This window comes from Citrus clementina, unplaced genomic scaffold (assembly GCF_000493195.1).
Source record: "Citrus clementina cultivar Clemenules unplaced genomic scaffold, Citrus_clementina_v1.0 scaffold_4, whole genome shotgun sequence".
NCBI classification, from domain to species: domain Eukaryota; kingdom Viridiplantae; phylum Streptophyta; class Magnoliopsida; order Sapindales; family Rutaceae; genus Citrus; species Citrus x clementina.
In genome coordinates, this window is record NW_006262274.1 from 14134732 (window position 1) to 14206820 (window position 72089).

Here is a 72089-nt window from a genome sequence, read left to right on the forward strand (position 1 = left end):
TAAGTTTAAAATGGTCCTCAGCAGTGAATACTTTGATTAAGCTTATTTCTTCCCTCTACCGGTCATGAATTCTCCAAGTCTTTTCGATGGGAGTAAGGCATGGATGGTTCTCGAAGAGCATGCCAAGTGTGAAGAAAGAATATCGACCATCTAAGTTAAGAGGATTTTTAAGAAGGTCCCTACCTTCTTGGTATTTATCCAGCTTAATAAGGGAGAAGATTACGGGAATTTACCAAGCTAAGCCCTTCCACCTGTGCAAGAAGCCCTCGTCGAGTTCTAGGGCGTCATGCCTCCAAAGCTTCTAAAGAAGCTCCTACCTTAACATGATGTGGATTATCAGATTAAGCTGGAGCAGGGTGCTAAACCTCCAGCATTGGTGCCCAATTACATTGCGTCGCCCGAGCTCAAAGAGTTACGAAAATAACCCATAGATTTGTTAGACGTCGACTATATTTTCCTATTCAAGGCTTCATTTGGTGCATCAGTGTTTTTCTAAAAGAAGAATGATTGCTCTCTGTAAATATGCATCGACTACTAAGCACTCAACAAGATCAATATCAAGAATAAATACTTGATTCCTTAATAAAAAATCTTTTCGACTAACTTGCCAAGGTGTGGCATTTCACGAACCTCACTTGCGCTCTGGGTACTGCCAAGTTTGCATCACCAAGAGAAGTGAACCAAAAATGGCATGCATGACAAGATATAGATCCTTCGAGTTCTTAGATTACGCCATTTGGCTTTACCAATACACCGACCACATTCTGCACACTTATGAATAAGATTCTCTACCAATTTCTCGACTGCTTCGTCTTTGTATACTTGGATAACATCATAGTGTATAACACCAACCTCAAGGAACATGCCCAACATTTATGATAAGTCCTCTAAGTATTATGCATATATAAACTCTACATAAAAATAAAAGTGCTCATTCGCTCAGTGAGAAGTAAAGTTCTTTGGTCACAAAATCCCGGACAAAAAATTGGTAGTGGAGAACTCCAAGGTGAAGGCCATCCTCGAATAAAAGCCTCTCATTAAAGTGTTAAAGTTATGTTTATTCTTTTGATTGATGAATTATTGTCAGTGCTTCATCAAGGGCTATTCAGCCAAGATGACACCCTTAACAGATCTACTCAAGAACAATCGAATATAGTATTGGTCCAAAGATTGCCAGTTTGCATTTGAAGATTTGAAAAAAAAACAATCTTCAATGAGCTTGTCCTTATTCTTCTAGACCACTTAAAGCCTTTTGAAGTCCAAATGGATGCCTTTGACTTTGCCTTTAGTAGAGTCTTTATGCAAGAAGACCACCCAATAGCTTTCGAGAGTCAGAAGCTAAATGACACGGAAAGCCACAATACTGTGCTGGAGAAAATGATGGCAGCCATCATCAATTGCCTATAAGTGTGGCGATATTACTTGCTTAGTTCACACTTTGTGATTTAATAGATAACATAGCAATAAGCTACTTCCAAACTCTAAAGAGGTTGAGCCCCCAAGCAAGCTCAGTGGCAAGACTTTCTTACAGAATTTGATTAAAGAAAGCTAAGCCGCAAGGCAAAATGTACAACACTTAACGTGAGTGATTGAAGTTTGACCTTGTCTCACAAATTAAAAAAGGCCTCTAACAAGACCCCTTGCCAAGACATGTTGAGGAAGGTTCTCAAGGGCAAGACAAGGTGATTTTGGTAAGAAGAATGCATCATCACCACCAAAGGAGATCGATTATTTGTACCTCGGTGGCGAAACTTGTTAACCTAAAGAGCTACACATAATGTAATTTTGATGATAACAAACATGTATCTTAAGTGATTTGAAAAATATTGTATTTCACATTTTACTAGTTCTTGAAGTATAATGTTTATGATGAAGTGATCAAGTTCAAGACACTTAACGGACAACGGCGTAATCCAGAATAAAATTTAGAGCTCAACGGACTCATTATTGCGACAATTCTTGTAAAGCCGGTATGATTTAATATATGTATAGTGTAGCATTTGAGAAGCTTAAAATTTTGTTTAATAAATTATCATTTTTCATTAGTTGTTTTTCAAGATGTGGACTAAAATGAAAAAGTTTTGCCCTCTTTGATTTTAATAAGTATCATTTTGAATTCTGGATTTGAACTTATTTGAAAACATTTAAAACACTTTGGGCTATATTATAATTTCTAAATGTTTTGGGGCTAAAGTGTAAATATTATAAATGGACAGAGAGTTAGTGGCTAACCGCCTGAGGGCTAGCTGCTAACCGCATGAGGAAAATTTCATATTTTCAAATTTTGGACTAAATTGAAAGGTTTTGAGAGCTTTGAAATTTATAAGTATTATGTTAAATTTTGAAAAGGATTTCTTTGAAAAATATTATTATATTTTGGGTAATATCATAATTTCTAAAAGTTTTAGGAATGACAAGCATTATTTAAAATTTTGTTTGACCTTTTTACAAAGTTTTATGACGTTTTGGGCTATAGTACAATTATAAAAAGTTTTAGGTAAAATTATAATTTTTGTAAACAATGTTACTGTAGCAATTCAAATTATAATGGTAACTTCACTGTTCTAAAGCGGGGAACCACCTAAATTAAGCTGTTAGCCGCTTGCTCGCTGGAATTTGCCTATAACAGCTACTTTTTGGGGTAAATCTATATAAATTCAATTTCAACTTAAATTTAAAGACTCTAGCAAGCAAAAACAAAAAGCATACAACATATATTGAGCTTCCATTTCGCAAATCATTATATATTGAATCATCATTGTGCTATAATTTGTATATCCACTCTTTAAAAGAGTTTTGGTTGTAATCTTTATTTTCTCATCCAATTTATGAGTGTATAAGTGTGAGAAACACTTGAGTGAAGAGATTGAAAGATAATCTTTTAATTGTAAAGGTTTATTGACACCTTGGAAGTCAATTGTAAAGAAATTGAAGCCTTGGGAGGCTTGGATAGTGAAATCCTCGAGCTTGGTTGGCTTGGAGGCTTAGACGTAGGCAGAGATTGCCGAACCACGTAAAAATCATTGTGTTTGCTCTTTCTTCCCTCACTATTTTATTATTGTGCTTTATTAAATTTATTATTTTTTATTTCATTAAGTCAATAGATTGAATTGTTGTGCGATTTGTTTAGCTTAAGTTTTAAAATCCCAATTCACTCCGGTCTTGGGTTGCATAACTTGGATTTCAAAACTTACGAAAGGAAGTAATCAAAGTGTCAGGACTTAAAATGAGTTGGCCACTCAAGAGTTGAGCACACGACCACACTAGTTCAAGCCTCATATTTTTAGCCACACATGCGAGATGACATTGAGGCATATGCACGGAGTTATCTTTTTTGCCAACAAACCAAGGTAAATCATTAACTTCCGACAAGAATGTTGGAGCCTCTATCGCTTGTATCAAGGTCGTAGGAAAATGTTTCCATAGACTTCATTATAGCCTTACCCAAGTCTGTTGGGTGCAGAAATATCATGGTCATTTTTTACCGTTACAACAAGTATGGAACTTTCATTGCTACACCAGCCAATTGCAAAGATAATGAAGCTGCCCATCTATTCATTAAGTATAGCATAAAGTAGAGGTGTTCACAGATCAAATTTTGCGGATTGGACATCAATCCATATCCGATCCATGATTTTGCAGATTATAAATTTTTCATGGATTGGTGAAATTCAATCCATAGTTCTAGGTATCAGGTGCGGATTTGACCCAATCCATATCCAATCCACCATTTTTACGAATTGGTTTGCAGACTAAAAATTTTTAATTATGTCTTATATACAAACTAACTAAATAAAAAATTATAATAAAAATAATTTTACTACTGATCAAATGAAAAATTAAATAAGATGTAAATAAATTAATTGTTTAAATAAAGTTAGAAAATACATTCAAAGTTTCAAAATATAATACACCAAAAAGAAAAAAACTAATTTGTTTAGATCAGTACATAAAAATTAAATGTTTAAGAAGCTATATTTTTTACTTAATTATTTTTATTTTATATTACTATAGGATAAGATATAATATGGTGTTAATGTAATTATATTTTAACTTATTTATTTATTAGTAAGTACAATGTCATATTTACAAGTTTAATTTTGTTATTAAATAAACATTTTTATTTTTTTGCAGATTCGCAGATTTTTATGAATTTACATAAGTAAATCCATATCCAATCCACCAATTGTGGATTTTGAAATTTTTAATCCATGGATCAGATTTCTAAGGATTAGACGGATTGAGCGAATTAGATTGAATTCTGAACACCCCTAGTGTAAAGCTATTGGGAGATCTAAAGAACGTAATAAGAGATCGAGACCATCAATTCACTGGTCGCTTTTAGATAGAGCTTTTCAAGTTGTTGGGAATCTACCTTAAGGTCTCGACTAACGTCCACCTATAAACTAATGGGTAGACTAAGCGTGTCAATGGTTTTTTTGAGATTTACCTAAGGCATTATGTGAGTGCTCGTTAGTAAGATTAGGCAAACTTGCTGGACGTTGCTCAATTCTCATTAAATCTTCAACAAATTGGGCAACTGTAACAAGTTTGTTCGAGATCATCATGGTATTTCAGCTTATAACCCATAACATCATAGCCTCAACGTATAGAGGAAAAGCCCTTGTTGCTTACAAGCTGGCCCGTGAGTGGCATGAAAAAGTAGACATTCGATAAAGCTGCAAGGAAGATGAAAAAATGGGCGCACACGAGGAGACACCATGTTAGGTATAAGAAAGGCGATCAAGTCATAATCAAGCTCCTACCTCAACAGTTCTTGCGAAAAGTACAGAAGGGGCTAGTGAGGCGATAAAAAAGGTCTTTCTTGATCATACGACATGTGGACAATGTTCATATCAATTCAACTTTTGCTAAGACTCAAGATTTATTTGGTTTTTCATGTGAGTTTACTCAAGGCATGCCCTGGCGATACATGAGACCCAAGTCGTGATCAATCAAGGTGCATGCCAATTGTCGTTGCCATTGCCTTCAATAAAGATGTAGGATGCATCATTGTCGACTATGAGATTCGAAGAAGAGGCATAGAACGAGTACTTAGTAAAGTAAAAGGACATCATTTATAGTAAAGTCAGTTAGGAATGGAAAGAAGATCTATAGCAATTTATGGAGCACATTCAAACATATGAACACGAGAATGCGATGAGGACACCACAGGATTAGGTGGGGGAGATTATCACGAGCCGTTTAAATTTTCCAATGAAGAAGGCTAAATTGGTAAACTAAGGCGTGTTAAGCAAAGTACTACAAAAAAATTCAGCCTAAGCACCAAAGATTCTAGGTGAGCCTAAATCCCAGCCAAGTGCGCTAGCTTGGCCTGATTTTAGAATTTTATGGCATACTTTAGCGCATCTAATAACTTGTATATATCTAGAATTTTCTACACTTGTTACTTAAAAATATCTAAATCTTTTGGTAAGTTGCACAAGTTACATAGAGTTCTCTAGAATGGGCAAGCCACCCATATAGATAGGGCGTGACACTTGTCACTTAAACACATAACTCCATAAGAAACTCAAGCCTACTTCTAAAGCCCTCTTATACATGCTCTTTCGAGTAATCAAATTCTCTTTGGCTTTATTGCTCTCTCCTGCCTTTAGCTTTTCTGCAAGCATCTTTACTTAACTAATTTGAGATGTTCGATAAGCTTACTTAGCAACTTTTATGTTAGAAGTTGTCTAAGTGTTGTACGGGTCGATATACAAAATATTCATCCCATGACAACCTGTATTTTTTGCTTGAAGGGCATGACTCAATAATAGTATAATTCTTGTGAATGATAAAAGTCGTCTTTTCTTCATTTACTAGGTTCATCCTTATTTGGTTATATTTGGAGAAGGTATCCATGACGCTTAGTAACTCATATCCTTTTGAGATATTTGCTAATTGATCAATCTAGAAAAGTGAAAAATTGTCTTTGGGGTAAGCTTTGTTGAGATCCGTGAAGTCGATACACATGTATAATTTGCCATTAGCCTTTTTGACTAAGACCACGTTGGAGTCCCACTTGAGATTATTTCACGGATAAAGCTCGTCTTGGGGAGCTTGTAAACTTCGATGTCAATTATGACGTATCATTCTTGGTCGAATGTGCGACGCTTCTGCTTGACCGGACGAAAGGAAGGGATCACATTAAGCTTGTGAGATTATATTTTGGCTTGGATCCCTAGCATGTCTGCTTGGAACCATAAAAAGACATCCTTATACTCCCACAGTAGGTTGATGAGGCTTTTGATATCCGGTTTGGTCATGTTAGTATTGATCTTGATATGCAGGAACAGTTTTCTGCACACACTTGCACACATATCATTGACTCTGCTGATTTCCCCGTTATGTGATCTTTGGAGAGCCTTGAGTCAAGTGTGAAATCCACTATTTACTGCACCGATGTGGCTGTTGCCTCCATTGTTGGGATAGTTCTGTGGGAGGGAATGATGGTCTCAATAGAAGCGGAAGAGATCTATGTAGATGGAAGGATGATTTTGACAATTGTAGAAAGATTCTCTATAGGTGGTGCAATGGTCTTGTAGTGCGCATGAAGGCTTTCTAGAGATAGAGGGATGTTGTTGGTCGGTGTAAGGAGGTTCTCTTAAGGTGGAGTTAAAAAAGATGAGTTTTCCTGTTTGACTTTGTCCTGACAGTATATTCTCTTGGTCAGAACTCTTTGTTCTCTAGGAATCTGTCGGCACTAGTGTTAGTAAGCTTATGTTTGTGCTGTAAAGGCAATGTAGAATGTCCTTTTTGGCTGCACTAGAATATCAACTGCGAGTTGTTTTCTAATAGCCTTTGTTGGTTATGATCTCTATTGGGGTAAAGACTTTGATAGCCAAATAATATAAGGAGATGGCACACTTGGATGCAGTCATATATGGGTGTTCGATGATACAGTTGTGCGCATTTTTCTTGTGGACAATTAGAAAATCAACAAGATGAATAATATGGTGATAACTATTAATAATAATAACCCGTAAGGATACAACCCCCTTAGGAATGATCATCTCGCCCACAAATCCCACCAGTGGGTTCCCCTATGGGTACATCTTTACTGACTTTATATCAATGCATCCTAAGCCATCAGCAAAGATAATGTCTATTAAGCTCCATATGTCAACCATTACTCTTGCCACATTATAGGAGACAATTCATGGTTACCACAAGTACATCATGATGGGGGTAGAATATGCTGTCAATGGTTACCACAAGAATAGGCCTTTGGATGTGCCTGCCATAATAGGTCCCCTTGCAACCGTGTTAACTTTTAGGTTTGGGGGATGATGCCCTTACTGCTCAACTTCTATAACAGAGAATGCGTGAAGGCTATTGGTTTTGTGTTGTCTTCATATTCCATCTTGCTTTTCATTGAACATCATCAAGAAATTCTAGTAGTTTACCATTTTTAATTAGTGAAACTGCATTACATAGCTATCTAATGATTCGTCCACTTTTTATTTGATCTGTGACAAGTCTGAGAATTGTTGCTGCTCTTTTCTTACTTATCAAAATTAGGTGATAAATCCCATTGTAGTTACTCTTATGATGAGACTTTTTTAGCGAAAAGACTTTTGAACCATGCCTTGGTTGCACCCTTCAAGGTGTTAGGAAAGAGGCAACAAATAACATTGTTAGTAATGCCCTTGATGGGCAGTTGCCCCTCGTAATTTTTTGAGTGTTCAATGGGTTCAATGCGACCTTCGTATGGAGACAATTAGAGTCTTTAGGGCGGTTTATAGAGACAGTTTGCTTTATAAGTAAAGAATGGAGGGTTACAAGGTGAAGATCTTTAGGGGCAGTTTTTTTAGCTTTTACTATCTTGTCCACGTTGTCACAGAGATAGTGCAATTCAACTAAGATGTCTTTAGTGAATAACTGGCTCTTAGCCAACGCTTCTTCTTCACATTGGTACATAGCATTTGCCTTGTCGTAGAGGTAAACAAAGACAGATTGAGAATGCTGCTCCGGCCTTCCCTTAATGTCATAACTAGTGGAATAGAAAGAAGATTTCTATTGTGTGCAGGTTCCCTTGAATTTTTTTGGAGGACTCTGCTTGGTTCTACTTTAATAGATATGGTTGCTATAATGATACCATTCAATAGTAGGTTGGTGGTGACTCTTTAGCTTGCTTTGGGTTGGACAGCTGTTTACTGAGGGATAGTCTGTGCTGGCAACATGTCCTCAACCTTAATTGGCCCATTTTGGATGAATCAATTGGTCGGAGAAGCACCTGATTTCACTAAAGATGGTGCAAGTGGATTTGTCTATGGTCACTCTTCCTCAATTTTGACATTGGCAGCTTGTAAAGAGAATTTTAGAGACATTTCAAATGGGGACTGTACTATAATGGCATGTCTTATTACCATTGGCAAAGTTGTCGCAGCTCTATGGTCTCATGCTGACACGTGGCGGCACGGGTATTAGATGAGATGTGCTTTCTATTTCCTTAGATGATTTGGCTGGCCGATGCTAGTTCTTTGAGATCTTCCCATCTCATGCCCCCTCTTCAGTTTCCCCTTCATCTTTTATCACAATCTTGAATCATGTTCCCCATGTGTCATGCCTTTAATAACCCTGGTCTATATTTTACCACTAACAGAGGATATGGCTCATGGCAATACCTTTAAAGAGTCCAGAAATGACATGATGATTGTTAAATAGAAAAAAGCTCATATAAATAAATTAGGTAAAAAAGTAACTATGCAAAAAGAATAGAACTAATTATATGCATCTTACAACTACCATCATAACACAATAAGATACTAAAATCTATAATTGAAAAAATAAATATAGTATGTTTTATTCAATGCTCATTTTTTTAGTCTTCTATCCCTTTAAGGCCTTTTCTAATCTTTTCTTAAATATATATATATAGCCTCATGATTTTTATTTATACACCCTTATTAATTCTAGTTAAGTTGTTTACATTTAAGTTAAGAAATTGAAAAAAAAGTTGAAGTATCTCAGTTTCATGCCAAGAATGTAACTTAGATGCTTAACTTTCCATTAATCATGTAGCATCACCTAATAATGACAATTGCTTAGGGCTTACAAGAGAAGTGTGTTTGATCGAGAAGAATGAGAATGCTTACACTGACTGTACCTGCCCATGCTCCCCCCCCCCCCCCTGTGGGGATGCCATCGATTTTGTTAATTAGTTATTTCAGTTATGTTGCATGAGTAATTATGCCTCTTTTAATAATATCTGGTGTCTTAAAAAAAATATAGATAGAGTATTTTTAAACATAAAAAATAAAATAAAATCTTGTTAAACATGTATATGTCTTTATAGTCTTGAATTCATAAAAGAGTTGATATTTTTTTTTTTATTGTCAACCCCCATTCCAAACATATATAGTCAAATAGTGCTAATAATTTCTAATTTTTTTTTTATAATACTAGTGTAGTGTTTTGCTCTGATTTTGATTTAACTCAAAACACTATAAAGAGCTTCTCTTCAGAAGGGTGAAGTTAGTGTAAGGTTTAAAGATTGACGGTACTTCAACAGTCAAGTTAGTGTAAGGTTTAAAGAAGGTGATAGATTTTCCAAGAAACCCTCGAATAAGAGAAAAGCTGAGTGTTTTTGTTAGGGGTGTTCGTGGATTGGATTTTACGGATTGGACATCAATCCATATCCGATCCACGATTTTGCAAATTATAAATTTTCAATCCAATCAAATCCACAGATTGGTGAAATTCAATTCAAATTCAATCCACCATTTTGCGGATTGGTTTCCGGATTGAAAATTTTTAACTCTATCCAATCCACGAACTAACTAAATAAAAAATTTAATGTAAAAATAATTTTACTACTGATCAAATTTAAAATTAAATAAGATTTAAATAAATTAATTGTTTAAACAAAGGTGGAAAATACATTTAAAGTTTTAAAATATAATACATCAAAACGAAAAAAATCTCATTCGTTTAGATCAGTACATGAGAATTAACTATTTAGAAAGCTATATTTGTTTATTTAATTATTTTTATTTTATATTATTATTGGATAAGATATAATATAGTGTTAATGTAACTATATTTTAACTTATTTATTTACTAGTAAGTACTAATGTCATATTTACAAGTTTTATTTTTTAATTAAATAAATACATTTTATTTTTTTGTGGATTCATGGATTTTTACGGATTTACAGAAGTAGATCCATATCCAATCCACCGATTATGGATTATCAAATTTTCAATCCAATCCAATCCACTAATCCACTGATCAGATTTTTACGAATCAGACAGATTGAGCGGATCAGATTATATTCTGAACACCCCTAGTTTTTGTGAATGAGTGAACTTACTTCTTTTTTTAGATCAATATAACCTTTTAAGGTGAAGTGCCCCTAAGGGTATCTTTGTGTCCTTTTGGACACGTGGCAAGCTATTATTGGTAATTTCCCTTCTTAGGAACGATTTTAAAGGTAATTTTACCCTTCTTGTGGAGGCTCTTAAGTTTACTTTATTTGGACAGCTGTCTGTTTGGGCATTGTCTATGCTGATAGCATGTGGTCAACTCTAATGCACTGATTTTGATTGAACCAATTAGAGATTGTACAAGTGATTTCGTCTGTGATCCACTTTCCTAAATTTTGACTTTGGCTGCGTGCAGGGACATATTTTGGAGACTGTCCAGATGGGAACCGTGTTGTAATGATGTATCTTGATATCGTTAGTGATGTTGTCGCTGTCTTGTGGTCCCATACTGACACATAGAAATGCAAGTATAAGGTAGGAGTTGCTTTGTGTTACCCTTAGATGATTTAGGTGGCCGATGCTAGCACTTTAAGATCTGCCCATTTCATCCTCCCTCTTTAACTCCCCCTTCATCCTTTTTCACAATCTTGAGTCACGTTCCCCATGTGTCATGCCCTTAATACCCATGGTCTACATTTTACCACTAACAGAATCTCCATAGTCTTCTTTAGCAAAGCGTAAGGTAAAAGAGACTAAAATTCTAATTTAAGGTGCCACGACATACGAGGAGATCTTTTAAGTGGGAATGGTATTTCAAAGACATTCTCTATTGCTCGGCAAGGTCCGTTTTGGTGGTAGTGACATGGCTAATCCCTATTTGGGTTTTTTTTTTTACTTTAAAAAGTAACTCGTGCTAATACTGATGCAAATTCCATGGCTTTTTTTTCAAGGATAATCCATTTTGACCTAACACTGTCCCTGAAAAATAGGTAAAAAATGGGTTCCAAGTTGGACGGAAGGTCCTCGGAGATGCTTTCGTATAGTGAAGGATAAATTTCAGCCCCTTAGGTTTCTAGGATTGATAGGGGCACACTTGATCTTCATAAAGGCCTAACTAAGGCTGATTTGGAAAACCTCTAAGATTTTCTTTATTTGTCGCCAGGTGATAAGATCTAGTGACCTTATAATAAGGAACACAAGAACAATCTATGAGATGACAGAGTTGCCACTGGAGTCAATCTTTATAGCGCTCTGCTTACTGCTTTAAAGATACTTTAGGAGAGTGTATTGTGCCTTTAATGTGGCTATAACACAACTGTCTGGGCACTTATTTGTTGACTTGATTTCTTTATATGTAATGTTAAAGGAGGTATTTGGCAAGAAACCTCCCACACAATTGTTATTGTGGATGTTTAATAAAAAGAGGGTCGAGATGGTGGCATGGCCTATTTGATATTTTGGAATAAGGAGGTTAATATCCTTGGATCTGCCATATCTCATCATTTTTAGGACAACTGTTGGCTCGTTGCAACTGGATGATTGAGGGAGCATTTTACCTTCAAGTTAGGAGGTTCCTTGTATATTCACTCAATCTCGTATGGTTCTTTACCTTTTTACTTTCTTTTATGACTTTGATTGTTTGTTTTAGCGGCTTTATCTTGTTATGTTTACTTATCCCCAATTTTACAAAGGCAGATGCATGCAAGGCTAGCCAAAAAGACGAGGATCTGACTACTAGAGTTGTTAGGAAGCTAAAGGATAGAGTCGATGTGAAGACTTTGGGTAACCTCAAAGTCGAGGAAAAGGTTTATAAGTATGGCTTGTGGATGGAAAATTTTAGGAGTGACTGTGAAACCAAAAGTGTTAGGGAGGCTCCTATTTGATATTGCTCATTGACCATACCCAGTGGATAATTTCTAACTGTGGATGCGCCATCCCCTAAATGGTTCGGAGATCATCTTTAGTGGTTTAAAATCGTCCCCTTTTACATTAGGATTTTATTTTATATTTCACCATAAGTGTCTATTTCCTTTATCTGCATGTTGTCTTTTTATAATACTCTAAACTTTTTTTCTCCTCGAATTTTCTGCTAGATATCGTGTTGGAAAGAGATATGTCTAAGGCAAATGAAGGTTCTTTCTAGACTGGCAAGAAAGGAGCATCTAGCTTAGCCTAAAAGGATGTAGGCTTGACCAAAGGATCCTTCTATGGTTGTTCTGAAGAGGACGACCAAACTTAATGTCGAGGTGAGAAAAGTCAAAGACAAGGCATCAAAGGATGTGTTTGACTTGAAGCAGTGGGCCCAATGTATTGAACTAAACTACTTGCATGCTATTAGAGCGGACTATCCTGACGTGACCGTGGCAAAGTATCCTTCGTACATTGCATATGGCTAGGTGAATGGAGCTTTTTACGACCTAGGGGAGGCCCTTGAATGGCCTATGATGGAAAGAGAATCCTCCCTAGATTCTACAGTGGACGATCTTAAAGATATTGTCCCTTCTATATTTCGAGTCTAGTTCTATCGATAGGTTTGATGCCAATGATGCAGCATAGAAGATGCTGCTGGCGGCAAGAGTGCTAATGGTGTAAGGCAAGAGGCCGATAAGAGAGGGCAGGAAAAGCAGTTGGTCATAAAGACATGGTGTTGTTGGCTATCGTTTTATGTATTTGCGAATTGTTGCCATTTTCTACTTTGTTTTTATTTTATTCTATTTTTTCTTAGACTTTGTCATGTATTGTATTAAGCTAGTCTTGACAGTGGCCCTTAACTTTATTTAACCTGGGGAATTCTCCTCATATGGGCCATGTGATGCCTTTTATGAGACATATGATTTTTTTTCTTTCATAATCTCTCCCTACATTTTTTATTGCTTTGAATTTGAGTGAAATGGTTACCTTCGCGTGGTGTTCCCAAGGACAAAGAAGGGTGTTGACCTTATATTTTCTTCTTGTGCTTAGGGATTCTTTGCTGCACTTGAGGCTCTTCGCCTTATTTAAGACAATTATTTTATATGCTGCACCTGAGCCTATTCACCGTACTTGGGGCATTTATTTTACCGTCATAGAGGTTGGTTCGATGCATGCACGATTTTCAGAGATTGAGCGGGATTAACTCATCGCCAGAGGGGTGTCTTCCGTGTATGGGATCTTTTAATGGAGAGTGAGGGGCTCCCATAAATGCGATGTGGGGGTTCCATCGTATAGCGATGTTGGGGCTTATAGACAGCGCCCTTTCTATGTGTGAAGCCACATCATTAAATAAGACACATATTTTGAGACATATATCTATTGAATATCATGTCATTGTTAAAATCAAGGGGCAACACGTACACTTCATAATGAGATTACAACATTAGTGGTTTTTAAACAAAGTGGAGACCAGATGGAATCGCATAAAGCTTTCTCCTGGTTTATCACCATTGTATAAAACAGAAATTGAAAGTAAAGCAAAAACTACAAAAGTAACTAAAAAAATCATCAGAAATTGAAAGTAAAGCAAAAACTGCAAAAGTAACTAAAAAAAATAATCTCGTTTTAAGATTTATTGTGGAGACGATTCCCTAGTTATTGATAATACTTCCTGAGCATGGCATCATTCCATGGGTGTTTGATTTTCTTTCCATAAAAGCGCAGTAGTACATACGCACTGGATTTGAGCACTTGTTGAACTCTTTATATTCTCTCTGAAATTCGCACTAAAGGTGTCATCCCTAGGGTTTTTGATGTTTTGGGTAACCCAAGGGAGCACGAGATCCCCTTCAATGAAGGCGTTGGGATGATCCTTCTTTTTTTAGAAGTTGGCAATTTAACACTAATATGCAGTAATCCTTAATACAATGTTTAGTCTCTTCTCTTCAGCTAGGTCCATTGTTGTCGCCAAGAGTTCCTCATTCTCACCCTCTTTGAAATGGGTAACCCTATGTGTTGGGCCTCCTATCTTGATGGGATAACTATGTTTGTCCCATATGCCAACGAAAAATAGGTCTCACCCGTAAAGATATTCTTTGTGGTGTAATAAGCCTCGTAAGGCACCTAGTAGCTTATCTAGCCATAATCGTTTTTTGTCATCTAGCTTATTCTTCAAGAGATCCTTAATAGTTTTGTTGACTACTTCAACTTGCCCATTTAACAGCGGGTGAGTTGGAGTGGCGAATCGATTGACAATCCCTAGATTAGCATAGAATTCTCAAAACCATTTATTATAGGTTATATAAGTCAAAGGCTTAACTACTACCAACTTGGTAAAATAGTCAATGGCCACGGCTAGATACTTTACCTTGCTCTTTTTTAGTAAACATGAGCCCAATGAGATTGACCCCTAATACAGTAAATGAACAAGAGGTTTGTAGCAGCATAAGCATCTCCGAGGACTGTCTGTGCACTTTGACGAATCTTTTGTCATTTGTCACACTTTCTCACTTTCTCTTTAGAGTTGACTCACATGGTAGGCCAGTAGTAATATGCTTTCAGAGCCTTACTATAGACCATGTTCTAGTGTAATTGGTGCAAATTGCCATGTGAATTTCTTCAAGCACGTATACGGCTTTAGAAACCCCTAGGCATTTGAGGTAAGGAGTGCAGAGTCCAATAAATGCAATATTTAGCAACTCTGTATCTAAGTCTTTAAGACTCATTCTCATCCTCGGAAATAGTCCTCTTCTACAACCAATCAACTACAGAGTCCATCTAAGATTCTTTAGTGACCACGAAATTCATCTCTAGAGGATGATCCCCAACAAAGCCAGGTTTAAGCACTTTCACAATGATGATAGTTTTAGGGAAAGTTACCTCCCTTTTTTATGCCAATTTTGCTAAATGTCATCATTGTGAGAACTTCTGGGGACATTTTTGTTAAATGTCATCATTTTTGTTAAAGTAACCTTGTCGGCCAGCAAGTTCTTTCTCTCGGGACCTACTCAATTTCCACTTCTATGAAGAACTTCTTTAACTCTTTAACCTTTGGAAGGTAGGCCCTAATGTTATCTTCATTTACTTGGAATTCTTCCCTGACCCAGTATTGTAAAATTTTATTGTACTCACAAGCGCACAAATCTATTATATAGTAGATTTTGTGGTAATGAGTGTCGATCCCATGAGGAGGTAGATTGAATTATGCATAGGGTTAATTTTCTATGTATATATGTGAGTTGGTTGGAAGTGAATTTTTTTCCTTAAGATTTGAAACAAAATGGCGAGAATGAATTAAAAATGAAAATAATGCAAATGAAACGCTTGAGTCTTTGAATTTACACTCAAGATTCACAATGGGCTTAATATTTTTTTTAGTTCCAATTAATTCATAAAGGGGTATTTCAACTCCTCATAATTTTCACTCTAATAAATATGGTATAAGCACTTAGTGTACCTAAATGTAATAATTTTCCACTAAGTGTGATGTCAAGAACATATTGTGCCAGACGAAAATAATCCTTCTGTCAACAACGTGACAAGACCGTCTATTAAATAGCTTAGATGCACTCTCTATCGACATTGAGTCAAGACGACCCACAAAATACTATAAGCGAATTTCCCTCTAATAAATATGGTGATAAGTGTTTATTGTACCCGACAGTAACGATCCTTCACTAGAGAGCCGGTATACCGTACAAAATCTATACGAGATACACTTTTTGTTGACAATAAGTCAAAACAACACATAAATTATAGAGGAGAAGAAAATAAACTTACCTAATTAAGCCCATGGATCATGTTAAGGTTTCACCTTCAACCCAAACTTAAAACTAAACTAACCACTCATAATTGAACAAGGGATAAAATGGTAATTTTATTAAAATACGTAGAAAATACATGATGGAGAGAGAATTACAGAAAATGGAGCTCAAAAATGGATTTAGGGGTCTCAAATTAGGGGTGAGCCTTTTGTTTATAGATACAATGGTTAATTCATGGCTATTGGATAAAAACAATTCGGACGCTCAAGATTGTGCCAAGTGGCAAGTTTTGATTGGTTGGAACATATTATCAATCAACAACACATCAGTATTTTGGTCCAATAAGATGCTACCACATCATTGATCAATACCACAATAATATTTAAGTCCAATAACATCCTACCACATCATCAGCCAACGTCACATCATCAGTTAATGCCACATAATCAGTCAATACCATACTATTGGTCTGATAGGATGTTGTCACATCATCGGTCAATATCACGTCATCATACCATATGTGTGAACAATGTTGTACATGTGAATAGTATTGTATATGTGAATAGTACCATACACATGAACAATATCGATTACCCCTTTATGCTCCTCTAAGGTTTTCAACCGTTGCAAGTTTAAAAATGCCATTCGTTTTGCTGTCCAACTTCTTATTAGTTGTGAAATTACTAAAATATCCTTAAAATATACAAGTACTTAAATTATAATAAAACACACATAGTAAAAGCTTAGAGGATTTAAACATGTAAAAGTAAAAATGTTAGTGAGACTTAAAGTACAAAAATGACAATTTTACCTTTTATAAATATGCATTCTCCAGTACTCAACACCTGACCCACGACTAGTAACTTCTTCGCGCCAACTGTTCTTCCCATTTTTGGACCGGTGATGAGGGCCTTATGCTCAGCTTCATTGTTTGAAGTTCCAAAACCAAACTCCAAGGCATAAGTGATCTCTACTCCGTCCGATCCTTGGATCACAATCCCAACTCCACTACCATTGGTGTTAAAAGCTCCATCGACATACATTTTCCATGCAGCACCTCTTGGAATTCATCTCGATAGAGATTGGCCCTCATCCCCCTATCATCTTCCAAGATTATTTATGAATTCAGCAATGAAATCAGTGATGGCTTGTACTTTGATTGAAGGGCGAGGTCTATAGATGATGTCAAATTTACTAAGTTCCAAAGACCACTCAATCAACCTTTTTGATTTGTCAAAATGCAATAATACTTGTCTTAGGGGTCGGTAAGTGAGGATACCGCTTGTACATGCTTGAAAGTAAGGTTTTAGTTTTCTAGCAAAAACCACCAAAGCCAAAACAAGTTTTTCAGTGTAGGATAACTTTTTTCAGCGTCGCCCATGGCCTTGGTTAAGTAGTACTTATTTTTTCACCTTTTAAAGCTTTAAAACTCTAAAATAAAGGAGTAGTACTTCCTTAGGTTTGGGCTCGGTTGCTGGGTACTTTAAAACTGCAAAATAAAAGAGTAGTACTTCCCTAGGTTTGGGCTCAGTTGCTGGGTACTATCCCCATCTTTTTTACACTAGTATGAGACTTGTGGCTATTTTTTAAACTACCAATTAAATGAGTAGTACTTCTCCAAATTTGGGCTTTACCAACAATGGGGAGTTACTGAGATAGCTTTTAAATTGTTGGAGGGTTCCTCACACTCGGGGTCTATTTCATCTACCGCTGTATTTTAAAGCTTTGAAAAAAGGTTGACATTTATCTGTTTAAATGAAACGACTAAGGGTAGTTACTTGCCCAACGAGACTCTAAACTTTCTTAACATTGTCTATGGATCACATTTCCAAGATAGCCCTTATTTTGTTGGGGTTGGCCTTAATGCCATGGTGCTACACTATAAGTCTTAAGAACTTTCCTGAAGCTACACCAAATGCACATTTATTAGGATTCAACTTTATATGATTGGCCTTTAAGATTTGAGAGGTGATTCAAAGATCTCGCACGTGGTTAGTGGCATGAACGGACTTGGTGATCATATTGTCAATGTAAACTTTCATAGTTTTCCCCAATTGGTCTTTGAACAACATGTTGACCAAGTGCTGATAGATGGCACTTGTATTCTTTATGCCAAATAACTTAAAGAATAATAGTACAATCCTCTGTGAGTGACAAAAATTGTCTTCCTTTCATATGCTGCTCAGAACATATTACCAAGCACTCCTAGAATGTCGGCATGCTCAGAGCATATTACCAAGAGGATCATTTCGACAATCGATCTCTAAAAGAACTGGTATATCTATTTACTTTTACAGATTCTATCTTACTATTACTTCATGTTTTGTACTACAATGATAATAAGAAGAAGCCACTCATGACTCCAATTGGATTGCACTCAACCATTCGAATAAGGCATGCATGTTGCCTCTTTCTTAGCCATTTGGATGAGGCATACATCCTACCTCTTTCTTAACTATTCGAATGATGTGTGCATGCTGCATTTTTCTCAACCATTTGGATGAGTATTATTAAGTAGAGATGTGCATCACACTGTTTGTTTTATCTCTTAGGATGGCTGCGGTACACGAAAAAAGCATTATTTATAAGCCCTTATAATCTCTATAAACTATATATATCTCTCACATGCAGTAGGGAATATCATTGTGTTGTTGATGCATGTTTTTTAGACTTCGGATAATAAAAGCCTACGCATGATGGGATTAACCACACATGATGGTGAAGGGACACAACAATCTCCACTATAAGGGCCTACGCATGATAAGGCCAACCCTATATGGTAGCAAAAAGACCCTGCAATCACTATTATAAAGGCCACGTAGGATGGGATCAACCCCACATAATGGGGAAGAAACCTGACAATCTCTATTATAAGGGCCTATACATGATAGGATTGACCCCACATGGTAGTGAAAGGACCTCACAATCTCTATACAAAGAGTCCATGCATGATAAAAATACGCCACATAGCGTTGAAGGACCTCTGCACTTTCCACAGAAGCAATACGGATCCCACGCATAGAGGGACGCCCCTTATGATGATGAGTAGATCCCGCATGATCTTCAGAAATCGTGCATGCTTGGGACCAACCCACATGATGGTGAAATAAATGCCCTGAGGGTGGCAATGAGCCCCAGGCACTGCATAAAAAATAAATGCCCCAGGTGCAACAATAAGCCCCAGGCACGACACACAAATTAAATGCCTCGAGTGCAGCGATGAGCCCCAAGTGCAGTACATAAAATAAATGCCCCGAGCACAATGATGAGCTCCAGGTGTGGCACATAAAACAAATGCCCCACATACCTTGACGAGCCGCAGGCATGGCACATAAAATAAATGCACTGAGCGCAGTGATTAGCACCAAGCACGGTAAATAAAATAAATGCCCCAAGAGCGACAATGAGCCCCAGGCACAGCACATAAAATGATTGCCTTAAGCACATCAACGAGCTCTAAGTGCAATACATAAAATAAATGCCACAAGCACGGTGATGAGCCCCAAGCACGACATATAAAATAAATGCCCTAGGTGCAGTACATAATGTGAGCTCCCCAAGCGCAATAAATATTGCAAACTCTCCAAGCACTATAATAATGCCTAGAGAGCGCATATTGCAAATGCCCCATGCAAGGCACATGATGTAAGCTCCTCAAGCACGGTACATAAGGCAAACTCCCAAGCGCTGCAGTAATGCCCCAAGCGTGGCGTATACTACAATTGCCCTAGGCACAACGCATGATGCAAGTTCCCAATCGCAACAAATAAAGTAGACTCCCTTGGGCGCAGCGATAAAAGGCAAAACCAACCCCTTAACTGCAATGAAAACTACTCCTAGAGGTCATTCTCTCCCATCTTATACCCTCTATCGCTGACATCCTTGCCTGCAACAAAGTCCCTTAAGCCTGCAGCTGATCAACAAGAGTTGGACATTGATCGCGAGGAAGGTCGGCACCTTTGTGACCATCCCTTGGGGAATTTAGAGAAAATCCCTACTTTCACGTCGACAATTCAAGGATCCTCCCCATAATGCTCCCGTCACTTGGGCATAAGAAAAATATGATGGTTATTTCTCTACAACTACTTCGGAATAATAAAACTCAGTGGGATAAAGACAGCTCAGTACCATACACTGAGCCCGCTGCTTTGGAGTAAAGGCCTTCTCTTCAGCTTTCTCTTTGGCCTGCTTCGCTTTGCTACAAATAGAATCTGATTACTTCTTAAAGGAGTCTCTCCTCTCATAGGACCTTTGCCTAATACTCGTCATCTCCTTATGGAGCTTGATCACTTCTACCATCAATTAAGAGTTCTACTCTAACATCTCATTTAAGATATAGGCACAAAGCATAGCAGTCTACATAAATAAAACAATGAGAGATGAGAACAAAAGGAGGATCGCGTGAGATGTCAGTTAGCTAGAGTCATGAGTAAAGCAAATTGGAACCAATCTAGAGAGAGCTCTTTGTAGCCCTCCTTTAGTAGTTGACGCAGTGAGGCCTTATTGGCAGAATGTAAGAACTCGGACTTTCTCCACATAGCTTAATGAGGATAGGGAAAAAGACCATTGGTAATTGGCTTTTTTCCTTTTGTTAGCCGTCGATCTAGTTCGGTAGCGATGGGGGCAAGCCCTTCGAGACACTCTCAGGGTTAGATAAACAAGCATTTTCAAAAAAGCCCCCTTCAAACAACGCCTGAGCATAGTCCTCTTTAGCCATCAGCCGAACCTGTTGTCCATTTAGCAGAATTGGAACTCCTTTTTAGCCAACATGATCCCCCCATATGTCACGATTCCTCAAATAGAAAATTAATCTCCTTCACGTTATTCTTTATTAAAGAAGGTTAAGGGGATCTTATTGGTGGCTAAATATAGACCGAAGGTATTAAAGGCATGATATGTGGAAAGTATGACTCAAGACCATGATAAAAGATGAAGGGGAAGATGAAAAAGGAAGATGGCTCAAAGAACTAGCCTCGATCGTCCAAATTATTGAGGATAATAAAAAGTGCCTTTTAGATCATATATGCACCACCATATGTCAACACAGGACCACGGAGCAGCGAAAAATTTGCCAACAGATGTAGGACACGTTGTTATAATACGGTTCCCACTTCGACTGTCTCCAAAATATCTCTTCACAAGTTGCCAAAGTTAGAATTAAGGAAAAAAGCCACAGACAAAGCCACATGTACCCCTTCCAGTGAAATCAGGTGCTTCTTAGCACGATTGCCTCATTCAAAATGGTCTAATCAAAGTTAAGGATACACTATCAGCACACACAGTCCCTAAATAGATAGCCATCCAACCCAAGCAATCTTAGAAACCTCTATAAAATGAGCCAAATTATCCTAAAAACCCTACCTAAGGAGGGAAATCACCAATAACATCTTGCCGTGTCTAAAATGATACAAAGATGCCCTCAGGAATGCTCCATCTTAAAAGGTTATGTTGGTCTCACTAAAGGAGTAAGTTCATTCACTCACAGAATATTAAGAAAATCTCTTATTCTAGGGTTCTCTAAAACCCTTCTCTCCCACTAACTTCCAACTGACCTGATCGTTGGAGTGGCGTCGCCGGCTACTGCCAGTGTTGCCTAATGGCTATTTCTTGTGATTTCCAATTCGTTTTAGCCGTCACAAACCCTAAAAAACATATCCTAATAGTCCAACATCCATATTTACCAGAAAACCACTTTCTGCAAAGAAACTCTCTTAGTATTTTGGGCTGAACCACAATCAGACCAAAACATATATAATTGAAATTCTGTCTATATTAAAGGATATGGCTCTTGGCAATACTTTACATTAATAAAAAAAATGATTTTACGATTGATACAAAGAGAAAAATTTTCAAGAAATAAACTAAAAAATTAATTAAAAAGGGACAAAATTAATTTGATGTGAGTTGTAATTACCGTCATAATACAACAAGGTACTAATATTAATAGTTAATATAAATAAACATAGTATCATTAATGCTGATTAATGGAATCATCAATCTTGTTCGAGCTTCTACAACTTGTTTCTCAATACTCATTTATATATATAGAGTCTCATGCGTATTTGATTCCAACATTTGTCTTTTAATTCTAATAAGGTTACTTAGTTACAATTTAGTTAGGAAACAGAAAAATATCCAAGATTTTTTATTTCAACATTTTGGCTTTGCTTGCAGCGGCAAACGTTGAAAGTATATTTATTTTAATCATTAGTATTAGCCAAGAATCTAACCCAAATTCTTCACTTTCTACCAATCCTACAGCATCACCTAACAGTGACAATTTGCTCAGAGCTTACAAATGAAGGGTGCTTAACTAAGAAGACTAAGCATGCTCATACTAACTGTATCTACCCATGCCTACCCCACAACACCCCCCTCCCCCGCACAAGGATGCCGTTGATTTTGTTAATGAGTTATTTATCTTATGTTGTATATGAGTAATCTTGCAATAACCATCAATTGCAATGAAATTAAAACTATACTTGAATAAAAAAGGAATTAATTCATTATAAATGTATTACATGTATATATCAGTTGATGCTGTTTGGATGTGTAGGTATCACTAAATCAATTTAGGAAAAAGTAGTTTGTTGAATGCTAATGTTGATCAACAGATTAGAAATCCATATAATTTCAATATAATCACATCTTTCGCGAGGGCAATTGTGTGTAGATAGTTTTTATCGTATTTACAAGCAACATAAAGTTATATAATTTTCTTAATAATTTACGTTCAACTTACAACATGGAATTTCGATTTATAGCTTTAAAAGAATGAAGAACTTGCACCAGCATAAAATCAAAATTCATAGCAAAATTGTTCTCAAGTCCATACAAGAAGCCCCACTATTAATTTCTCTCAAGTCAATCCAAGAAGCCCTACTATTACTGACCAGGCTGGCAGACCCAATTAGATATAAGCTGACACAATCCAATCACCCCCGGTCCATCTTATGATGCCAAAAGTACCATTAGCTTAAGCATATTAACACTGCTTCAATGGGTATTCAAAAATCAAGATTTAATGAACTACTATGGCAAAGGTTGCCCTTTGCCACTCTTGAAATTACAGCGACGACTAGCAATGCCAGACTTAATTAGGGTTGGGAAGAATAAATGAATCAAAATTAAATTGAATAGTAAATGAATTGGGCCAAAATTTGATGGATTCAATTCGATTTATTTATAAAAAGAATTGTAATATCATGATATGATTTATTTATTAAAGGAATATTTGTTTAATTCATTTACCGTACAAAATTAAATAAATGGAATCGAATTTAGAGTTGTTTACAATTCATTTAATTTGTCTGTGCAGAATTAATAACAAATCAATCGAATTTGTTTATTAAATGAATATTTGTTTAATTCGTTTACTGTGCAAAATTAAATAAATCGAATCGAATTTAGAATTGTTTACAATTCATTTAATTTGTCTATGCAAAATTAATAACAAATCAATTGAATCTAGATTTATTTACAAAAATAATAAGTAATAAACAAAAATCAAGCAAAAATATGATTAAAAAAAAACCAGAAAATTAACATCGTACAAAATACAAGTAAATCCCAAATGAATAGATGAATCAATGACCTCAAACTCATCAATTAATTTATTTAATAGATCTAATCGAATTTACCCATTTATTAAACAAATCAATTGTTTCAAACTTTAATTTGAATTCAATTCCTAACACAAGTTGCCACCGCTAGATTTGATAGGCATGTTGTACCCAACGGTTTTTACTACCATATACTGGTCTAGTATTGCTAATGGAACTGAATTTTTTAACTTTGGTGGTCATAAATTTTGATATTCAACGTCACCTAATAAAAATAAAAGTGATGATACAGCCACAAACTCTTATACAAACTTATGTGTCATTAATTCATTGGTTGAATCAAAATATAAAATAATATAAATAAATCATGTGGACCAAGAGATATTTAATTCAACCAATAAATTAACGCCACATCAGTTTGTATAAGAGTTTGTGGCTATATCATTATTCTAAAAATAAATAAATAAAAACACGTGCAATCTTGTAACATAAGAAGTTGAACCATTAAAATATCTCGCATACTATGTTACAAATATACCCTTTTTCTAATAACATTACCACACCAATAAAATAGCAATATGCTATAGTGAATGCAAGATCAACACATCACCACTGTGGTAACTAATAGGGATCAAAATTTAATAATTTCAGCAATAAGACTCAGCTGACTATTGAATGGCTGGAAGAAAAAAAAAAATACAAGAGAGCTAAGTACACCTTTGCTGGTTAAGAATCCTCAGTCCCCTGATGTTTCTTCTGGTAAACTGTTTCTAAGCATTCCTTAGCTCTGTGAACCTTTGATTGTAGGTAAAAGCTCCCATTTTTGGCATTTTGTTCAAACAAGTTGTCATATTTCTGCATATAAGGTACCCTTGAGTGACAAAATCTTAAGGGAAAACAATAAGAATGAATTTCAAAAGCACTTTATAAAATTTAACCTTCAAGATTTCTTCCCATGATGACTGCTCGGTGACACCAAGAATTTGCCTTGCCTCTGGTTCTGCCATCATTTTGCTTGCCCTCCTGATGTTTTGCACTGTTTCTTGAGCAACACCAGATTTGGAGGCATCTGCAATGAGTAACGAACATTTTAAGGATTAAAGAGTTCTATGCCAATGAAACATAACATAATCAAAAGTTAAGAAAAGCATATTCGACTTATGTAATTGACAGAGAAAAAACATACTCGCAAGTGCTTGACGGTATGCTTGAACAACAGCCCTTGCCATTATCCCAGAACCCATCACTATCAATTGGGCAATAATTCTCGCAGCCTGTACAAACAGATGCAACAAATGTTATCTGTAATATTCTTCTTTCTTTCTTCTTTAAGTGTACAAAGGAGTATCTTAGGACTGCAGAAAAGAGCAGCACTAAATAACATTTCAAGGACCCAGTAGAAATCTGTCATGGAAAACCTCCATAAAAAGATGTTCAGGATTTTCCAAGGAAATTAATCAATAAAAAACATACTTTACCATAAAATACAACTAATTAGGTCATGAAGTGATGAGTAAAAATATGAAGATAATACAGATATCCCATTACTTAGCAAAAATTTGTAGGTTTTCCCGACTAAACAATCATTCTAAAACTAATAACGAAAAATAATTAAAAAAAGGCCAAGTTTTAACAAAAGCAATAGCAAATCTCGCCAATAACCAGAGTTTCTTCAGGTTCATGTACAGAAGTTGCCATAATCAGACAAACATCTTTTTCACAAGTTTTGTAAAAAAAATGTATTACGATTGGAAACAAAGTTGCCTTTGTTTAAATGCATAGAAATGATGAAAGAATCTAAATTGGTTCAAGTCAGGACTAGAAAAGCTCAGCGTAAACTCAACAATATCGACAAGAATTCGTAACCTTAACCAAAGTGTCTGCACAATAAGCATTCATAACTTGATAGTTAAAATGTTGCTACTATTAAGTTGTCAAGAATAATGCTGCCTTTGTCCCATAAAAAATAGCCTCACCGCTAAACCTAGGTCACCTAACGCAAGCTAGATTGGCCACTCTTCAACTGCCACTAAGTGAGCTCATGAACAGACTCAACTTATCTGTATACTTGATAGAAAAAGATCATAGTGCCTAACATTAGGTTAAAATTATTAATGCCAATTTACACCAACTCGAAAATGCATGATTGGGTAGAGAAGAAAAATGCTATGAAATTATACATACCATCAGTAAAGAAAAAGTAAATATATATCGAGGGACTGTAGGCACTGCGAATTACTTCAGGACCTGAGCGACCTGCAATAGCAGAACGAACATGATGAATATAATATTCTATGATAAAACTTTTTCTGTTTTGTTCACCCACCAATATAAAAACAACAAGCTTTTCCAAAAAGTGACCAAATTTCTACATTGTAACAAAAGTGGCCAGCACAGCTAAAATCTATCACCAGAAATTGGACATGAATGATGCAAATTTTCCCCTTTTCATCCCACAATTAAATCAACTATAAATCAGTTCTAGGCCCCAGAAGACACAGCATAGGTCTATATAAAACTTTGAAACTATTCCATAAGACAATCGGCAAATCAACTTCTAAAATCATCCATAAGCAACCATAACTTACAATCCATTAATCCAAAAAATTTGCTCCAAAAAAAAATATTGTAAAACACAGAAGCAAGGCACGGCCGAAGAACCCTAGTGTATTACTAATATATGACATACAACAATATTCAAGTTATAATTATTTTACAATTCTTTCAGCTTGAACGTTTCCAAAAACTATGAACAATTTGTAATTTGGTAACATAAAATTTGAAAATAAATCAACAGCAAGGATATAATCAAATGGTACTTACACAAGGGAAGGGACGAAGCTGACTACTTGGAGAGGTGTTCGCAATAAGGAAAAAAGAGGCCGTTTCAGGGGGCTTAGGTTATTTATATCGGAAACCCACGGGTGCCGCCAATGCCGAAATTTACAGTACAGACCCGGGTAATCCGAGTTCCCGGTCCGGGTTTTTTATCATCCCAGTTACGAGACTGTGGCTTGGGCTACACTCAACTTGGGCCCTAGTGATCCAAATTTTTAATTGGGCTTCGGCTTAGCGAGTACTTAATACCAAATTTAATATTTGTTTTATTTTTTTTTCAATACAGATGAAAGTTGATTTTACAATTTGATAATAGCGATGCAATTTAGATATAATTCACCAATAATTTCAGAATTTAAATTAAGAAAATAATTTTATTAAATTGTATATATGGATGATTTTGTAGCTGTATCTATTTTCTTTAATTATAATATTTATATATATTCTTGTAAATAACAGGATTAAAAATGCAGAGTGAAAAGGATTTACAGAGCAAATGATGTTCGACTATTGCTCTAGGTTCAAATCTATTGTAATAAATAATTTTATTTTGAGGGTGCTTGCTTGAAGATCATAATATGAAAGAAAATACCTCTTAATATAAGAAATGTTCAACAATTTCGATCTCCCAAGAATAAGAGACATCACTACATAAATTATGAAGCCGAAGACACTGTATGTCTGTATCCTGAGAATAGGCTGGTAAGATACCTGCTTTTTCGACTGGTCCAATTCCTAGACTGATGATTGAACTTTGAAGATGGAACCATAACATAATGTTGCATTTTTTTCTCAGTAGTTCAAAGCAATTAACTATTTTGAGAGCCAAAAACTTAAATGGTCAAAGCGAGAACTGAAAACTACTGGACTTGTATCATGTACTTCACTACGTTGAACTTAAATTATTCTATACAAGGGAGCTTGTAGCATTCAAGAACCTGACATGAGAACAGAATCTCTACATGCTCAAAGAAGCTAAAGAGAAAAGAGATAAATAAAACCTGTGTATAGACAGAAAGTCCCTGAAAAACTAGCTAGTCTACTCATGCAATGTTCCTTTTTCAGCAAAACTTCACAGGCCAGTGAAGCTAGCGTTACCTGACTAATCAAAAAGTCAGGCACTATCTTGATCATCTGAAGGCATGAGGAGAGGACTGGCTGGTGAATCATTCTCTTCTTCCATTTCTTCTTCAGCTTTTGTGTCCTTGCTGCCGACTTTCTGATCAGCTTCAGAGTCCACATCTAAGCCATCATCAGGCTTCTCTGCGGCAATTGTGGCCTCCTCGCCGTCATTATTTCTTCCTAAGGAGTCCTCTACATCAACCTTCTTCCTCTTACTTGCCCTTTCCGGTGTGCATTTCACTTGAGGATTGTGAGAACAGCCAGTGACAATTGTTTCTTCATGATGTTTTCCACTGCTTTTGCTGGACTCCGGCGCCAGATTAGAAATACCCTCTGAGGCATCTGTTCCTTCGTCATTTGACTCCTCGGCAAGTTCGTCATCCTCTTCAGTCTTCTGTTTCAGAGACTCAATCACCTCCATCAACTCCCTGTTGACCTGTCAGGGTGAATCTCTACAAACTACATAAGCTAAAATTAAGGAGATTTCACACTAATGCCGTAAGTTTCCAAGAAGACTAGAATGAAAAACAAAATGCTGAAAATTTCCAGAATATGTTTCACCTGCCTGTGGTTGCAGAATCCCCAGTTTTACATTATTATTTTTGTATCATCTCAGCAATTAACAATAAAATAAAGCACTGTATCCGCTACACAGATATAAATGTGATTTTCACAGCTGTGCACAATTCTTACTTGAGGGTCCTTGAGAAAATCTGAAATGTCAGTTGTGCAAGAAGGGCACTTCATGATGGTTTTCTGTGATCGAAGTGCCCGTCCACCTCTGCTTCTTTCTCTGACAAAACTCTTACCAGAAAATGCCTCTTCCAAGCATGACTTGCAGAAATTATGAGCACAAGGTGTCGTTACTGGTTGTGCCATTACTTGCTTACAGAGGAAGCAACTAAACTCTGATCATGGAAAATTCCAAATTGGATATAAATATCATATTTCTGAAAGTAATAACTAATACGAGGCTTTAATAAACTTTACAAGTTCATCCAATTAACCTGTTCTTACGGCTGAACAACCAAATTCTGTCAATAGAAATTTATTGATAAAACTCACACTTTCAAATTGAGAATTCTATCAAAATTTAAGACCCAAAATAGTTTCATAATACACTTGAACAAGGCAAAATTGACAGTCAAATCCAAGGAATAAGTATTATTGAAGATGAGGGTAAGGGATAGAAAACAAACCTTTCAGGAGCTTTTCTCTTACAGTTATACTCTTCTTGCCATCAGATTTCCCAGTGTGTGCTACAACTCTGCTGAGGGGTGGAGGTTTAATCCACTTCCAGCAGCCATCTAGCTCCTGAGAAAAGTTGTAGATATCAATTAAAAAGAAAAATGTACAGTTTAAGCTCACAAGAAGTGAAATTAAACCATTCAGGAAATTGTCTGATCAGATTTTTCCTCATTATCTATTATTTTGAACTCATGTCAACTTATGTTCACTGATGAGTGGCTAAGGTTGACAAAAAGATAATATTCCAAAAAATGGTAGCAACCAAACCAGTGAAATCAAACAGAAATCTAAAGCACTCACATCAAAATCCCACGATGGACGTTCCTTTCTCTTCGTAATGTCAAGTGCATTCTTCAACTCTGGAATCTCTGGCAATGGTCTAGGATGGTCTCCATGGTCATCACTGCAGTCAAGGTAAACAGAAGTTTGTTCGAAGAGAGGTATATTAAATAAATAGTTAAATTAACCAAGTGACGAAATACAAACCTTGTCCATGGGGCAGGATCATTATCACATCTAACAAATAGATATCGACAGACTTTGAAACCCTAATGCAGAAAAACAATATCAGCAATTTAACACAGCAAAAGATCAAACAAATGAGAAGTTTCCTTATAATTGAGAACATATATTAACTTGGACTCCAATTTTTCGCCAACATTCTTCAATCCTATAGATTCCATCATACCGCAACCCTTTCTCTGGGGCATATGAAGATCTCTTCTCCTTGAAAGACCTAAGCATCAAAATAATGGAAAATATTAGAATTTTCAACATGATGAAAAATGATGCACTGGCATGGACATCATTTCTCACAGCAGAGATCAACTCATTCAGAGTTAACACCAATCTTTCTTGATAAGATCACATCAATTTTAAATGTCTCAAATTTATTTATAGCATTATACACAGTTCCGGTGACGTGTATCTTATTGATTTCATGCTTTACACGCACCTAGACTAACTTAAATGTATATACTAATATTTGCTGTCAAGCTCCTTGACTATTTTAAAACAACAAACCTTCTTCCATCTACATGGCCATTGTGAGGGAAATAATAGTCAAGTGAAGTTATATCTGGTATGAGGATGTAATAAGTAAAAAATGAATGATTTTGCAGTCAACATTTGAGGACGATTTTTTCCTTTTTCCTTTTTCTTTCTATAAAAGCAACTTCAAAGCTTTCTTTTCATTGTAAGCATGCATCAGTTTTGTGAGTTATATTTCTGGTTACAAGCAAACAAAAATTTATATTTCCTGTTGTTTACTTTTGTGGAAACAACATGATGTGTATCTTTCTGATGCAAAAGAAATCTGTATAAAATATAAAGTACACATCTAGAATCAAAATGATCATGGATTATGTTAAGCCTTTCAGGAGAGTAAAATCACCAATCATTAATGCATAATGCAGAAAATAGTTTTGATCACAAATCTTGCATATATATGTTATAGCGAGGAAATAAAAAATAAAAAGATTTGATAAAACAAGGGGAGACTTTTGAATTCATATTTACCGAACAACTCGAACAGGATAACCTTGCTTGCAACTGACACGTAGAGCCTCGTTCAGTTTCAGAAACTTCTGGTCAAATGACTGATTCTTGTTTGTGCGCTTATTGCCACTCAAGTCACGACCACCACTGTATTTATCTCCATTCAAACAAGTCAGCAATTGTAAACATGATAATACTTCTATAGAGAAAGCATTCCAGTAAAAGGGGAGAAGAAACAACACAGAATAGTTAATACTAAAATAAAAAAATCATAAAAATTGACCACCACCGACATATTCGCTGTTTAATAAAGCAGTAATGGTCTCCAAAAACCAATTTCCAATGGTGCAATTACCTTCCTGTATAGAGAAACCACTCTCCATGATCCTCATCATCTTCATATCCTCCAGAAAGCACAACTGACTGAGCACCGCATTTTGATTGGCCAGCTATTCCAGCAACAGGTGGATAGTGCACCCCCCATTGTCGGCATTCCAACCGGCCTTCCCATGATTCGCCGACAAGGACACCTTGATTCCTCTCAGGATCGTTTTCAGCCAGAATCGGTCCAAAATGATCAGGAGGCAGTGTAACAAATATCTTACCACTTGCAGCATTGGCCTTCCCCTTCCTCTTTGCTCGCTCTGTAGTATAGGCCTTATCCGGCCGGTCCTGGTTATGAACAAAATGATAAATCTTTGAAGGCCCTCCAGGAACTGTTGTATTTGACCTCTTTGCCATACGAATGGCAGCCACAAGTGTAGAATTGATGCGAGGCTGACCTGCCATTTTGGAAGGAATGATGCAGCGACATTTTGCACAAGTTTTCTTCCCCTGCCCAATCCATTTCTGGAAGCATTTTAGGCAGAAATTGTGTCCACATGGTGTCTGAAACAGCACAAGCAGGGAACTTGTTAATAGCTACTGATTATAATTGTGAGCCCTGCTTCAGGCCTTCGATGTTTAATATGAAGATCTCTTAGACCAATCACAACCAACGGTCAAATTTATTGAGCTCATTTCCTGAACTTCTATTTTTCAAAAACAGAAATGATTTCCAATTCAAAATGAAGACAACGCATTCATTAAGCGCAAAAGGACACCTATTGCTGCTTGTGTCATATAGTGTCGGGACTGTCGTCTCATCATATTCCGACAAAAAAACTCACAAGAATATCAATGTGGAGCCATCAGTACACCAAAACACATTTGGATAGATCTTTTGATTCCCTTAATTCATATGTGGCATAAGAAATGCTGCAATCTTTAAAGCAATGTATCAAATGCGACTAGTATGGTAGCACCCAAAACAGAAAGAAGGACTCTAATAACTTTGCATAAATAAACTAGTTACTGAATAACCAAAATCCAAAAGCTCAAGTATATAAGAATTGAACAAAGAGTATTTAAACTCACACACCCATTTCACAACTGAAGCTTATTTTGCTCTGTAATGAGATTTACTTAGTAGAATGAGGGAATTTTCAGAATTCAAACACAAGACTTCTCGGCAAAATAAGGTTGATACCATATAGAACAACACATTAATCTAGAGCTTCGCTTAAGAAAAAATGCCTAATTAACATCATTATCGGGATGCTAAAACTAACACTCAAAGTTATTAAACACATAATAACAGGGCAGAATGAGGAATTGAGAAGTAAAGGAACTGATAGCTCTGTCAGATCAACATTATTAGATTAGAAGACCAAAGATCAAAAACAGAAAGCACATCACTAAAGGAGTTTAAAAAGGCAGGATTTAGCCGCTTAAAGTGGTAACTTTACCGAGTAAAATTAACATGATGACATAACACAATTAACTGAATATCAATCAATTCAATTACAGATACAAAAGGACCAACCCTAAAGGAAAATCTACGAACAAAATTCATAAGTAAAAAATCTCACCAACAAACGCTACATTAATCATTTGACGCAGAGGCACCAACAAACACCCTATGTGAGAAATTATGAGAAAATCAGAAAATAAAATAGTTCAAAAAGTTGTTCCATACTAGCTAGTGCATCAAGAACAAAATAGTTTTTCTTCCATACTAGTTAGTGCATCAAGAACAAAATAGTTTTTCTTCTCTTTTTAAAAAAAATAAAATTATATTAAAATTAAAAATTTAAAAATAGTATAGCCACGTCAGCAATGTAGAAAAATAAATAAAAGAAAATAAAAAATTCGAAGTCAGCATGCTTGGTGCTTACAGTAACAGGCCTTTCCGGCAACTGCATACAGAACGAACAGTTCAAGCTGCCACCAAAAATATCCGACAGTTCGTTCTCATCACCATCACCAGCGACCTTGTGTTTGCCTTTCTTGTCCTTCGTGCCATCATGATCACCGCCCCGACCGTCCGATCCAGCCTTCCCACTCAACAGCTCCTGTCTTCTCCTGGCCTTCTCGCTCTCCGTCAGCGACACGTCAGCCTCGATTGCCATGATCTCCGCCACGATTCCGCCCGCTCCCCCGGCGGCCTGTCCGGCGTCCTCCGCGACGGCTGCGTCACCGGTGCAGTCGGGGCACTCCCACAGGAGAGTGGACGCGAGGGACTCCGGAGGACGCACCAGACAGGCCACGTGCCAGGGCGTGGCGCACGTTTTACAGCACAGCTGCTCTTCTTCGACTGGAGTTTCCTTGCACCGCATGCACATTCCGTCGCCGTTGCACGGAAGCTGGATAACATGCGCCATTCTGCTGACGAGTGCGTAGGATAAGGACTGAAGAGCACTTTGTGTAGAGGAAGGAAACAGAAGAGCGAAAATAGCGGTTATGTTGTAGTTTGGTGTTTTTTGTTTGATTTGTTGGCAAAATGGTGACTGTGAAGAGCGCATTTTATAGAGTGAGGGAGACGGCGGGTTTTGAAATTTGCTTGAATTTCAGTTCGGATCTAATGGAACACGGTGCACCGATTTCATACGTGGCATTTAATAAGTGGACATATGTTAGGAAGTCAAACGAGAAGACTCGGTTGACTGGTTTCTGGTTTTTTGGTTTGGTGGGGCGTCATGTGTCTGATAATGTCTAAGTCAAATTTCCTTCATTGAGTTGCATGCAAAAGCCAATTGTAGATAAAACGAGGATAGGAAACGAAAAGACAAATTTATCCCAAAGAGGACAGCGGCCGGAAAGACGAATTTATCCAAATTCCCATTTGGTCAACTTTTTCTTGGATGGATATACAAATTAAATTGTTTGATTCGCCTTGTGTAAATTGTAATGTAAAATGTTGATATAATCATATCACAAATGAGAACAATTATTGTGTTTACAAATTTTCTTTTCCCTCTAGGGCATTAGCAAGACTTTGTGTTGAAGAATGATGATGAAACTAGTTTATTTTAATGTTTTTGAATGATCAAACCCAACATTTAAATTGCAAAAATGTTGTTTTGCTCGCGTAGAATTGCTTGATTTTTGCTTTGGAAGGTAAAATAGAAAACAGGTCTGTTTTATTGGAGCTGTTGTTTTATCTAGCGTTACATGAAATAGGAACTATGTTTACATTTATAATTAAGACAATGATTTGCTAATCTTGTTAAACAATTACTACTAATAACAATGACTTGTTAATATAAGTCATGACTAACATAACAGCATAATCGCGAGTTTTATGCTTCGAGTTGCAGGAGAATATTCACTTTGTTATTATAAGTCATTACTAACATAGCGGTATAATCGCGAGCTTTATACCTAGAGTTATAGGAGAATGTTCTCTTTTTTTATTGTAAGTCATAACTAACATAATAGTATAATATGAGTTTTACATCAAAAATTGTGGAATAATATTCTCTTTATTATCATAAGTTATAACTAGTATAACAATATGATCACCAATTTTATATTGAGATTTGCGTAAGAATATTCTATATATTATCATAAGTCATAACTAACATAAGGGTTGGAATGTGAGTTTTACACTATGAATTGTGGAAGAATATTATAGTGTGTTTACTAAATAAAAATTGGAATGGATTGAGATCGGAATGAGAAATTAAAATTAGAAGAGGTTGATTGCTTGAGCTATAGGAATCAGAATCGAAATAAACTAACATTCATATTGATGTGTTTACTTTATTTTCGGATTATAATAGGCTGTTATAAGTTATTAAAGTTCCTTTTGTTAATTATTGTCCCTAGTATAGTAGTAGTATTTGTATATATTATATTGACAACAATAATAATAATAAGAAGAAGAAGAAGAAGAATGAAATTAACAACAACAATAATAATTAAAATAACGAAATTTATAATAACAATGATATTAATGATAATGATGATGACGACATCAACAAATAATAATAATAATAATAATAATGACAACAATAATAACAACAACGACAATGATGACGACGACAACATTAATTGCAATAATAATAATGATTAAAATAATTAAAATAATACATTTTAATAACAATAATATTAATATAATAATGGTGACATTAATAATAATATTAATAATGTCATGATAATTAATAATATTATTAATTATCACAACATCATCATTATCGTCATTATTATTATTATTATTATTATTATTATTCTTCTTCTTCTTCAACGAAGGACCTATTTACAAATAATACAAAATTTACTTTTGGGTATTTTTATAAATTCTTCAAGGATCAAAATACAACAATGACAGAACTTGATTAAAGGTAATTGGAGATTATAAAAATTTAATGGGAGTAAAATGGGTAGTTATGAGAATCAGAGTCTAATTCCCAACCCAACGAAATCAAGGGAATGATTTTCAAATTTGTAGGCCCTGCACAATTCTAATTTCAATTCCCACTCTTATTTTGTGAAATAAAAGCCGTCAATAATTCTGATTCCTCAATCCGGAAAGTAAATATACTCTTTGTCATGACCCAACCCAGACCTGGCAAGATATTGTCCGCTTTGGGCCTTAACAAGGCCCGCACGGATTTGTTCTTGGGGCGCCCATACACCCCAAAACGCGTCTTGCCAATTAAGGTGTGGATCACCCCTTATAAACCTGGCATCTCTCCCGTGCTTTGCCGATGTGGGATTCGCCTAAAGTGTTACATACACCCCCCCTTGGGGACTCAACGTCCTCACTGAGGTTTGCCCCACCATCGCTCAAGAGGACACGCGGAGCCGCTCTGATACCACAATGTCATGACCCAACCCAGACCTGGCAAGATATTGTCCGCTTTGGGCCTTAACAAGGCCCGCACGGATTTGTTCTTGGGGCGCCCATACACCCCAAAACGCGTCTTGCCAATTAAGGTGTGGATCACCCCTTATAAACCCAGCATCTCTCCCGTGCTTTGCCGATGTGGGATTCGCCTAGGGTGTTACACTCTTAGTCTCTTCTATATAAGAAAAAAAATATGTTAATATATTATCTCTTAATCTTCTTTATCCACAAACATTCATGGTGCGTTTTCTAAACTAGAATCGAAATGGACTGTAATTGAAATGAACATGAATGAAAATGAGTTGGAAGAGGAATGATGAGTAAAATTAGAATAAGTTATTTATTTAAACTATATGAATCGGAATCAGAATGAATTGGATTTCTATTGATATGTTTACTTTGTCTTGGGGAATTTGAATGAGTTAGATTGTAACAAATTACTAAAAAGTACTTAATGAACTATTGTCATAATTATTATTTTGTTTGTTTAATTATTGTGATTATTTTTTCAAAAATTATTATTATTATTAATTATTGTTATTAATATATTAATTAATTACAAAAAATTTATCATTAATAATAATAATAATAATAATAATAATAATAATAACTTCTATCATTAATAACAACAACATTAATAATAATCAAATTATAAAAATATATTAATTAATTATAATTATTTTTTACTGAGGAGATTTTTTTTGGGGGGGGGGGGGGGGAAAGGGTAATCTGGGAATAGAAGATTGATTCCCACACCCCCTTGGGAATCAATCTCCCATTCTTTGTTCCTAAATTCGGGTGAGCTCCATGATTCGATTTATGCCTCCATTTTGTGAAGTAAACGACATTAATAGTTTTGATTATGAATTTTGATTCTCCAATCTAAGAAGTAAATGCACCACTTTTCTATATTTATCATCATAGTAATTTTCTTGTTTGAAAAAAAACACAGTTGCTCACATGAGAGGCATACCAGAATTGCAAGTTATATAAATTGGCATTATTGAAAAATTACTAAATCATATAATGTAAAAGAAAAAGGAAAATACAAATAATGGAACAAAAAGATGGCTATGAAATGGAACCATCGGCATGGGTAGGATGGGAAAATCATTTGTGGAATTTTTTTTGTTTATAATTTTTTTAATTTATCTGCAGTCTCTTTTGGTCTTTTCAAATTAAAAATTTAATTATACTACCTAAAAATCCCGGATTTTGTCCATTAATAATAATTTAATTTCCTGAGAAAGAAAAATCAGAAGGAATCCATCGGAGTTGGAGGGCCGTTAATGGGGGTCAGCTCAGCTGTATTATTACCTTATTATAATTATTGTTGTCGTTTTTATAGTATAATTAATTGAATGTGAGTTGTGACAAAAGTTGGTAATTAAATATCATTACTTTTCTAAAGTCCGTCAGAAATTCTCGACAACCAATGTAACCTCCTCTGCCAATGCATATCCACTCTGTTTTTCACTTTCTTACCAATTTCACCCTCCGGGAAGTGACACGTTTTGCGTTTTTATTGGTTTACACCAGTATTAGTTGTTTTATTGAAAATGAAATCTAATGTGCCATAAAACCCGTACCCACATACAATTGAGATGGTCCATGCTCCATCCTCTATAAATAGAGAAAAAAATAACTCTAATTTCTTTTCTTTTTTTGATCGGTCAATATCAAATCGGTATCAACAAATCTGTTGCATGTTTGATATTATACGTTTCTTTATCGATGTATGTTCTATCTTAAAAATCTAACCTGTTATTTAATTAGTTGTATACAACATCAAAAACGTAAAAATTTCGATTTATAAAGCATATACAAACTAAGTTATAAATTTGAACATTTTGATTCGATTCAATTTACGCAAAGGTGCAAATGCATCCAAAAGTGTTGATGATTTCTATAGTGGGACGATTGATTCATCAACTTGTGTTGCAAAAAAAGAGAAATTTTACAACACTGATACTTGTCCCGAAATTTTATTTACCAAAACTAAGGTTTTTTGTTAAATTAAATTGAAATCAAGAGATGATTTATCGTCCACTAACTCTCTTTGACCAATGATTCATCACCCAAACTAAGAGATTGGCCACCACTCGACCATTGTCCAGACAAAAAAAAAATTAATACATTCAATTTAACCAAATTTCAAGTCAATTATCATTTTTCAAAATCTTATGTTAAAAGGGTCTCAATCAATTTTTAGATATGATCATTAAATCACATAACGTCGCATGTTGTTTAATGTACATAATATACTCGTAATGAGTTTAAATTTAATTATTTTTATACACTTGGCAGTTTCTGATAATGTAACCCCAACATTGTTTCTGCAAGGACAAAATGAAACCCCATCACCGAAAATTAGACATCTATTTGTTAATTCAAGTAAAGTGGAATCTCACTTATTATATTTAAATGGAATGTTTCACATCGTCGGCGATATAAAAACACTATTTAGTATGCGTAAGCATTGTCACCCGGACTGACTCGTTGCAAACAAGTCGACGAAGTTTAGGTTTGGTTGGGATTTTATCAAACGGGTTAAGTTGGGTTAGACTTTGTGCTAACATTAATGGTTTGGGTTCGGATAGAGTTACCTGAAAGCCCAAAAAAATAAGAAAGGGCAAAAAAACAAAAAAAAAGTTATCTATAACAGTGAGTTCTCACCTCCTTAATTCAATTTTGAGGGAGAAAGTTCAGTTTTCTTCCATGGCCAAATGTTAGTAGATTTTTCTATTATTTATTGCCGTAGATTTCTCTAATTTTCAAAGTTGACTTTCGGGTGTCGAAATTAAAGTTAGATCAAGCAAATATTTAATTGTAATGTAATATTAAAAATAATCTTCAAAATGAGAGAAAGTCTTTCTATAATGTATTATGATCCTATCATGATTTGACTTACTCCTGAGTAAATTTTTCTCATGTGATTAGTGGTTAATAAATTAAAAAATAAGAATAATTAAATTCTAATCATACAACAATATTAAAGGACACATAATATAATATTTTTTAAAAATTTAACAAAACATCGATGACAAGAGGATCCTACTCCTTTTAAAATATAAGAGCCAATAATGTTTATTTAAGATGTAGATTCTTTACCTGTGCTATCATTGATGAAGCTATTTTAACTTAAATTTTTTACTTAGAATATTGACAAAAATTAAAATATATCATGTAAATATTGAAAGCAAAAAAATAAAAATAAAAATCATTTAATGTTGTCAACTCTATCACCTTCTCTACCATTGAAATTAATACAATTAAACAGGATTTTGTGTTAAGATTTTAAATAAAACATCTAAATAAAAATAAATGACCCAATCCTACTTGTTATAAGCTCGTGCAATTATCTAGTTAGCCACATTAATAAAGCAAAATAAATAGTTAACCTCAAAGTTGTCTCAATGGTAGGATACATGTACATTCCACCAAGTGTAAAGGATATGATTGATTTTTGTTAACAAATTAGCTAGAGCACCAGGTAGCAATTGCTGTTTTGCAATCATCTATCCCCCTCAATTTCCAAAGACAACAGTGTGGGTCCGTTTGGGGCAGCTGCTCTCCACCCTATATTCTAGGGAATATTCCCTAAAATAAAGCATGGGGAGCCACAGCACAGCTGCCCCAAATGCGCGCTATATCGATTACAGCAGCAGCAGCAGAGGAAGAAGAATAAGATCCAAAAGCTCATTAGAGAACTAATGAAATTACAAATTACCAAGTCATTTCTTTGGGACTGCCGAGAGCAAAGCCTATAGCATAACAAAAGCACGAATTCAGTGGTTGATGCGCTTGCTCAAAACAGCTTGCTGAATTGCTGCAGAAGGTGATGAGCCCAAGGGAATACCAGTGGCTCTGCTTGGAGTTTGTGGACCAAGCAACCCATCATCACGCGGGCATCTCCGAGCAACTCGGCTGTAAACCAGCAACGGCCTTGTCTCCCTAATAATGGGCTTATGGCGCTTGCTTTTGGGCTCAATGTTGAGAAGATCTCCAGGCCCCATGGGGCTCTCTGGTGTTTGATACTCTCTCTTCTTCTGCAGTAGTTCCCACAGTAGCTTGTCATCTTTGTCTAGATCTTCCATCAGTTCTAGGAGCTTCACATGTTGAACAATGAGAAAAGAAAAGGGAAAAAAAAAAGAATTTAAACTATTTTGAGAATGCATTATCAAGGTCTCTACAGCAACTTCAAGCAGCTAGCTTAAATTTCAGTTTGAGTACCAAGATTAGAATGTTCATGTCTTGTTGATCTAAATCAAATTGCTTAAATAAGAAAAATTTATACGACCATTCAAATGAATTTCTGAGAACACCAGAACATTGTGTTACCTGTCCTTGAATATAGGTACATTTTGATAGTTCTCATGAAAACTGCTTCTGGAAATGGTTAACTAAAAATTGCTCAAATTGAAACAACAGAAAACTGTTACAAATAGAAAATAGTAAATCGAATGCAGAAGTTTTTTTGTCCTATATAGAGTGTAAAAACTTGCAGGCACCGACTAACAGTTATTGTTGAAATATTACAAGAAATGAAGTGTTAAACAAATATAATTTACAGTGCAAACTATGCCATTCCTTTAAAGAATTCGAAAATTGTTTTATACAAAAAGCACTTATTCATATATACATAACAACCATACCGATACACTCAATTGACATATTAAATTCACAAAAGAATATTATATAAAAGCTATTGGATATCTTCTCTGTTCATTCAAAGTCCCCAGTTTCTGTCCTTATCAGAACAGTATTGGGACTAGTCCTCTCCTGTAGATAATCTGAAAAAATTAAGGAAACCACCATATGTCGATCAAGAGCCAAAAGAATGATTGAACTCAATCCCTCTCACATTTATTTAATTTTTGAAAAGGACAACTCCTCATTGTTTACTCAGGTGAACATGCAAGACCTAGCTCTATTTTGATTACTCAATTGGGGTAGTCGTATTTTGCAGAATTGACCATGCATTCATACATGTAATTATATGCCTTCTGAGAAGATAAATTGAATACTGTATACATAGTCAAAAAATGTAAAAGATTTAGGATAGGATGTACCTTGTGGCGAACACGAACTTCGTTTTGCCCTGTTTTGGCTCCAGGGAGTAATTGAAGGCGTTCGGTCATTCTCCAGATTCTCTCTTCTACTTCCTTTAACTTGCACAATGCCTCAATCTTTCCAGCTTCTGCAACTCTGATCCTCTTCTTTGCTTCCTCCAGCTCAAGTCTTCCATTCCTCATTGCTCTATCCATCTCGGCTACAACGGCCAACAACCGTGCACACGTTCCAAGTTTAATATCAGCCTTAAGGCCCTTGACATACTCCACCATTGGATTACACATATGCTCAACTAGGTTCTGCATTAGTACATCCACGCCTGTCTCAACTGAGCCAAATACAAAGCTCATGTGTTCAAACAGGGCTTTTAGGATCTTCACTGAAATAAAAAATGTGTCATGGTTTTGGCAGTGAAGATTGCTTAAATCATCAATGGCTTCCTGGACAAGTTTTTGGAGGGAGATTTGATGTCTGGAAAGGTGACGGAGCATAGTGTTTTGGCAAGAATTAACTTGGGTTTCAATCTGTCTAAGGAGGTTAATAAGTTGTATGAATTGTGATTGTTGCTTCTCTATGAGTTCTCTGCCCGCTATTGTGGCTTTCCTAGCATAGTTTTCTACCTGCAGAGCTAGAAAATAAAACTTACCAGACTGAAAACCAAAAGAGGATACATAAACAATTCATCAAACATATTAGATGCCAGCATTTCTTAGGACCATTTTGCAAGTTAACCACACAGCAAAACCTCTTTGTTTCTGATGCGCAGCATTGCAAAAGCTACTCTTGCAGTACTGATTGAAGTATTCATAATGTTAATTCAAATCAGCTAACATTTATTTTACATTTCCACATTAAATAATGAACATTTAACTAAATATTCGTCATCATACATTAGTTAGCTAACTAAATCGACCAGGATTAAGCATTTCAATATTCAAATTAACAAAAACAAAAATGTCTCTCTATTTTCAACGTTAATATTTTTCTACCTCAAATTTATTGCTTTCTGCTTCTCCACCACCAACAGAAACCGGCGATCCCGAAACTACGCCTTTTCTGGAGCTTCCCTGCCTCAAGATTAAACAAAATTGAAAATAAAATATCGCTATCAGTTCATGATCATCAAATTATCTCTATAAAAATAAGAAATTATACAAATAACAACAAAACAGAGGATTTTGATTACCTCAGGCGAGTCAGTATCGATGATAATGGTGGAGAATCGTCCATTTTCTGCCATTTCAACAGTTTTAAGACCAACTAATTTCATCATCGGAATTGCGAGAGAAGCAAACACTTCCTCCGCCTTCAAAATTTTACTCGTTAATTAAAAACAAAACTGAATCAATGATTCAATAATAGTTAACCAGAGGCCAGAGAGAGCTGTGAAGAAATTCATAGTGTATATAATAAATACTTGATTCAAGCCGATTCTGATCTGAGATCTGAGGCTTTGATATGCGATCTTCATCTCATCGTGGCGAGAGACCAGTCTCGTGAACTTGACTCGGAGCTGATCGGCCGTTGATTGAGAGGGAAAGATCTGCGATCTCTGCCGTTGATTCAACATTTTTGGCGGGAAGTTCATGGAACATGGAATTTTAACTTATGCTTTGCTCTTACTCTTTCTGAGGGTAAGAAGGAAACGGAGGGAAAAGGAATTTTGACGCACTAAAATAAATTTTGCATTCTATAATCGATTGATTTTTTATTTTTTGATAGTTGTGTTTGAAATTGAAAATCAGAATAATTCAAATACTCAATATACGTATGGGTTCAAAATTCAATGTTTTTTCGTTAAATTCTATTCAAATCCAATTATATATTGAATCTCCAAACTTTTGAACCAACTCAGGTTTTATTTGGAATTGAGGTGCTGTAACAAGTTACAGCTGCTGTGGAAAAAAATTGTAATTATAAAACAAAAATTAATAATATGTAGTAAATATAAATATTAAATAGTAATTTTGAAAAAATTATTAAAAATATAATATATTTTCTATTATACAAATGAAAAATCATATCAACATAGCTTCCAAGTTACAGCAGCTAGTGTTTATCAAACACTTTAGTGCTGTAACTTTTAAGATACAGCTGCCCAAACTCAATTCCAAACGCACCTTCAATCTAATATTAAATTGTGTGTGTGTATATATGTATATTACTAATTTGATCTATGATTCTGAATTTATTAAAGCTTGGAAAGGTATTAAGTTAAGTAATGCTATTAGCTTGCCTGAACTTTAACAAATTTAAAATTTTAGATTGAAACACCTATATATAGGTTTAACAAATTTAAAATCCTAGATTGAAACACCTATGTGTAGTTATTCTCTCCGACACCCTCATTTTCTTTGTATAATGTTATAAGCTTTTATGAACTTTAACAATTCCAAAATCTTAGAAAAGAACACCTACATATATGGTTATTCTTTCATACCAACACCCTTGTTTTTTTCAATGTCGGATATGTTATTAAACCATATAATATAATAGAGTTAACTTTTAATTACCTATAAAGCTATGTGACTTAATAGTGTGTTCATATGAAAAAAGTGAATACACACTACAAGAAGAAAGGTAAATAATGATGGCTTTTGACTGTCATGCACCCTATTAGAGGACGGCCATTGAAACATGTGTTAAGAAATTTTAAATGATGTTATGTGTCATGAAATTTATGATGTATTATCTGTCATAAATTTGTCATGCACATGTGACAAAATTCTATCATAATATCGTCATGCATGACTCAAGTCTATCATATAAAATTTTAATTAAAAAATTAATATTTAAATAAATGTAAAATCATTTAAAATGATAAATATTTAAATTTGTGGGAACTAATTTTTTTTAAATTACCGGAAATTGACATTAATTTTAATTTTTTGGCGGCAATTATTAATATTATTATTAATTTAGCATTTTTTTCTCCAATTCTTATTATTATTCTACTTAATTTTGGAGGAAATGAATTTTATATTAATTATTATATTATATATACATAATTAAGTAATATATGTAATATGATAAAAAGAGCTACAATTGGCCAATAACCATAGACAGTTATCATTACGATCTAAGTAATATCATGATACATTCATCTCATTATACAATGTATTAGTTAAAAGAATACAACTATGATCATTGATCATAACTACTTAACCCAACAATCAATCCAAAAATGCAAAATAGTAGCAATTAATATAGTTCCTTGAATCAATCTAGTTACCAATTAATCAACAACATCAACACCTAGAATCATGTCCTTCAACTCAATCAACACTAGGAAATCATGTCTAGCAACTCAATGAACCCACAAACTCAAAAAAAAAAAAAAAAAGATTAGCAAAAAAAAATGATAATTACTTTAACTCCTACAACTCAATAATCATATCCCAACTTCAAGAGCTCTCACTCATCACAACTCATGAAACTCAGTCACTACTAGGTCCTCAACAAAAGAACATAAAATAGTTAACAGAAAGCAAAACATTCATGAAATATATACTTGACCTCATGAAACTCAATCAATCCAACAAGTAAATAACTCATCAACATAGTAGCATCTTTCCAAACCGAATTAAGAAAAAAAAAAAAAAATTCTGAAACCACAAACAAATAAAAGCCTAACAACTTTTTAATCAAGTAAAAGGCGGTTAAGTTATTTTGTGATTAACCTTTACCTCTACTCAGCTTTCAAATGCAGTTTTCATTATGTAGTGCTAAAGTGATAAGCTATTTTTCCAAAGCACAAGTGATGCCTCATCTCATCACTAAAGAGAAAATAAATGTTTAAAAAAAGACTTTAAGAGCAAAATTCAAATGAGGTTTTTACACTTTCAATATCTTGTATTTTCAAACAAATGAAACCTACACTTGATTATAACTATAAAAGTCACTCTTCTCGATCAACCCATTTGATAGGTACTTAACTCATCACTAGTTTTTAGAATCTTGTACAATATAGGCAAGAATTATTCTAGAAGGACCTTAAAACTTATTGCTAGGTTATTATTATCAAGACAGACCTTGATTTCAGGTTCAATTGGTCGTCATTATGTATCCAAAATTTACAGGTTCTAGCATTTGTGCACATTGCATTAAAAAATTATAAGCGAAAGTAATTTGACTCATTCAAGGATTTAAAACAAGAAACTAAACCGCAGGAAAGGAAATTTGTATGGTTGTATGAGAACCATAACGATGATCAATGTGGCAATTCAAAGTTGAAGCTATGATGGACCTTAGGACTTCATCTATCAAATTCCTTCTTGAATAACCAATGATACCCATATTTTAGAGGTAGGAATGATAAAAGAAATAGAAACTAAAAATTCACCAAATACATTTGGAATAAGTTTGGGAAAATTGTAAACTGTTGATGAAAACAATATCTAAATTTCAATTTATTGAAACGCCCTAGTTTTCCTTGCCATATTAGAAGAAAGTTCAATACGTTTTGATGCATATAACAGCACAATTGGATTAATGATTCGGAAAAGTAAATACATAGGAACTAAAACAATGAAAATGATAGGCTTGGTGACGTCAGTGCATGGGAATCATTAGGATCGTTTGACACATGGGTTTTGGAAGTATTTAGCTTGGAAAGGCTAGTATTTAGGCGCTGCTTGTTCCCTCCACTCGATTTTTTAGCCTTAGAGGTATCTTTATGGATTCTTGTTTGGTTTATATAAGGTAAGTTGGGCACATGGTCTTCCACCGAATTACTGGAGATACCGTGACTTGAATTTGGATCATCCTCCAAACCAACCTCGTTAATCAGTATAGAAAATCGTGATCCATCCCTGTTATTGCCTTCTTGGAAACGATTTGAATCTCTACCCATATAACTTTCCTTAAAACGCCTGGGCCTTTATTTTTTAAAAACTACCATCCAAGGGCCGTACATGGCGTTGCTAGTATTACTCCCCGTCCGTGATGAAACGACCACCGTCTCCTCCACGTTCGTCGGAGCATGTTCCTTAACAAAGGACCCTATTTGGTCATTAGTCTTATGTTTATCCGGGCATTCACTAAGGACATGACCATACTTCCCACATTCAAAACATATTGTTGGAAGACTTTCGTACTCCATTTTTTGAATTTTTCCATCCAGTAAGAATTGTGACACGAGAGGTTTATTTAGTGCAACTTGCACTACGATACGCGCAAATTTACCTCTCGTCGCAGACTCTGTGTTATAATCAATCCTTAAAACCTTACCAATGATTAGCCCCAACATCCTGAGAATGCATTTATGATAGTAGTGAAGAGGCATTCCAGGCAGGCGAATCCAAGCAATAATAGAGTCAATTGTCTTAGTGGAACTTTCAAAACGCAGGTGCCATGGTTGTACAGTCAAGTAGTGCCCTAGGATCGTCCATGGACCCTGAGTTAGAGCATGATGGGCATCTGTTTCAGTTTTAAACCAAACTAAATAGAAATCATTTTCCAGGTCAATCACAGAGAATCCTTGGACATTCCCCACAAGGATTCTAATCTGTTGCACAAGGCTCTATACCCCATGGTCCGCCCCAAAAGCTTCACAATCACAGCATTTTTCCACGGTCTTTCAAGTTGTGCATGTACCTTCTGTGAAAAGGATATCGACAGGATTTGGCCCTCCTTTTCAATAACGACATCTTCAGACCCAAACTCCAGATCTTCTTCAGTCCCTACCAACTCCTCCTCCATCGCTAGTCGGTCCTACATCAGCTTATCTTTAAAGGACATAAACTGGGCACTCTCCTCACTACCTGCCTGATCTTTGAATCTCGCCTTCTTAGTTTGCCTATCATCCTCAACTAGATGGGGGAAGGTTTTCACAAAGTCTGGTTCCAGTTCCGGTTCCATCTTTTTTTCTTGTATTTTCTATTTATTTAGCAATCATCTATAATGTAATTTAATTACTACAACAATAGCTTTTACACTAATTAATTTACCACATCCACTTGATATACACAAGTTTTTCTCGATAGCTAGACAACCATTCAATTAAAATTAAAATGAAATGTGCGCAGAGGCTTTTTGTGATGTATCACTTTCTCTCATGAGGACCACTATTTTCAAATTCCTTCTTTCGGATTTTTTTCCAAAACAAGCAGTTTTATTGGAAAACGTATCTATAAGCTGTCCGACATTTCTAAATTAGGGACACTATTGTTAATTATAAGAGTTAGGTCCACAAACGATAGCTTTTTTTAAATAAAAATAAATAAAATTATTGAGACACAGGATATGATAGTTGAAACCCATGTTTGTGGACTGAATTTGACAGGCAACCACTTGAAATTTATGCTTCACACTTGAGATCGATTGGATTCATGGTGATGAAGAGTATTTAAACACTTGACCGACCAGAGCAGAGTACTAGTAGTATCATTTAGCAGTATTGTTTCTTAATATTTTCACTCTCTCTCCCTCGTGATCGTCATGGCAGAAAACATAGCGTGAAAATACATTCAGTTAGCAAAATCAGCCCGCCGTCGTCCGACTCAGTCACCGCCTCCACTCTTCCACTCACCTACTTCGATACTCTCTGGCTAAAATTTCCACCTTCAGAACGCGTCTTTTTCTATCAAATCACTGACCTAACTTTCGATTTATTCAACTCAGTGATCCTTCCGAAGCTCGCTGACTCTCTCTCTCTCACTCTCCTTCATTACCTCCCCCTCGCCGGTCACATAATGTGGCCTGCGGACTCCGCGAAGCCAGCCGTTTACTACTTCCCTGACCAAAACGACGGCGTCTCATTCACCGTTGCTGAATCCGACGCCGATTTCAGCCACCTCTCTGGCAATAACGGAAACCGCGAAGCCGTTGAATTTCATCATCTGACGCCCCAGTTGTCCATAACCGACGATAAAGCTGAGGTGGTTGCTATACAAATAACTTTGTTTCCGAAACAAGGGTTTTGCATATCCGTCTTGACTCACCACGCTGTCATCGACGGGATAAGCAAAACAATGTTTGAGAGATCTTGGGCTTATTTCTGAAAACAAATAATTCAGATGCAACAACAAAACCTTAATAATTCTTCGATATTATTACCCACCAAGCTAATCCCGTGCTTTGACCGGACTCTCATCAAAGATCGGAAAGGGCTGGACGTGGTTTATGCGAACCACTGGCTGGCTTTTCAATCCGACAAGCGAAGCTTGAAGCTCGTTAGTATGCCGGCTCTGAAAGCACATTCCAGCATGGTTCGAAGGAGTTTCGAATTGACCCGCGAAGACATAAAGAAACTGAGGGACAAGGTACAGGGAAATGAGGTTCTCATAAGACAAGCAAAAGAACTTCATTTGTCGTCTTATGTGCTTACATGTGCTTATGTCTACGTTTGCCTGATTAAAGCAATGGGAGTAGAAGGTGACGCACCTGTTATGCTGCGGGTCGGAGCAAATTGTAGGAGCCGGTTGGATCCTCCTCTTCCGGTTAATTATTTTGGTAACTGTGTTAGTGGGCATGGTACCCCTGCAAAGGTAAGCGATGTCGTGGATCCGGAAAATGGGATCGCATTTGTTGCTGACAGGTTAAGTGATTTGGTCAAAGGGCTGAAGAGGGAAGTCATTGAAGGATCCGAGGAGAAGATTTTGAATTTGTTGAAATATGTAAAAGAGGGTGGAGGACAAGCTCCAGGAAGATTGCTTGGGGTCGCCGGGTCGAACCGTTTTGATGTTTACGGGTCAGATTTTGGGTGGGGGAAGCCGAAAAGAGTGGAGATTATTTTAGATCGTGTTGGATCTATTTATTTGGTAGAGAGTAGAAATGGAGGCGGTGCTGTTGAGGTTGGTGTTGTTTTGGAGAAGCCACAGATGGAAGCTTTTTCGTCTCTCTTCGTTAATGGCCTTAACTGAGTTTATCATATTTTTGAGTTTTTTTCCTCTTCATTCTATTCTACTATGATATGAGATTGTGATGGTATACTCGTTATTGCTGAGGGCACTTATTCGAATTTGCACGCAGGCTCTTTTCTCAGTAAACCTATTACAATCTTATTACATATCATATATTTGTAGATCAAAACTATTAAAAAATAATTAAGGACTTGAGGTTATTCTCTTATTTGATAAATATCTAATTAGTAGTAAATGTCAGCTGTTACCTCTTTATATTTTTGCTTTGAATAAAAAAAACATAAACACTTATTTTCTATGCATATATTTATTTATTTAAATGTCATATCTTTAAGTTTTTTAAATTAGAGTGATATCTTGATATCACTATTCACTAGGGCCATGCATAGCTTTTAGAAGTGGTTGAAAGTTGAAACTTCATCCTTTTGGCATTACATATTTCGCCCGAAAGAAACTTCAACGACATGATCCGCATGGGCGGCGATTGCACATTATTAAATAAGTCTCATGCCCTTGATCACACGTGTACTAGCTAGTCAAAATATTGACAAATCTCATTTTCGATAACCTCTTAAAGGGAAATATTTAATTCTAAATATGCTTTGCCTTTTTAATGTCGAATTCTTCAAAACTCATTTGATGAACATTAAATATGTAAAATATTATTTTCTACTTACATCCATAATGCTCAAACTAGTTGATTTCACCATTTACTCATTGATTTATGACTGTGGCTCCTCTTTAACTCAAAAAACATAATTATATATCCAGCATATAAAATTTGTGAAATAATAAACTAATTTTCGAGGTACTCTCCACGAGTTCATCCACCGACATAATAATAAAAAATTATTAATTAAACGTTTCATGGCCTAAGTTAACATAATTGAGTTTTCATATATAAACCACGAAATATCATACACTTCTTTTGAAAATTACGAGATCCAATTGAAAATTACGAGATCCAACAACAGATACTTCGATTAAAGTATCGACTTAAACATAGTCATAGAACACTTAAGTTAAAATTTCGTATTACACACAACATTAATGTTTGTATATAGTTTTGTTAAGCATTAAAATTTACCTTTCTTCATCAATTTAAGTTTTTAAGTAAAAGGATTTCATTAACATACTATTTGAATTAATATTTTTAAAATATATAATTTCATCAATTTATTTTTTTATCCTTCAATAGTTACTTTTACTTTTTCATTTTCTTTCTTCATTTTTTTTAATTCACCTAATAGCTAATAGCTTTGTAGTCACAAGTCCTAAAAACACTTTTTGATCGATTTTTGATTTTTGTAACTTACTATTCGATTCCAGTTACCACATCGCATATGCTTCAAGAAAATGAAAGTTTCATTAGCCATCCAAACTCTATCAAAAATTCATTTTAATTGTATCACATATCATTATGATGATATTGATGATGAGTGTATTGACAAATAAAGAATGTGCGAGTCATTATTTTATTTTGAGTACATGCATGTTTAGTTCCGATATTTTTGGTTTAAGCACCCATTTAGTCCTTATATTTTAAAAAATACCTAAAAACATCCATGTAATAAATAATATTACATTCTTAGTCTTTTTTTTTCTTTCTTTTTACAATAACACCATCGAACAATAATTTTGACATTAATCAATATATATATGTATGTATGCATGTGTGAATGCATGCATACACATGAACACATTAAAAAGTTCATTAATAAATTAACCAATAATTATTTAGGAGCAAATTAAACAAATAAATACGAGTGTGAAAGAATTATTATTTTTTGTACTTGTGCAACAGTGTTACTAATTACTATTAATGAATAAATTAATATAAGCTAACTTAAAGCAATATTTAATATGCTGACAACAAGCTTACTAATTATTATTTCATAAAAAATTAGTTTACCAAATTAATACTAAAAATAAAATAATTATAATATAAAAGTTTGTGTAGATTTTTATGTTACTTTTAAAGTTGATTTAATAAATTATCATTTTTTTTCTTTTTATTAGTATCTCCAAGAATATTCTTGCAAGGGTGAAATTGTAATAGGAAAGAAAAAGTCAGGTACGATTATAACACATTTAACAACGTGGATGTCTTGAGGTATTATTTTTAATATAAAGACTAAGCAACACTTTAATCAAAATATAAGGATTAAATGAGCATTTACCCTTTTATTTTTTTTAAAATTAAAGAATAGTTCCTAACTTCATAATTATGATAGGAGTAGGTAGTAGATTTATATAGTTTAGTTTTAGATTTGATTTATTTTTAAAGATTAAAACTTATTCAGCTTGGAATTGATCAATTTTTAATTAGTTTTTAGGTTATAAAATTATATTGACTTATAATTGTTGATAAAGCCTTCTTTCTATTGAGTTCACTAGTAAAGTCTTATGAAGGTTTTGTCGATTCTATGTTGCATTGCAGAACAACCTTAACATCAAAAGGTGATAAAGCCTTTCTGAGTTCAAAGGAGGTTTAGAAGAATAATCGGCATGAAGTAAGTAATTTCATCATCGGAATCGCTAGAGAAGCAAACACTTCCTTCGCCTTTAAAATTTTACTCGTAAATAATATACAAAATTGAATTGATGATGCAAGAATAGTATATTTAACAAATACTTGATTCAAGCAGGTTTTGATATGGGATCTGAGGCATTGATATGCGATCTTCTTCTCATCGTGGCGAGAGACGAGTCTCGTGAGCTTGATAGAAGCTGATCAGCCGTTGGTTGAGATGGAGGGATTTGTTATCTCTGCCGTTGATTCAACATTTTTGCGAGAAGTTCATGGAACATGGAATTTTAACTTATGCTTTGCTCTTACTTTTTCTAAGAGTAAGAAGGAAACAGAGGGCAAAATAATTTAAAGGTTCAGCTACCTTGGAGTAGCTCTAAGATAGAGCAGTCTCCAAAACCGTTGGAAATTGTTGAATGTCTATAGCTGAATATGAAACAATTGTAACAATGTACATCCAACGGTTTTGGAGACTGCTCTACCTTAAAACTGCTCTAACGTAGCAGCTGCCTAATTTAAAAGGAGGCAGAGTATTTAAAAGGAAATGGATTTTAAAACACAAAAATCTATAATCATTTTTTTTTGGAAGTTGTGTTTGGAATTGACAATCAAAATAGCTTAAATACTCAATGTACGTATGGGTTCAAAATTCAATGATTTTCCATTAAATTCTATTTGAATTCAATTATAGATTGAATCTCGAAACTTTTTAACCAACTCAATCTAATCTTAGATTGCATTTTATATTTTTGTGTGTGTGTGTGTGATGTGATACTAAACTTTATTAAAGTCTGGGAAAGGTATTAAGTCATATTGTCTAATAGTATAATGCTATTAACTTTCCTGAACTTTAACAAATCCAAAATCCTAGATTAACACACTTATATATAGTTATTCTCTCATATCGGCATCCTCATTTTTGTTGTATAATGTTATTAGCTTTCTCGAACTTACACCCACCCACACACACACACACACACACACACACACACACACACACACACACAACATTAGTAGTTTTTTTTATCTGAAATCTTAAAGTGTAGAAAAAGTCCGAGAAAACTTTACAACAGTGGGGTTTAAGAGGCTTAAAACTTATAGCGCTTAAACCACGCGGTTTATTTGTTTTCCCAGGCTTTTTTGCACTTCAAAATTCTACATTGGAATATATATTTATATTTAATTAATCTCAGATTAAAAACCCAATCAAGCGAGTAATCATTAACATCAATATTGACTAAGGCACCATTTGATATATCTTTCAAATAGTACTTATTTAAGTAGAATTTTATTAGTAGAGCTTTTATAAGTAGAGTTTTTATTAAAAAAATTAGTTGTTTGGTTGTTAATGAGAACTTTTATTAAAATTATAAAATTACTTTAATAGGCAAGTTATTTAAAGTTATGCTATAAAGAAATGAAATAAGATTTTGAAATAAAGAAAAAATAGTTTAGATATTTTAATATTTTAAAAATGTTTTTTAACCTTTACTCCTAAAAGCCGAAAATTTGAGCTTTTGCTAATAGAGACAAAATAACTTATTTAACCTTCAAAAGCTTTACCCACAAAAAAAAAAAAAAACAACAACAAAAAAATTTAAAAAAAGTTTACGAGATTAAATAAACACTTATGACTATTAGATAAGTCATACTAAACAAGCACTAAATAATTTTATTAAACGAGTAAAATCGTAGATGTAGTAATTAAATACATGTATGATATATTGGTTTAACAAGACCTACATAAAATTTTGATTATTAATATTTAGAGAGTAATTTATCTCTACTTATATTCATGATAGAGAAAATATTTGAATGGCAGTGCTACTCAAAACTTATAATCCCAATAAACCATCATTTGGTTTTTATAGCTTAGTTAAGTTATAAATTTGCCCCCGTCATACTAATCAAATAAATTAAATTTAGGTTTAAAATTTATTTTAAAAATCACACACACACTGGCGCACATACATATATTTATCAATTTAAATTTTAAGGTCAGAGAATTTCATTAACATAATATCTAAATTAATATTTCAAATCTATTTAACCCATCAATTTATCTTTTTATAATTCAATAGTTACTTTTACGCTTTTGTTTACTTTCTTTCATTTTTTTGCTTCATCCGATAACTGTTAGCTTTGAAATAAACAATTTTGATCGATTTTTGACTTTTTTTCGCTTTCGTTTTATTTCTTTCATTTTTTGCTTCATCTGATAGCTGTTAGCATTGAAATAAACCATTTTCATCGATTTTTGACTTTTGCAACTTACTATTGGATTCTAGGTATGACAGTGCTTATGCTTCAAGAAAATTACAGTTTCATCGGAGATCCAAACTCTATTAAAAATTAATTTTAATTGTGTTACAAATCACATAATTTAATTATGATGATATTGACGATGAGTGTATCGACAAATGAGGAATGCGAGAGTCGTTGTTATTTTTTTGTAATTTAAAAACAGTTCCTAACTTCATAATTATGATAGGAGCGAGCAACAGTCTTATATGGTTTAGTTTTAGACTTGATTTACATTTTAAAGATTAAAACTAATCCAATTTGGAATTGATCAATTTTTAATTAGTTTTGTAAGTTATGAAAATTATACTGACTTGTAATTGTTGACACGTACTTGCTTCTATAAAATTTATTATCAATAATTTAAAAATCTAACAACTTAAATGTCTTTCATTTTTTTTTTAAATTTACAATCACAATGCATTCTAGTTTATGATCTATATAATTAGAATTCTATCTAGTATTTTTAGATTGTAAATTAGTATTAATTGTAAGTACCATAGTTAGGTACACATACTTTTACAAATTTTATTGAGACACTGGGTACGATAGGTGATCAAATTTGGCCGGCGACCACGTGAAATTTATTGCTTCACATTTTTGATGGATTGGATTCATGACAATGAGGGCTATTTAAGCACTTCAAAAGCCAAAATACTGATGCACCAAGGAGTGGTTTCGGCATTGTTTCTTAATATTTTTACTCTCTCCCTCACGATCGTCATGGCAGAAAAACATATAGTGAAAATACATTCAGTTAGCAAAATCAGCCCGCCGTCGTCCGACTCAGTCACCGCCTCCACTCTTCCACTCACCTACTTCGATACTCTCTGGCTAAAATTTCCACCTTCAGAACGCCTCTTTTTCTATCAAATCACTGACCTAACTTTCGATTTATTCAACTCAGTGATCATCCCGAAGCTCGCTGACTCTCTCTCTCTCACTCTCCTTCATTATCTCCCCCTCGCCGGTCACATAATGTGGCCTGCGGACTCCGCGAAGCCAGCTATTTACTACTTCCCTGACCAAAACGACGGCGTCTCATTTACCGTTGCTGAATCCGACGCCGACTTCAGCCACCTCTCTGGCAATAACGGAAACCGCGAAGCCGTTGAATTTCATCATCTGACGCCCCAGTTGTCCATATCCGACGATAAAGCTGAGGTGGTTGCTATACAAATAACTTTGTTTCCGAAACAAGGGTTTTGCATATCCGTCTTGACTCACCACGCTGTCATCGACGGGATAAGCAAAACAATGTTTGAGAGATCTTGGGCTTATTTCTGCAAACAACTAATTCAGATGCAACAACAAAACCTTAATAATTCTTCGATATTATTACCCACCGAGCTAATCCCGTGCTTTGACCGGACTCTCATCAAAGATCCGGAAGGGCTGGACGTTGTTTATGCGAACCACTGGCTGGCTTTTCAATTTGACAAGCGAAGGTTGAAGCTCGTTAGTATGCCGGTTCTGAAAGCACATTCCAGCGTGGTTCGAATGAGCTTCGAATTGACCCACGAAGACATAAAGAAAATGAGGGACAAGGTACAGGGAAATGAGGTTCTCAAAAGACATGCAAAAGAACTTCATTTGTCGTCTTATGTGCTTACATGTGCTTATGTCTACGTTTGCCTGGTTAAAACAATGGGAGTAGAAGGTGACGCAACTGTTATGCTGCGGGTCGGAGCAAATTGTAGGAGCCGGTTGGATCCTCCTCTTCCGGTTAATTATTTTGGTAACTGTGTTAGTGGGCATGGCATGGTACCCCTGCAAAGGTAAGCGATGTCGTGGATCCGGAAAATGGGATCGCATTTGTTGCTGACAAGTTAAGTGATTTGGTCAAAGGGCTGAAGAGGGAAGTCATTGAAGGATCCGAGGAGAAGATTTTGTTTGTGTTGAAATATGTAAAAGAGGGTGGAGGACAAGCTTCAGGAAGATTGCTTGCGGTAGCCGGGTCGAACCGTTTTGATGTTTCCGAGTCAGATTTTGGGTGGGGGAAGCCGAAAAGAGCGGAGATTATTTTAGATCGTGTTGGATCTATTTATTTAGTAGAGAGTAGAAATGGAAGCGGTGGAGTTGAGGTTGGTGTTGTTTTGGAGAAGCCACAAATGGAAGCTTTTTCTTCTCTCTTCGTTAATGGCCTTAACTGAGTTTATCATATTTTTGTGTTTTTTTCTCTTCATTCTATTCTCCTATGATGAGATTGTGATGGTGTACTCGTTATTCTATTCTACTATGATGAGATTGTGATGGTCTCTTCATTCTATTCTTCGCACGCAGGCTCTTTTCTTAGTAAACCTATTACAATCTTATTACATATTATATATTTGTAGATCAAAACTATTAAAAAATAATTAAGGACTTGAGGTTATTCTCTTATTTGATAAGTATCTAATTAGTGTAAATGTCAGTTGTTACCTCTTTATATTTTTGCTTTGAATAAAAAAAAAACTCTTATTTTTTATGTATTTATTTATTTAAATGTCATATCTTTAAGTTTTTTAAATTAGAGTGATATCTTGATATCACTATTCACTAGGGCCATGCATAGCTTTAGAAAGGAATGGTTGAAACTTCATCCTTTTGGCATTACATATGATGCGGCCGAAAGAAACTTCAACGACATGATCCGCATGGGTGGCCATTGCACATTATTAAAATAAGTCTCATGCCCTTGATCACACGTGTACTAACAAGTCAAAATATTGACAAATCTCATTTTCGATAACTTCTTAAAGGGGAGTATTTAATTCTAAATATGCTTCGCCTTATTTATGTCGAATTCTTCAAAACTCATTTGATGAACATAAAATATGTAAAATACTGATACACGCGTATGTATTTTTTTTTTTTAACCACGAGGTGGTCTTGGGTGGGTCCCAACTGTGGGAGGTACATTTAAGCCCGTACCACATTTCAGACTAATCCCCGCTCGCACCGGGTCGGCCCGTAAAGGATAAAGTGCTGGCCAAAGTGGTGACTCCATACGAGAGCGGGACTTAAACCCTTGACCTCTCTCAAGGAGTGAGAGTACCGAACCACTCACACCAACCAATTTTAGTTTACGCGTATGTATTTTCTACTTACATCAATAATGCTCAAACTAGCTGATTTCATCATTCGCTCATTGATTTTATGACTGTGGCTCCTCGTTAACTCAAAAAACATAATTATATATCAAGCATATAAAATTTATGAAAATAATTTTTGAGATACTCTCCACGAGTTCATCAACCGACATAATAATAAAAAAATTATTAATTAAACGTTTCATGGCCTAAGTTAACATAATTGGGTTTTCATATATAGACTATGAAATATCATACACTTCTTTTAAAAATTACGAGATCCAACAACAGATACTTTGATTGAAGTATTGACTTAACCATAGTCATAGAGCACTTAAGTTAAAATTTCATATTACACACAACATTAATGTTTGTATATAGTTTTGTTAAGTATTAAAAATTACCTTTATTGATCAATTTAAGTTTTTAAGTCAAAGGATTTCATTAACACAATATTTGAATTAATATTTTTTAAATATATAATTTCATCAATTTATTTTTTTATTCTTCAATAGTTACTTTTACTTTTTCATTTTCTTTCTTCATTTTTTTAAATTCACCTAATAGCTAATAGCTAATAGCTTTGTAGTCAAAATTCCTAAAAACACTTTTTGATCGATTTTTTATTTTTGTAACTTACGATTTGATTCCAGTTACCACAACGCATATGCTTCAAGAAAATGAAAGTTTCAGCAGGCATCCAAACTCTATCAAAAATTCATTTTAATTGTATCACATATCATATAAATTAATTATGATGATATTGACGATGAGTGTATCGACAAATAAGGAATGTCTGAGTCATTCTTTTATTTTGGGTACATACTCGTTTAGTTTCGATATTTTTTGTATAAGTATCCATTTAGTCCTTATATTTTAAAAAATAACTAAAAACATCCATGTAATAAATAATATTACATTCTTAGTCTTTTTTTTTCTTTTTACAATAACACCCTTCCAACAATAATTTTGACATTAATCAATATATGTATGTATGCATGTATGTATGTATGTATGTATACGCATGCACACATTAAAAAGTTCATTACTAAATTAACCAATAATTATTTAGTAGCAAATTAACAAATAAATACCAGTGTGAAAGAATTATTATTTTCTGTACTTATGCAACAATCTTACTAATTAGTATTAGTGAATAAATTAATATCAGCTAACTAAAGCAATATTTAACATGCTTACAACAAGCTTACTAATTATTATTTTATAAAAAATAGTTTACCAAATTAATCCTAAAAATAAAATAATTATAATATAAAAGTTTGTGTAAATTTTGTATGTTAGTTTTAAAGTTGATTTGATAAATTATCATTTTTTTTTTATTTTTATTAGTATCCCCAAGAATATTCTTGCAAGGGTGTAATTGTAATAGGAAAGAAAAAGTAAGGTAGGATTATAACACATTTAGTAATAGGGATGTCTTAAGGTATTATTTTAAATATAAAGACTAAACATGCACTTTAGTCAAAATATAAGGATTAAATGAGCATTTACCTTTTTTTTTGGGTAATTAAAGAATAGTTCCTAATTTGATAATTATGCTAGGAGCGAGTAGTAAACTTATATAGTTTAGTTTTAGATTTGATTTACTTTTAAAGATTAAAATTGATTCAACTTGGAATGGATCAATTTTTAATTAGTTTTTTAGGTTATGAAAATTATATTGGCTTATAATTGTTGATAAAACATTCTTTCTATTGAGTTCACTATTAAAGTCTTATGAAGGTTTTGTCGATACTATGTTGCATTATAGAACAATCTTAACATTAGAATGAAATACTAACTAGGCAACCCAAGAGGGGAGGGGGTGAATTGAGTTTTTAAAACTTAAGCTAAACAAATCACACAACAATTCAATCTATTGCCTTAATGAAATAAAAAAATAATAAATTTAATAAAGCACAATAATAAAAGAGTAAGGGAAGAGAGAGTAAACACAATGATTTTTAGGTGGTTCGGCAATCTCCGCTTATGTCCACACCTCCAAGTAAACCAAGCTTGAGGATTTCACTATCCAAGCCTCCCAAGGCTTCAAATGCTTACAATTGACTTCCAATGTGTCAATGGACCTTTATAACAAGAGATTATCCCCAATCTCTTCACCCAAATGTATCCCAACACTTACAACCTCTCAACTTGATTTTATAAAAAGGATTACAAAAATTTCTCTCACACAATGTGTTTGAATACAAATGAAATCCCAATATGTGTGAATAAATGAAATGAATACACAAAGTTTATGCTTTAGACTTGTAGAGAAATACTCAATAATAACAATGGTTGCATCACTTTGATTGAAATTGATTTGAGCCAATTTATAGTTGAAGAAGAAAAATAGTCGTTATTAACTTTATGGTGATAACCGGCTTGCCGCTTTATGCTACCGTTATATTCAAAGATTTGAATTTTTGCACATCCGGCATGCCGTTTTTCTTTTCCTATAGGCCACTTTTAGTCCAGAGAGTTTTTGTCCATAACCAGTTTGCCGCTTGATAAATCCGGCTAGTCGCTAGCTACAGTGAAACATCTATTTTTTAAAATTATAGTTTTACCCCAAAACTTTATAAAATTATACTATAACTCAAAATGTCATAAAACTTTGCAAAAAGGTCCAATTTTAGAATTTCTAAATAATACTTGTCATTCTCAAAACTTGTTGAAATTATGATAAAGCCCAAAATTTATAGAAATTATAGTATGACCTAAAACATTTCAAATTGCAAATAAGTCCAAATTCAGAATTCAAAACAATACTTATTAAAATCAAAGATGACAAAACTTTTTCATTTTAGTCCACATCTTGAAAAATAACTAATTTCATAAAGTCATTCTCTTGTTATAAAAACATAATGTGTAATTTTTTGTTTATTCAAAACATGTGGTTTGTTATCATCAAAATCAACATTTTATAGCCATATAGGCTAACAATCTCCTTTTTTATGATGACAAAACACATTATAAGCACATTATAAAATTTTGATTTAGTTATGAAAAACTCCCCCTTGATAAATACAAGATTAAAAAACTTATTTGAAAAAGCTCCCCTTGCATGAATGCATGTGAATAGTTTTCATAATCATAACAATTGCATATAATATCTCTCCACTTTCATCATCAAAAAGAGGAAAAATGCTTCTCCTATCAAGCATAAAAAACTCAAGACAAGCACATTGGTTCCACATTATCCAAAACATAAGTAAAAAATAAAACAAACAACCATATCAAATCCATAGAATTCAAAACAAACACATAATCCAAAATCATAACAAACATCCATATAATCTAAATAGAAAATAAAAGAACATAAAGCAATAAATGTTGGTGTGTCAAAATACAAGCATAAGAGACTACTAAGGTGGTGAGGATGGTGGTGATGGAGGTGGAAACAGATATGGAATGCCGAAGTGCTCAAAGAGGAGGCGCTATCCATGAATGAGCTGCCGATGCTGCTATGAAAAGCGCTGATACTCCTTAAGAATATGTTGCTGCTGCACAGAAAGTCTCCTCACCTCATCCATAAGCTGTTGAAGAGTAACCTTTTCAAAGGTAGGAGGTTCCGGAGGTGGTATAATAGATGTAGACACTTGAGGTTCTCGACGCTTATGTTGACCTCGAAAAGGAAGCGAAAAATCAGGAAGCTGATTAGCAGGAACCACATCGTTGAGTGGCCGATCATCACTCGGTGCAAGCAAAGTGTACTTGTTTTCAGTTAATTTTACTCAAGCTCCATTACACCACTAAAATCCTAAGGCATATACAACTTCATCCCCTATACTCTTAGAGGGTTTACAAGATGGTTTATTTATAGGCACCCTAAAGTGTTTAAGGATCTGGGTGATGAAATGACTATATGGAAGGGAACGAGTAATCAATTTAGGGATGGAAAACATGGTTTGGATAATAATGTATCCCAAGTTAACTGGACAATGTCTAAGGATGGAATCAATCAAAGCAACATCCATGTGGGAGACATCATCCAAATGCCCTGAAAATAGGAAGTATAATGGTATGAATAAAACGAAGTAAAACCCGAGTTTGGAGACATAGATATTGAGTGTTGAAATGGATGTTACAAATTTCATCAGAAAGATTAATACGCCGGCATATATTTCTAACGGCGTCAACATGAACATAATGACCAATATCGGGGGATTTCCTAGCAGAAAATATTTCTAGGCGAAAATCGGAGGTTCCTATGATAGAATTTAACTCTGAAACATCAAAATCAATTAAAACGCCTCCAACATTGGTAATTACTCGATTCTTTTTCTCCTCGAAAATATCCATATTCAAGTAAAATACTTTCACCAAGTTGGGATACACATTCTCCTTAATCACAAGAGCATTAATCCAACCAACTTCTTCCAACAACTGAAACAAATTTCTATTACTAATACTGAGACTACGAATCCAATTCGATAAAATAAAAAATGTAAGGAGTACCTCACGGGTCATAAATTTTTGGTGAAATCGCTTGACTAAACACTGGTCCGAAAAGTGCTTGGATTCAAAGTTGGACTGATTGGAAGTGTCCCTTGCTTGCCGTGGCCATTTGGCTTGTTGAACATGTTCTTTCACTTTTCCTTTAATCGGCCTTGAACTAGACGTGACAATGTTGAGTAATTTGAAGATAAATGAAGCAATAAGAAGGAAGATAATGAGGTTTAAAAGGGATATAGATGTTCAATTTGGGTGGATGTTAACTAAAGAAGAAGAAATTTAGAGAGAGAAAGTTTGGTTGAAAACCTAGGTTAAAATTGGGATCTTGTGAGTTTGATGATGAAAATGGATTTTGAAGATGATTTTAGGTACAAAGAATGATGGTGAATGATTTTTGTGAATCAATTTGGTGTAGAAATCAATGAGAATGATGGAGTTTAGAGAGAAAATGAGTGAGGAATAAACGATTTTGAGAGAGAGAAAATAGTTTGCCGAATGGAAAAGAAGAAGATGAACAATTTATTTTTAAAAACCCGAATCCAGTTAATTGGATTTCACTAACCGGCCAACTGGTGTGTGTCCAAAAAGGGAAATTTAGTAAACGGTTTACCGATTTTCCAATCCGACTAACCGGTTGTTTCCAGTAAGTGATGATCAAATAAACGACTTACTGGTTTGGAGAAACGGTATACCGGTTATGTTCCAGAAAATAAACTTATAAAAATAGCTGACCGTTTTCCTTAACCGGCTATCTAGATTTTTGCCCGAGAGCAACCTCAAGAAAACAGCCTTCTGGTTTTCTATATTCGGCTATCCAGTTTTGGTCTAGTAAGTAACCATAAGAAAAACAGCTTTCCAGTTGGTTAGAAGTGGTATGCCGGTTTTGCCTTAGAAAACATTTTGCCACTTTTGGATTATGATTAACTGGTAAACTTGTATTACACACACTAATTTATTTTTGGCTTAAAACTTGATCGATTTTATATCATTTTGTGATTCAAAACTTGTCAATAAGCCTTTTAATGAATGAAACATAAGTGCATACAAGAGCAAACATATGAAATTACTCATATCAAACAATGATGCCATACAAAAAAAAATTAATTTAAGACACAACATTCATCATTTTAAGCTCATGTCTAATTTTTATAAACTGCTCTTTGCTAAGGGGTTTTGTAAAGATATCTGCAAGTTGATTTTTAGTAGAAACAAATTTAATCACAACATCTCCTTTTTTAACATGATTTCTTAGGAAATGATGTCTAATCACTATATGCTTAGTCCTAGAATGTTGAATGAGATTCTTTGATAGATTGATAGAACTAGTATTGTCACATAAGATAGGTATTTAATCAAGATTAATACTATAGTCTCTAAGAGTTTGTTTCATCCAAAGAGCTTGTGCACAACAACTACCTGTGGCAATATATTCCGCCTTAGTGGTTGAAAGTGCAATCGAATTTTGTTTCTTACTAAACCAAGAGACAAGTAAATGACCTAGGAAGTGACATGTTCCACTAGTACTTTTTTTGTCAACCTTATATCCGGAAAAGTCGGCATCAGTATAACAATTTAAGTCAATATGAGTTCCCCTAGGATACCAAAGGCCAAGATTGATGGTGCCGATCAAATATAAAAAAAAAATCGTTTAACGGCAAGCAAGTGTGACTTTTTAGGACAATATTGAAATCTAGCACACAAGCATAAACTAAACATAATATCAGGCCTACTAGTAGTCAAGTAGAGTAAGGATATGATCATATCTCGATATGTCTTAATGTTAACCTCCTTACCTTTCTCATCTTTGTATAGCTTGATGGTAGTATTCATTGGAGTGCTTTTTGCAGTTCTATTATCATAGCTAAATCTTTTGAGCAAGTCTTTTACATACTTGGCTTGATTTATGAAAATTTCATCCTCATCTTGTTTTATTTGCAGTCCAAGAAAGTACTTCAACTCTCCCATCATACTTATCTTAAATTCTTTACTCATACAAGATGAAAATTCTTTACACAGTAATTCATTAGTAGAACCGAAGATAATGTCATCAACATAAATTTGAACTACAAGCATATCTTGGTTCTTATGCTTAACAAAGAGAGTAGTATCCACTTTTTCCATTGAAAAACCATTATCCAATAACAAATTCTTAAGTCTATCATACCATGCTCTAGGTGCTTGCTTTAATCCATACAACGCTTTTGACAATTTATAAATATGATTTGGAAATTTTTCATTTTCAAAACCAGAGGTTGTTTTACATAACATTCCTCCATAATATAACCATTTAAGAAAGCACTCTTGACATCCATTTGAAATCAAATGAAATCTTTATGACATGCAAATGCTAAAAGTATACTAATGGATTCTAGTCTAGCTACAGGAGTAAATGTTTCATCAAAATCAATTCTCTCTTCTTGGTTGTAACCTTGAGCCACTAATCTATCTTTATTTCTTACAACCACACCAGATTCATCAATTTTGTTTCTAAAAACCCATTTAGTGCCTATAATGGATTGATGTTCTGATTTAGTAACTAATTTCCAAATATTGTTGCTCTCAAATTGATTTAACTCCTCTTGCATTGCCATAATCTAATATTCATCATTTTCCACATACTCAAAGAATTTTGGTTCAATTTGAGAAATAAATACTTCATGCTCACAAGTATTTCTAAATGATGATCTAATGGTAACACCTCTTGAAGGATCACCTAAAATTAAATATTTAGGATAAGAGAAAACATACCTCTACTCCTTAGGGAGTGTTTGAGAAGCACCTTCTTGTTGCTCCATATTTGTTTGTTCTTCTTGTCTATCCTCTTGATTTTCTTGTGGTGCATTCTCTTATTTATCTTTTGATGATTCTTCTTGTAACTCTCCATATGTATCATCATTAATAACTACTTTCTCCGCAGAGAAGGGGTTAGATTCATCAAACGTAACATACATTGATTCTTCCACAACTAAAGTTCTTTTGTTATAAACTCTATAAGCTTTGCTCGAGTTTGAATACCCAAGAAAGAAACCAACATCAGATTTTGAATCAACTTTTCTAAGGTTATCTTTTGTATTCAAAATAAAACATTTGCATCCAAAAACTTTGAAATAATAATGTTGGTTTTCTATCTTTCTAAAGCTCATAGGAAGTTTTATTGAGATGAGGTCTAATGAACACACGATTTAAAACATAACAAGCAGTGTTGACGGCCTCAGCCCAATAATTTTCATTCAACATGATCCTAGCCATTTTTTGAATAGACCTATTCTTTCTCTTAATAACTCCATTTTGTTGTGGAGTTATAGGTAATGAAAATTGATGCACAATGCCTAAATTGTTGCAAAAAGGTTTCAAATGCACGCTTTTCAAACTCCCCTCCATGATTACTCCTAATGCATGCAATACCATACCCTTTTTCATTTTGAATTTTCTTACAAAGCACTTTAAAAGCATCAAAAGCATCATCCTTATTAGTTAAGAATAATACCCATGTGTATCTTGAAAAATCATCAACAATTACAAACGCATAATACTTCCCACTCAAGCTAGCATACCTTAAAGGTCCAAAATAAGTGTATGTGAAGTAATTGAAGAGGTTTTGAAGTAGAAATATGATTTTTGCTTTTAAAAGAGATTTTGTTTTGTTTATCAAATTGGTATGCTTAAAAAATTCTATTTTTTTGAAATTCGATCTTTGGAAGACCTTTAACCAAATCGTTTTTGGAAATCTTTGAAATTAAATCCATGCTTGCATGTCCTAGTCTTCTATGCCATAACCAACCATCATTATGCAATGCGGAAAAATATTTATCATATGTAGATGCACAATCTATATCAATGGTATAAACATTAACAAATCTATTTTCTACAAATAAAATCTTGCCATCACATGCGTTTTCAATAACACATCTAGTCTTATAAAAAACAACTTTATAACCCTTATCACACAATTGACTAATGCTAAGAAAATTTTGTTTCAAGTTTTCAACCAAACACACGTTTTCAACCAAACACACATTTTCAACAAGAGTAGAGGATACATTACTGATGTTGCCAGTACCAAAGAAAACATTTCCACTATTCTCGATCTTGGTAAAACTTAAAACCCAAGAGTAATTCTCTGTCATTTGTCTTGAACATCCACTGTCCAAGTATCACTTATTTTTCCTTTTCTTTGATCACTACAAAAAAAAGTTTCTAAGTTTTAGGTTCCCAAAATTTCTTGGGTCTTTGAGTGTTAGCAATGATTCCTTTTGGAATTCAAATACATTTCACACCATAATATGCATTTCTTTTCATTGAACATCTATTTTTCATGTGATCATATTGATTACAATAATGACAGACAACTTGATTCTTAATGGAGGTACTCTTCACAAAGTAATTCTTATAATACTTTTGTTTCAAATTTGGTTTATAACCAATACTTCCTTTGTCAAACACACATTTTGTTTTAATTAAGTAAGTTATCCAACATCTTTTGCCCATTTGTGAATTTTAGCACAATTTCATTTAGCTCATTATTATTTTTCTTAAGCACTTCATTTTCTTTTATCAATTCATCAACATGTGATTTTTCATGCTCATATGAAGTACTTTGTTTACCTTTAAAAGATGCAATCCTATTATGCAATATTTTATTATCTAATTCTAATTCCTTTATCTTCTCATTTAATGAATCATTGCATTTTTGCAGGGCATCCTTTTCATTTGTAAGTTCGAGCATTTTCTTTTTAAGACATGCACTCTTTTTACCAATTTTTATCCAATTATCATGCAATTCCTTAAAAGCATCATATAATTCATCATAAATAGGATCACTTACCTCATCGAGTTCGTCAACCGATTCATCTCCAATTGCCATAAGTGCCAAATTTGACATTTCCTGAAATTCCTCCTCATTTGTAGTCTCCTCATACACAACTTCAAGTTTTCTCTAAATTTCATAAGCATTAGAACAATTTGGAATTCTATGAAATTCCTTTTTATCTAAGGCACAAAATAAAGCATTCATAGCCTTGGAATTTAAAGACATCTTTTTCCTATCCGACTCACTTAAAGTATTCTTCCTAGGAATGAATGAACCATAAAAAACTATTTCACATATTTCATAGTTTAAGGCTTGTAAAAAGACTCTCATCCTAGTTTTCCAATAAGTATAGTCATTACCATAAAAAAATGGAGGTCTCGTGGTGCATTGGCCTTCCATGAAGGTTGAGTTAATTTGGGTTGGTATGGATTTTTAAGTCTAGACAGTTAAGTCTACACAAGAGCATCTCGCTCTAATACCAAATGAAAAATAACTAGGCAACCTAAGAGGGGGGTAAATTGGGTTTTTAAAACTTAAGCTAAACAAACCACACAACAATTCAATCTATTGCTTTAATGAAATAAAAAACGATAAATTTAATAAAGCACAATAATAAAAGAGTAAAGGAAGATAGAGCAAACACAATTATTTTTACGTGGTTTGGCAATCCCCGTCTATGCCCACACCTCCAAGCAAACCAAACTTGAGGATTTCATTATCCAAGCCTCCCAAGACTTCAAACGCTTACAATTCACTTCCAAGGTATCAATGAACCTTTACAACGAGAGATTATCTCAAATCTCTTCACTCAAGTGTATCCCAACACTTACAACCTCTCAGCTTGATTTTACAAAAAGGATTACAAAAATTTCTTTCACACAATGTGTTTGAATACAAATGAAATCCCAATATGTGTGAATAAATGAAATGAATGCACAAAATTTATGCTTTAGACTTGCAGAGAAATGATCAATAATAATAATGGTTGCATCACTTTGATTGAAATTGATTTGAGCCAATTTATAGTTGAAGAAGAAAACTAGCCATTATTGACTTTCTGGTAATAACTGGCTTCCCGCTTTGTGAATCTGACTTGCCACTTTATGTTACTGTTGTATTCAAAGATTTGAATTTTTTCACATCCGGCATACCGCTTTTCTTTTTTGGTAGGTCGCTTTTAGTCCAGAGAGTTTCTGTCCATAACCGATTTGCCGCTTGATAAATCTGGCTAGCCGCTTGCTACAGTGAAACATATATTTTCAAAAATTATAATTTTGCCCTAAAACTTTATAAAATTATATTATGACCCAAAATATCATAAAACTTTACAAAAAGGTCCAATTTTAGAATTTCTAAATAATTCTTGTAATTCCCAAAACTTTCTAAAATTATGTTAAAGCCTGAAATTTATAGAAATTATAGTATGACCTAAATATTTCAAATGTTTGCAAATAGGTCCAAGTTCAGAATTCAAAACAATACTTATTAAAATCAAAGATGACAAAACATTTTCATTTTAGTCCACATCTTGAAAAATAACTAATTTCATAAAGTCATTCTCTTGTTATAAAAACATAATGTGTAACTTTTTGTTTATCTAAAACATGTGGTTTGTTATCATCAAAATCAACATTTTATAGCCATATAGGCTAGCACAGAAGATGTTAAAGCATTTCTGAGTTCAAAGGAGATTTAGAAGAATAATCGGCATGAAGTAAGTAACAGTGAAGGCTTGGTGGCTAAAATAGAAAAGAAAACATAGAAGAAGAACAAGAATCAAACAAAGAAAGATGAAGGATTTGCAAGAGAAAAGTTAAGGAAGAGAAAGTGCTTTTACCGTAATAGACGCCATTATATTAGATATTATGCTAAAAAAAAAGGAAGATGACAAAGAAATAAAGAAGGATGCAGCAGTGGCTTCTAATGATTCATCTAATGATGGATATTACAATGCTGACTTATTGGTGGCTTCAAGCAACAACATAAGAGGTTAGTGGGTTCTTAACTCAGGTTGTTCCTTTAATAAGTGTCATGATAGAAGTCTCTTTTGTGAATATGAATCAATGGACGACGATAAAGTCTTGATGGACAAGTACAATATGTGTAAGATTGTTAGTATTTGGTCTATAAAAATCAAGATATTTGATAGGATCGCAAGAACTCTGCATTATGCAAGGCATGCACCTAGGCTTAAGAGAAATTTAGTCTCCTTAGGTATGCTTGATATCTCAAGATACTTCTTTAAGTTTGAAAATGATGGCTTAAGGATAATAAAATGGACTGAAATGGTGATGAAAGGTGTTAAAAAAGAACATCAGTACCTATGTTAGCTACAATGCTATTATTTTTTAGGTATATAGAATGAAGTTATGGCATCTTAAGCTTGGCCATATAAGTGTTAAGGGAGTGTAAGAGTTTAATAAGCAAGGGTTTCTGTGCGGTGATGAGATTTAGGAGCTTGAGTTTTGTGAAAACTCTATCTTTGGCAAGGCATATAGGTCCAAATTCACAAAAGGCTTGAACTGTACAAGTTCAATCTCTAAGTGATAAGAGATATTTCATGTCTTTGATAGATTATTACTTTAGGAAGGTATGATTATACATTCTTAAAACCAAATATCAAGCTTTAGGGAAGTTTGAAGTATGGAAAACTTTGGTGGAGACTTAATCTATTTGAAGGTTAAGTGCCTAAGAACAGATAATAGACTTGAATTATGTAATAAAGAATTTGAGGAATTTTTTCAGAAATAGAGAATCATTAAGCATAAGAAAACAAGATTCACCTTTTAGCAAAATGGTTTAGCTGAAAGGATGAATAAAACTTTCATTGACAAAACAAGATGTTTGCTGATAAACACAAAGTCACCAAGGAGATTTTGTGCAAAAACTGTCTCTCAACTTGTTATTTGGTTAGCAAGAGCCCATCTACAGCTATTAGGTTCAAAACTCTAGAAGAACTTCGTCTAGGAAGCCTGCGAATTACAAACATCTTAGGATATTTGGATGTCTTGTATATGGTCGGATTAAGCAAGGAAATGTTTATGCAAGAGCTATCAAGAGAGTGTTTATAAGTTATCGAGATGGTATCAAGGGCTACAAAATTTCGTCTGGAGAAGCTCATGAGTGTTTAATTAGTAGAGATGTTTAGTTTAATAAAGCTATCATGATCAATAAGTCTAGTATAGCCAGTTATAATACTGACATCATTGCTAATAAAACACAAGAAGGAATAGAAAATGACCTTAGTTCTATGGGTTAGAGAGAGAACTTTGGCCTTCATTTCTCAAAACACACTTTGAACTTAAACCCTCTATCATTCAGCTTTCACCATCTTTCCATGGGTTAGAGAGAGAGGATTCATATTTTCACATTAAGGAATTTCTTGACATATGCTCTACATTCCGTTTTCAAAATTTTAATGATGAGTCAATTAGGCTTCGTATGTTCCCTTTCTCATTAAAAAATAAAGCAAAAGCTTGGTTGAATTCACTTCCAGCTGGGTCTATTACCACGTGAGATGAATTGAGTAATAAGTTTCTCACAAAATTTTTCTCTATGTCTAAAACAAATGTACTTAGGAAAGAGATAAGTGATTTTTATCAAAGAGAGAGTGAGAAATTTTGTGAGTATTGGGAAATATTCAATGATTTACTCCTCAAGTGTCCCCACCATGGTTTTAAGAAATGAAAACTTATACAGTGCTTTTATAATGGTTTAACTATGTTAAATCGTCACATGGTAGAGTCTATGAATGGTGGGAGATTTTTGAACTTACATGAAGGGGCTGCATGAGATTTCTTTCATTCACTTTATGAGAATTCTCAACAGTGTGATTTTTCAAATCAAAGAGAGAAATCACCTCTAGTTTCTAGAAAAGGTTTATATGAAGTTAAAGATGATTTTGATGTGAAAGCTACCCTCGCTACACTTTTTAGGAAAGTAGATGCCTTAGCTCTGAATCAATCAATGAATCATCATCCTAGTGTCGCTAGTGAGGCTTGTGCTCTTTGTTCTAACTTGTCTCATACAACACAAAATTGTCCGTCATTACCAACCTATCAAGAGGCTTATTCTGAGCAGGTACATGCCTTACAATCATATGAGAAAACCTCTAATAGTCCATATTCACCCACATATAATCTTAATTGGAGGAATCACCCTAATTTTTCCTGGAAACAAAATCAATCTTTGTCAAACCAATGATGGCAACAATTTAGCATGCCCAATCAATAATTTGTCCCTCCTAACCAAGTATATCCCTAGCCTATGTCTCAATTTGTTGCACCCCAACAAATAAAACTTTCTTTAGAGGATACGCTTAAAAGTTTTATTCAATCAACCCAACAAGCCTTTCAGTCAAACACGCAAGTTATTTTAAATCTTGAACATTAATTGGGTCAATTAGCAACTACCATAGTTGAGAGAGAAAAATGAAAATTCCCAAGTCAACCAGTTCCTAATTCTAAAGGAGTGTATGGAGTTGGATCAAGTTTAAGCCATCAATATGAAGAAGCAAAATCAATTGTGACCTTGAAAAGAGGAAAATTATTTGACAATAAGGTGGAGGTTCGAATAAGAAGGACATCTGAACTTACTTCTTTAGATCCAGTTCCATCACAAGACTCATCACCGAATGATCCAGAAGAAAGTGATCCACCAGCTTATATTCCTAAGCTCTTTTTCCTCAAAAGTTAGCAAAGGTAAAGAAAGAGACTTCAATAGGTGAGATTATGGAAATCTTCTAGCAGGTGAGTATAAACATCCTGTTACTCGATGCTATTAAGCAAGTTCCTTCTTATGCCAAGTTTTTGAAAGATTTATGCGCTAAAAAGAGAAATGTTACATGTCACCAAAAAGGCATTTTTAACTGAAGAAACTAGCAATTTACTTCAATGTAAAATGCCACCAAAATTTAAGGATCCAGGTTCCCCTACTATCTCATGTGTTGTAAGGAACCAATTGTTTGATAAAGCATTATTAGATTTGGGTGCTAGTGTTAATCTCTTACTTTATTCTGTTTACATGCAGCTTGGACTAGGTGAGTTAATATCAATTTCTATTATTTTGCAACTTGCAGATAGGTCAATGAAAATACCTCGTGGGATTATAGAGGATGTGTTGATACAAAATGACAAATTTTATTATCTTGTTGATTTTATTGTTATTGATATTCAACATGTACAAGATCCTTAGAAACACACCCCGGTTATTCCAGGTCGTCCTTTCTTAACTACAGCTGATGCTCTTATTAATTGCAGGAATGGAAACATACAGCTATCTTTTGGTAATATGACCATGGAATTGAATATTTTTAATGTTACTAAGAAGCCACATGAAGAAGATGAATTTGTCGAAGCAAATATGATAGAGGAATTAGTAGAAGATTCATTCATTTCTAACCACACTGATGATCCATTAGAGGCATGTTTAACTCATTCTGATTTATCTTCTAATGATGACAGTGTAATTGCAGAAGGCAACGCCTTACTTGATGCACCTCCAATTATGGACACCACAAAGTCAGAACCATAACCTCATTCTGAGAAGAAGATTAGCCCATCTACGGAGACACCACCAAAATTGGAACTCAAAGCAGTGCCCGACACACTAGAATATGCATTCTTAGGAAAATTTAACACTCTACCTGTTATTATATCTTTTTCCCTTGATCTTGAGTAAAAAGATAAGTTATTGGGTATTCTAAAAGAGCATAAGAAGGCAATATGATAGACCATTGCTCATATTAAAGGTATAAATCCAGTAGATTGCATGCATCGTATTCATCTCAAAGAAAATGCTAAGCCTATTAGGGAGATGCAACGTAGGCTAAATCCTAACATGAAAGAAGTGGTAAGAGCGGAAGTAATAAAATTATTATATGCACGAATTATTTATCCTATTTCAGATAGCCCTTGGGTTAGCCCTGTGCAAGTTGTTCTTAAGAAATATGGTGTTACAGTAGTTACTAATGCTAATAATGAATTAATTCCCACTAGAGTAACTACAGGTTGGCGTGTTTGCATTGACTATAGAAAATTGAATTCAGTCACAAGAAATGATCATTTTTCTCTTCAATTTATTGATCAAATGCTTGATAGACTTTGCAGTCATAATTTTTATTGTTTTCTATATGGATATTTAGGTTATAATCAGATCCCTATAGCTCTAGAGAACCAAGAGAAAACTACTTTTACTTGTCCTTTTGGAACTTTTGCATAAATGAGAATGCTATTTGGTTTATGCAATGCACTTGATACCTTTCAAATATGCATGCTTAGTATTTTTACTAATATAGTTGAGTGATTTCTTAAAGTATTCATGGATGATTTTTCTATTTTTGGAGATTCTTTTGATGAATGTTTGTAGCATCTAACATTAGTTTTGCAGAGATATAAAGAAAAGAACTTGGTTCTAAATTGGAAAAAGTGCCACTTCATAGTAAAACAGGGTATTGTTCTTGATCATATAATTTCCAACAGAGGTATAGAAATCGACAAAGCCAAGGTAGATTTAATTTCTAATCTCCCACCTCCCAAATTCGTAAAAGAAGTAAGATATTTCCTTGGACATACTGGTTTTGATAGAAGATTCATTAAAGATTTTAGTAAAATTTCTAGACCCTTATACAATTTACTTGCTAAGAATGTACCTTTTATCTTTG

General features: G+C 34.4%; 3 protein-coding genes, 1 non-coding gene and 2 pseudogenes across 5 annotated transcripts; 2 read left to right on the forward strand and 4 right to left on the reverse strand.

Annotated features, from left to right (window-relative positions):
- Positions 1 to 23930: 23930 nt before the first annotated feature.
- LOC18044551 (mitochondrial import inner membrane translocase subunit PAM16 like 2) lies at positions 23931 to 26391 on the reverse strand. The gene is made up of 5 exons (XM_006436899.2): positions 26272 to 26391; positions 25633 to 25704; positions 24635 to 24722; positions 24387 to 24517; positions 23931 to 24303 (listed from the first exon to the last, which is right to left on the reverse strand). The coding sequence occupies exons 2-5, from the start codon at positions 25633 to 25635 to the stop codon at positions 24175 to 24177; spliced, it is 351 nt and encodes a 116-aa protein (XP_006436962.1). The 5' UTR covers positions 25636 to 25704; positions 26272 to 26391; the 3' UTR covers positions 23931 to 24174.
- Positions 26392 to 27173: 782 nt separating this feature from the next.
- Positions 27174 to 32963, reverse strand: LOC18044552 (E3 ubiquitin-protein ligase ORTHRUS 2). Of its 2 annotated transcripts, none has more exons than XM_006436900.2 (9): positions 32370 to 32963; positions 30509 to 31041; positions 30175 to 30300; positions 29293 to 29392; positions 29143 to 29204; positions 28957 to 29059; positions 28608 to 28722; positions 28102 to 28316; positions 27174 to 27844 (listed from the first exon to the last, which is right to left on the reverse strand). In XM_006436900.2, exons 1-9 carry the CDS (start codon positions 32853 to 32855, stop codon positions 27401 to 27403), a joined length of 2184 nt encoding a protein of 727 aa, XP_006436963.1. In that variant the 5' UTR covers positions 32856 to 32963; the 3' UTR covers positions 27174 to 27400. The 2 variants fall into 2 exon arrangements, with proteins under 2 accessions (XP_006436963.1, XP_024041044.1); XM_024185276.1 differs by having other exon boundaries at positions 27746 to 27860.
- A 6110-nt stretch (positions 32964 to 39073) lies between these two features.
- Positions 39074 to 42023, reverse strand: LOC18044553. Its single transcript, XM_024186813.1, has 5 exons — positions 41814 to 42023; positions 41583 to 41702; positions 41386 to 41463; positions 40396 to 41016; positions 39074 to 39432 (listed from the first exon to the last, which is right to left on the reverse strand). Exons 1-5 carry the CDS (start codon positions 41982 to 41984, stop codon positions 39112 to 39114), a joined length of 1311 nt encoding a protein of 436 aa, XP_024042581.1. The 5' UTR covers positions 41985 to 42023; the 3' UTR covers positions 39074 to 39111.
- Positions 42024 to 46788: 4765 nt separating this feature from the next.
- Positions 46789 to 48493, forward strand: LOC18044554 (annotated as a pseudogene).
- A 5284-nt stretch (positions 48494 to 53777) lies between these two features.
- On the forward strand, positions 53778 to 55242 carry LOC18044555 (annotated as a pseudogene).
- Positions 55243 to 68998: 13756 nt separating this feature from the next.
- Positions 68999 to 69105, reverse strand: LOC112099449. The gene has a single exon (XR_002906250.1). It is a non-coding gene; the product is annotated as a small nucleolar RNA R71 (small nucleolar RNA).
- Between the last annotated feature and the right edge of the window lie 2984 nt (positions 69106 to 72089).

Excerpts from the sequence above, each read along its gene's own strand:
- LOC18044551 (XM_006436899.2), bottom strand. Across the intron at positions 24,518-24,634 it reads ATACCGTCAAGCACTTGCGA|ATGCCTCCAAATCTGGTGTT; the intron begins GTATGTTTTTTC and ends TACTCATTGCAG. Across the intron at positions 24,304-24,386 it reads CATGGGAAGAAATCTTGAAG|AAATATGACAACTTGTTTGA; the intron begins GTTAAATTTTAT and ends CCTTATATGCAG.
- LOC18044553 (XM_024186813.1), bottom strand. The coding sequence starts at position 41,984 with ATGAACTTCCCGCCAAAAATGTTGAATCAACGGCAGAGATCGCAGATC. Across the intron at positions 41,703-41,813 it reads TCAGAATCGGCTTGAATCAA|GCGGAGGAAGTGTTTGCTTC; the intron begins GTATTTATTATA and ends AAAATTTTGAAG. Across the intron at positions 39,433-40,395 it reads AAGTTCGTGTTCGCCACAAG|CTCCTAGAACTGATGGAAGA; the intron begins GTACATCCTATC and ends CAACATGTGAAG.
- LOC18044552 (XM_006436900.2), bottom strand. The coding sequence starts at position 32,855 with ATGGCGCATGTTATCCAGCTTCCGTGCAACGGCGACGGAATGTGCATG. Across the intron at positions 30,301-30,508 it reads TGGTTTCTCTATACAGGAAG|TGGTGGTCGTGACTTGAGTG; the intron begins GTAATTGCACCA and ends AGATAAATACAG. Across the intron at positions 28,317-28,607 it reads AAGAGAAAAGCTCCTGAAAG|AGTTTAGTTGCTTCCTCTGT; the intron begins GTTTGTTTTCTA and ends TTCCATGATCAG.